Below are 72,089 nucleotides of genomic sequence, written 5' to 3' on the forward strand. Positions count from 1 at the left end.
CCTGCCTGTCTTCCTGCCTCTCTGTCTGTCTGTCTCTGTCTGTCTGCCTGTCTGTCTGTCTGTCTGTCTGTCTCTCTGTCTGTCTGTCTGTCTCTCTGTCTGCCTGCCTGTCGGTACCTCCCCTCTCTGTGCCGTGAATATTCAATGGGAAATTCACGTACCATTCAAAGTAATTAATAATAAATATACAACAATAACTTCTATATCAGCAGATACACAACAGAGCATGCGTAATGTATAAACTCTAATTGAATGGAGAGGTAACATGCAAATATCAATATCGTCACACCCTCCTCTCTCTATGTGTATCTCTGTCTGTTGTCTGTCTACGTCGCTGTTTTGCCCTGTTTATCTGTCTGTTTGTCTGTCTGTCTGTCTGTCTGTCTGTCTGTCTGTCTGTCTGTCTGTCTGTCTGTCTGTCTGTCTGTTTGTTGTGGTTTTATTCGCCGAGAAAAGGATCAATTTAGCGATTAGGGAGTTTCATTTTCCTAAAATAGGACCCCCACCTCTTCCCGTTGAAATATTAAAAAAAAACACGAAAACAACCACCATGGCTATGATTTTAAAGTGTTGTTTGACGTGAAGGGGGGGGGGGGGGGGTGTAAATGCAACTTATTATGGTAATGACTTGGTCCCATCGCTGCTATCACATTGATTATTTCAAAGGTTTTGATTTTTTTCCCACTTCTACTACTACTACTACTACTACTACTACTACTACTACTACTACTACTACTACTACTACTACTACTACTACTACTACTACTACTACTACTACTACTACTACTACTATACTACTACTACTACTACTACTACTACTACTACTACTACTACTACTACTACTACTACTACAGACTACTACTACTACTACAGTGAATTTGTGTGAAGTCATTAATCAGTTCATCAATATGTTAATATTTGCGTTGCATGATGAAATTGGCAGAGCTGAAGGTCAGAACTGCAAAAGACCACGTGGGTACATTTCCAGCTATTGACATTAGTATATGGACTGAGGTCAACGTCACTCCACCACATTATCCCCAATATCTTATCGCACTAGTACTGTTCACCATCACTCTTGTGAGACCAAGGCGCACTCCTTTCCTCACACCACTACTAGCAATTGATTCACTCTATGATTGTCATCAGCGATAAGTCTGATATATGCTCTGATAAAACTGTACAATGGTGGCAGTGGTGGGATATTGCAGCAGTAGGATTTGTCAATGATGGCAGCGTTTTGATGCAAAAATCACAAAATAATACAAAAGTTATTTTAGATAATACAATGAGCCAAAGTGACATGTGACCCTTCACTTTCTAAAATATGTCCCTCCCTGAGAATCAATTTGTAAAAAGTGTCCCCCATGGGACCCCACCCACTCCCTTTAGTAACTACTGAAGGCTCCTTTACATGAAAAATTTTCCGTCCGTTGGCGGCGCAATACCTGATTTCACTCACCGCACTCAATGACGGCTCAGTATGATTACGCAATAAGTTCAGTGCTAGACAAAACACAACGTACTGGTACGAATTCGATACGATATTTCTATTTCAACCTGGAGTTTACCTTTCATCACGAGATTTTCTTCGATCATGAAAAGGATCGCCATTTTTATCGGCTCATAGTACTAGTATAGAGTGTATTTTAATGTTTCATACAATTTAACAAGTGATTGATTAACATATTAACATGAGAGGAATGGGAGCGTCATCAATGCACGAGCGTGATTCAGGGGTAACTGTCGGTTACAATCAATTTCAGCAAAAAAAAATTGTTCTTCTCGTCGTAATTGGTGAACATCGCGCGAAAATAGTACAGTAATCTGACAAGTTCTTTTACAATAATGAGCATAGAATGCACAAAGCCCCCGAGCATTCAGCTGCGAATCTCTGCTAACTAATCGGCGGTGTGGTGAATAATGAAAGGACGCCGATACATATATGGTACATTTGTCTTGATAAAGAATCGCTGTGCCTAGGGCACCTGTGTGCAATCTTCTCTCGTCTAACATTCTACCTTTTTTTTCCAAGTCATCACCTTTAGTTAGGATTACCAGAGGGACTTGATATCAATATTACAAATTGGAAACATGAGTCGTATAGCTTGTAAATATGTCACATTCATATACAGTTTGCCCACAGGTGGTTAAAAATGGTATCTGGGGTCCCATTTCACATTAATTCATGTACTTTCAACCTTTCTCGAATCCACAGACTTGCATAGCGAGCAATTCAGCGCTTATGCCATGGCATACAGTTGAAAATTAGGCGGCCAGTTATCATTTTAGACACTAAGTGGAATCCAAAAGTTTTCACAAATGTAAAAGTCAATCATTATTCAATTACCGGACCTTGCCGAAACTGTGTGTCATGCATACACGTATGTTTCTACATGATAAAGGGGCACAGCACTATGCACTAAGCTTATAGACATTATCTTTACAGATGAAAACTTGAAGTTGCTCCGCCACCCCGTGGCCGTACCGCCACGGTCTGAGCACTACCTAGTGTGAGGTACTGGTATGTGTCTGTGGGGAGGGGGGGGGGAGCGCTCGAAATGTTGCTACTTTGACAATGAGGATGGGCATTTAAATAATGCTGTATGGAAGGGGCCTAGGGAAAAAATGTTTTCAAAGTAATCCCCCACCCCCGTACTCTACTGTACCCTAGTCAGGCTTACAGGGGGCTTACAACTTACAAGAACATATTTGTCTTAAAATAGTTACATCATTGAAACTTTTCATAATGATACACCTCATAGCATATTTCGACACCCTTTGATATTTTCATGATTGATATTTGTCGACACGATAATTGCTCACAAAATAGATACTTTTGAATCAATATAAATGATCATACGTTGTAATCCGTTGACCCACTGGTGAACTCATTGACGAAGAGGATAGACAGAAATACCTCACTTCCGTTTCAATCCACCCTGCGCATGCGTACACTAATCAAAATACTGAACGCCATTTTCACAGATCACAGAATCCTGTGATCTTCGTTGACATCGATCAAGTTGGCAAAATGACGTGCTTTGTGGATAATTTTTGGGTAAGTATAAGCGATTGCCGAACTTTATAAAATACGCTATCCATAGACATTATCATTGATTACCTGTACACGCTATTTCGTGATAAAAACCGTATTCTGACATGACCTGGTTGCAAGTGCACACACCGGTAAAATTTGTCTGGGATCTTTACTGACTGTAGGCAGAAAGTTTGAATCATCGTCGGACTCGGGAGACAGGCATATGGTGATCAGCGCGGCTTGTTATATTTTCCAAACCGATATTCTATCGATTAAAGGTTTGTTGCTTTTATATCACCCCTTCCACGAATAAACCACATTTAAATTGTCGGTGATCATGAAGTGTTGAAGTGAACAATCTCATGTCTCAGTCGAAAGTGCAGTTCGTATCAATCATGGGCCGATGTGATACAGTGCAGTGCGAATCAGTAAGCTGAGACAGTGAGAGGGGGCGTAGGCCGACAACACCTAACAGTAATACTTGAAGTCAGCCAGTGTTTGCTGTAAGAGCAGAGTTGTGACATTTCTACGAACGTTTCATTTTTATCTCAAGAATTGATTTGCATTTTAGGTATTGATTAAAAGTAACTCGTAAGACTAAGAGTCGTATCATGCTCGTATGGTGGAAAATTCAAACTGTTGTGTGATAGCGTTCCTTCCACTATCATCCCTTTATAGGTTACCTAGTCAAAGTGCAATACCTCATGAATAAATGTTTCAATAATTAAAATAATATGGGGGGGGGGGGGTACATGTAGGTAGGTAACGAGTTAAGGTTTTGTTTGTTTTTTATCAGCTGAAGTTCAATAGTCCAAACCCCACCTTTCAAAATGTCGACAAAACAACTATAATTTAAAAAAGGTAAGGACAAGCCTGTTATTCACTTATTGATTCAAAGTTAATTAACTGTACAGGTTAATATGTTAAATTAGTATACATGTAGTGTGTTGACCTTGAGTTTTGTATACATTATAAGCATTCCTCATTTTATGTAGATGAATGGTATTCAAATTACAAGGACACACACATACATTAATAATGCATTACCTGTTCTACATGTATGTACACATCTGCCTTCATTGAGTATTACAGCCCCCCCCCCCCTCCACTCCTTACCCATTACAAAATGACAATTTGATGGACCAGCTGTGACATATACCTATATTTATAATCAAACCAGGGGGTCAGTGGCTGGATAAGGATAGGATTAGGCTCCCTGAGTAACCTGATTTGTAGTGCTGGCCATGAGTAATCCACTATACTGCAGATGTACTATTCTGATTAGCCAGACTACGTTACTCAACAGATTTTACCTGTTTGAACTTTGACACAATTTGGATACCATTCAGTTAATGGATTTAGTATACGAATACATGTACACCATTTTCGTAACCGTGCAACAGGGTAGCTATATATTATCACTTACATTGCTTTCAGTACAAAATCACTGTCAGTGTCTGATCGCTTCATCACTTATGGATGGTCACAAAATGTCACACAGGCTTGATAAGCGAACTTCATTCATAGGGGGGGGGGGGGGGGGTCTGAGGTCAATGTGATTGCTTAACTTCATTTTCACACTTCTAATCAAATTTTGACGGAAAACTTTCTCACCTTCAATGATAACAGCTTAGGTGAGAGCTACATTTATCATAGACACAGATCAGCTACATAAACACTGGCTTAGACCAAATAATTGTGACACTTTAGTAAATTACAAACATGCAAATTTATGTACATTTGTAAATTATACACCTTTTTCAAATGCAATTCAGTCTGTACTGTTATCAAGCAAATTCACTGTGGTATGAAAAGCGACTGATGAGGCCTAAACAAATAATTTTTTGGTTCCGGTTACCCGACCCCCACCTAGCTTTTCACTGCTGACCCTAAACTTTTTATTATGTATTCGAGAAAAAAATGTTATAAAATTGCAAAAATTGTGAAGTCTCACGAGAAATAGTGGAAGTGGAAACTGCCATCAACTTAAAGAAAGACACTCTAAAACTGTTCTTCCAATCTGTAATGGCTGTACATCTGATAGGATGAAATAAACAACAGAGACCATTTGGAAAACCTGAACTAGACACTCACACGTGGAAAAAAATATAATAAAATAAAATAAAAAATCTACCTACCCCACCTACATTTTGTATTCTAAAATTGAGAGCAACCGGAACCACACAATTTTTTTAAATTAGGCCTGATAGGTTTGTACAGATGTACAATGTACTACAACATATACATGTGTATGAGTTGACAATGAGATGATTTGATATTAATGTCCTGACAATATTACACGGGGCTCAAAATTAATGGTAGTCCTGATCCCAGTGTCCACAAACGACCAAGTCTTGTCATGGGGCTACCATAAATTGCAGCTGGTAGCCCGGTCAGGCTACCACTGATTATGCAATGATTTAAAGGATGGAATATTTACTAGACATGAAAGTATTTTAATAACAAACATATTCCCAATAGAGGAATTTTGTTTTCAGTTCAGGAATATGGGACTATTGGTCACCATCCTTTGGCTACCACTTTCTGAAATTGGTAGCCCACTAAGACTATCAAAGAAAAAAAAGTTAATTTCAAGCCATGGTACAGTATGATGTACATGTATATATTATAGACTACTCAAATTCATGTATGCTCCAGTAACCCTACTGACCCTACAGTATTGATTATCTATATCAGATAATCTTTGACATCAAAATACATGTACCTGGTAATTGTTTAATGGTGAGATACATGTAATCTATTTCTGTGTAAAGGGTTTTCACCCCCTCCCCCATGTAAATGTAATTTAAAAGAAAATAATAAATACAAACTGATAATAATTCCAATTGCAGGTAATTTTTTTTTTTAAATGTACACAAAGCATGATGCACAATATATTGCTGCTCTTCAGGTCTTTGATTTTAGAATATTGAACACGTGTAATATAGCAGAAGAACATCATAAAAAAGTATTAATAATAGTGATAATAATGATAATATGAACATGGTGTAGTTAAAGACTTCAGACTCGAAACTCTGATGGATTGAAGATACATGTACAATGTATGACTGTACTGTACAAAAATGTACTTGTCGTACCCAGTATAAGCCGTCACCACCCCAAAGTGAAGTCTGATGAAAAGCTAGAATTGTTGCATTTCTGTATTGTACATCTGACCCTTATTGATGCTGTATACATGTAATGCTCTTTTGAAGTTTACATGTATGTAATATATCATAATTATCATAATTATGAATGTTTGAACTTTGCATAAATGGTGATTATACATGTAATTTATATTATTTTATCACAAATGAATATGGAACTGGTTCCCACATCATAACTTGATTATTGGACTGCCTACATGTAGATACCTTCTAAGCCAATTTGGCATATTGTACATGGACGAGTAATGTATCTGTACCCCAGATGTACTGTACATGTATAGAATGTCTTATGACTTGCCAGTATTTGGTGTTCTCCTGTCGTATACATGTATTTGTATCCCTCTGTGTGTGTGTGGTGACACGTTTTATCATTTGACCAACAAAAAAAAGGCGTCTTTTCTTGGAATGGAGGACACAAGTTGTTGACACGTCTGCAGTAGTGTCATATTTAAGATCTGTAATGATTAAGTAGACTTTCACAAATGTTGTCGTAATCCATAACATTTTTCATGAAAAATTCAAGTCACGCATATTAATAGAGAACAAGGAGCTATGACTCTATGAGTTGAGATTGAGTATTATACTAATAGTGTGAAGTTGAAGCAGTTGTTAGAGGAATACTGAGATGGCTTGAAATGGTCTGTAACTAACACTGTAGTGTAGTCTGTGTATACACTACATGTATTTTTAGCATTCAATTAGTTAAAGGGGAGTTAATGTTTAGCTAGAATTGGTGTAAAAGTGTATGAAGGATGTTGTTAAGTCCAGGACAAATACTGTTTTGTGCAAGTGTAATGCTTGTCATAAAAAAAAAGATAAGTGAAACTGTCATGCAGCAGACTACAGTAACATTGTAAAGGATTTGATATTGTATACATTATACATGTACCTGGTTATAATTCCTTTGGTTCCCGCTATGTTTCTTGGCACTTCATGTTTTAGTTTGTATGTGTGATGTATATTAAGTTGTAAACAAAATATACATGTATATACCGAAGAAGCATAAGAAGTTAACATGTAGCTTACATTTGTATTTATATTAATATTTATAAATACAATAATTTAATTTTGATTGTTCATACATACATGTACATGTCATTTTAGCCAAGTCTCCAAAGATCATAAATTTAAAGGGGAATGCCGCTCCAGGTAATAGAGACATTTTCATGAACTATTTTAGGTTCTGGAGAGTCATTTCATGATTTTTACATCACCTACAATTACTTGCAGTTTCAGAGAAACATGGAGTTGATCTTGTACATTTGTGTATGTGCTTTTGTAGGGTATCTTTGCTGTGGGACATTGCATCATGGGAGTCATCAGAAATTAGATTAATAATATAGTCATGGTTGAACAATGAATATTCACGAGTGATGTTTTATGCTGAAGGGAATAAGCACATAAGAGTCATGAATATTCATTGTTCAACGATGAATAATCATTTCTGCTGACTCCCACATGAGGCAATGTGGGCCCCTAGCAAAGATACCCTATAAAAGGCACAAGTTCAACTTGATGTTTCTCTGAAATCACAAGTAATTCTAGGTGATCTAAAATCATGAAATGACTCTCCAGAACCCATAGTTTAATGAAAATACCTTTATTTCCTTTAGTTGTGTTCCCCTTTAAATTTATAAACTTTGGAGACTTGGTTAAAATAACAATATCAGTGCAATACAAAAGAAATATTACAAGAACAGGCTGAATAAAATTAAGAACGAGAATACATGGAGTGGAATCATAAACATAACAGGTACAATATCATATACACAGGCTACAATGTAGCTACATATTAAGCACAAATACAGCTTTGTTTTTCCCTTTAATCATTGTGTACAATCCAAATTATTTTAATTTCCACCATACTGTACATTGTATTTACAAAATATTCTAGGCTAATAGTGTTTCAAGAATAATGATATTAATAACACCTTTATGAACATAATCATAGTTTCTGATCACAACAGTATAAGAGACCCACAACCAATAAAACTGTTAACATACATGTATGGATGTAAGTGAGATAGGGAGAGGAAACTTGATCACAGGCATTGAAATTCAAATGAAGGAATAACCTCTGTTGACTTCCTGTTTGCAGTCTAGCTGTAAGGAGTTTGGAGACAACGTCTCATATGTCATGTCTGTCTTGATGGCAGTGCAGACAGTCTCTGATCTATATCTGTGTTAGCCTTCATCAGCATATGTATACATGTATCTAAAGATGATTAATTTGCATATTTTTGCAATCTGATTTGCCTGTGAATAGAAACAGAAACTGGTTTGCATATTAATGAAGGCTTATTTGCATGGTAGAAGTAGCACAACAATTTCTTCTTTTGAATCAGCTGGTTTTTCACTTTTTTTTCAAAAATTAGTGAACACATATTATTGTAAGAACAAAGGAATCTAGCAATTGAGGTCTCAATAGACACAGACTAAAGCTACATGTATTGTTGCGACATGTTGATGTACATTTTTGTAAACTATTGAATGGACATTGGTTTAGATATGTTTGCATTAGCATGGCAATGATCTGCATTATCTTACAGTGTACATTTCTGGGGACTTCCAAATGTTTACATTGTCTTTTTTACAGGGTGATTAGGTGTAAAAAAAAAAAAATGGTTATTCCAGTTACATGTACCTGACTCCCACCTACATGTAGTTTTTCACATCTACCCTAAACAGTTTTTTACACATTTGAGAAAAAAATAAATAAAATTGCGAAAATTGTGAAGTCTCGCAAGAAATAGTGGATGCGGAAACTGACATCAATTTGAAAAGACAACATAATTAAAACTGTTCTTCCAATCTGTAGTGGCTTTACATCTGGTAGGAAGAAACCAATAACACAGACAGAGACCATATGGAAAACAACGGAACACATAACTACCTGAACTAGACACCCACATACATGTTTGTACGTTAAAAAATATATTTAAAAAAAAATAAAATAAAAAATCTACCTACCCCACATATTCTAAAATTGAGCGTAATTGGAACCACACAGTTTTTTATTAGGCCTTAGCTTCATACAACAAGCACCACTATCACTATCAGTATCACCCACTTGTGTGGGCTACCACATCCAATGATTACATTTGTAGTTTTAGTTTTGTGTCTATATTAAATAGTAAATGAGACTTCAGTTGTCAGAGTACATGTAGTACATAAATCTCAGTGTAGGGTCTACATTTGTACATCATGTGTACATGTTAACAGTTTCTATACTTTAATACAGTAAAAATTGATGTACATTGTATTGTAGGAAGTACATAAATGTAGTACGTGTACTGAATTAGTGGTTATATTCACTTGGTCTTTTTTTGCTGTAAATTGAATACTGATAAGAACTAGCTGGGCTCGTGCTTAGACTAATGTCGATTTTTTACATAATGCAAGTTTCATTTTACTTTTGAGGTGTACATGTATTTGTACATTTTGACAATTTTACATCAGCTAAATGTGTATAAGTACAAGTGTAATTCTAATGGGAAGTGAAAGTTTATACACGCTTAGTAGCATTGACCAGTAAATTTGCTAAATGTAATGTTAGACAAATCATCAATGAATATACTGTTAATGTTAGTTTCAGTAAAGAAATACACTTCCTTTTGAAAATTGATGTGTAATTGAGTGAAGGAGAAGTTTACTCATTTTACATTGTACCTGCAATTTTGTTTTATTTACTGGGATATACGGGTACATTGTATACATGTATATACTTATAAAAGTACATATACTGTATTTATTTTTAAATTGTACAAGTACAAGTTTGATTAGTTTCCTGTCAAAGAATAGACAATGTCAAAGGTCAATATCAGATTAGGATAAAAATGTGGGTAATGAAAATAGTTGTGTGACAGAATATAGGAAAATATGTTGCAATGTGTTCTCGCCAAGAGCAGTAAACTTACTGAATTAACGTGTGAACATGTACTATTGTAATGCGTGATTACAGCTGATTAATCATTTATTGTAAAAAAAAAATATTGCGAAAATTTATTTACAGTGCATGTACTTTTTATATATGTTATATACAAGCTTTGCTTTGATGCACAAATACATGTACAAATGTACACATATAGGTCAGTCAAGTGGTTTACATATATATATATATAACAGATATTTGTAGACATGATGATTTCTCAGAAAGATTCTATTTTATTTTATTTTATTTTACAGAAAAATTGGTTTTCCCTTTCAATCAATTATTGGTCTAGTCGATTTGTAATAAAGCTGTTACCTCGTTTTGATCAGACAGCCGGCAATACATGTTTACTGAACTGAATAGGTTAAAATAGCAATAATTAGACATTGCCATAGTGTTAATTACAGGTTGATTTTATACTTAAATAGTACAGTGATAGGTGAAATCATGACTGTGTTTGGATGGTGATTTTAGGGTGCACACCCAAAAATCAATTTGAGTGGACTTTTTGTAGCCAGATTACAAATACAACATGTACATGCATGTATATGTATGGGTACAATGTATGTTTTACCACAGGTGATTTAGTACTGTTCAGAGTGTATGGTACAAAATGTATGTCAAGTGAGTCGTTAAAACAGTTTCAAAAAAGGTTCCAGTTACAGCTATGTAGTGTGGCTTTAAACTCTTACATGTTCGACAGCCACTTGTTATGTACAATAACATTGCAATATACTTTTGTATATCTTGACTTGATGATCACAAATAACAAACATCCAGATGGGATAAGAGTTGAGAATCCCATTGTATAATTTATAAATTTGATGTCCTTGGGATAACTCACAACTTAAAATATTATTTTCTAGTAGACTTAAACATATCCATCAAACGTTCTTCTTACTTACCCTATGTACAGCATGTGGATTTTAATCCTAATGGAGACACCTTGATATGTAAATATTTACTTTTGTTATTTGAATTGCTTAATTATTAATTTTTATAGTCACCACCAAGTCAGCTCAGTAACAGGTGTTATTGAGTACTTGTTCTATATACTATGTATGGAATACAAATGTATGTATCAAATTGAAATGTCATGGTATCTACAAATGTAGGTGTGTAAAGGTACTTTGATATGATCCTTTAAACTTTATGAAGTGATAGTTGTACACTGTGTATCTACAATATCATGTATTACATACATGTATTACATACCAATGAATCTGTGCATCTGCAGGGCACACTGATGGCCATGTACATACATGTGTACATGTACGTACATGTACGCTATACGCGCTATTGGTATTTGCAATGCAGTGCATGTTGAAGATATTAGTGCATGTATGTACAAATGTACATGTACCTGTATGCAAATGAGCACAAGATTGTTCCATATACACAAACTCTAGTGAACACACATTTGTACTTTTTATGACATTTGCTGTTTTTAATAAACATTCATGTACACATGCACATGTTGTATGTACAAAATGTATGTACATACATGTGTACATGTATATGATAATTATATAACCCAATAACAGGAGTGCCATTGTGGGTACATACATGTAAAAGATGTACATTTGCACTCCTGGTTCAATGGTTGCAGTTTCATGTGGTTTGTGAAAGTATTACTGTTAGACATCACACTGCAGATATTGACTTTCAGTGCTCACCACGGTCGTGTATGTACAACCACAGACAGACAGAGAGAACACCACAAGCAATGAGTTGTTTACAAGGAATGAGTTGTTCATTGCCCTGAGCACACCACACTGGCAATTATACAAATATGTACATGTATATCTAGGGTTCTGTCATTATGAATGATGCGTTATGTTCAGTCATTTGAAATTCACAATCACAACTTTAACCTGAGTACAATTGTATACATATAATACATTTGTATGTACATGTATTTCAGGGTACTTTAACATGGTATGTAACATACAACAGAAGTACATTTGTACATGTATTTATCTGACACTTTCATTATATATGGACATTGTATACTGACAATCTGTGTCAGGCAGGAGTTGTAAAGAAATACAGAACTTTACATTTTGGATGAAAACAACAATGCATCAAAATGTACTGTTGATACATGTTGACAAGTTGTACATTTGTATGTACATTTCAATATGACATCATGATCAAGACACATCTACTTGATTTTCAAGACTCTCAAAACTTTCTACATGTAATCTTTCATCTGAAACGTACATGCATAATGATGTACATTTGTACATGTACATGTATGTAGTAATGACATGTATGTACATTGTATGTGTGTGCGTGTGTGCGTGCATGCATGTATGTACATGTATGGTACTGACTTTCATCATTCAGCTGACCCATAGAACATTACTCCACACTGGATATCAGCTCTACATGTACATAATATATATATAGATCTTGTGATTGATTGATTGATTGATTGATTTCTCAAGCTACGTTTTGTGTTGTTTTCCTACTACAGGGGGAAAAGAATCAAGGTTTTGATGTGTTATATCATAACATGAAACATGGCCAGAGTACTGGTAAGGAGCTGGCAGACTTCATCAGAGAAAGGTAAAGTAACATTTCAAAATTCAACATTTTGAAAATACAGCACTGCAATAGTCCAATTCACACACAAAAGCGTGGGTCCAAATCCCACAGTAGGTACACATACATAGGTGCAGCCAGTGAGTCATTTTTATCCATTTTCTGATGTTATTTTTTTTTAAAATGAAAAACAAATAGTTACTGAACTATGTTGACATGTACTGTGTTTATGTATACATTGTATATCAATGATTGAAATGGCAGGTGAAAGCTGGTCCTACATGTAGTTGCCGTCCTGCTACAAATGTACATGTATAACATTTGACAACATGCCCTCCCACTGGATCCAATATTGTCCATTGCCCAGAAATACTGCATGTCCATCTTCCTTTTCCCTTGTTCCCACACTGGCATACTTCCCGCTGCCTTCTCCCAATCAGGCAGGTTCATCTTCTCTTCCAAAAAGATATATTTACATTCACCATAAAATTAATTTCGTGCCATAAAAAAGACAGCCCCAACAATCACATTATTTATATATTTATCAAATTCAACTCTTCTATCTTCTGTAACACTCAAGTACTGCCAACATTGTGATATCTTTCACAATACAGTTATTGATAAATTCCAGAGTATCCCAAACCTATTCATTTAAACTTTTATGCAAAAATCAAACCCGCTATGATCAGAGCATAAGGCCTAAAAAAAAATGTTGGGGGGGGGGGGGGGGGGGGGGGGGGTTCTGGTTAATACCCGACCACCTACATTTATGTAGTTTTTCAAGCAGACAGGGACCCTAAACTTTTTTTTATGCATTCGAGAAAAAATAAATAAAATAAAAAGTCTCGCAAGAACTAATGGATGCAGAATCTGACATCAACTTAAAAAAGACACTATAAAACTGTTCTTCTAATCTGTAATGGCTGTACATCTGATGAGAAGAAACCAATAACACAGAGACCAGAAATGGAAAACAACAGAAACATAACTATTTGAACTAGACACAAATATATATATGTATATAAAAAAAATCTACCTACCACACATATTCTACAATTGAGCGTAATCAAAATCACACAATTTTATTTGTTAGGCCTAGATGTTCTTTTCCTATCAACAACCAATCTGTGTGCCCTCTTGTTTGAACATTGTATGGAGAAAAGTCTTAGTATTAAACCTATCAGATGAAAACAAAACATGATGAATGTTGCCAGATTTTGACAAGCGTTAATATTGCCATTTCAAATGAAATCGATAATAGTGTTTTTATTTTACAGTCAGTCCAAGTCATCTAGCAAGCAGCATCCATTCATCTGCATGGTAATATAACAGCTGTAGTAGTAATTTGTCACTTTGATTTTTTTTTACCCACAGGGCAAATGTGGAAGAAAATTACTCCAAGAATATGAGTAAATTGGCCAAGACAGTAAGCAATTATAGTCTACTCGGGTAAGTTCGCAGTTTGTGACTTATTGTCATTAGCTATTAAATATAACCATCATAATTTTTAAATGACAGATAATCATAAACCACACTCAGAGACAAGTTGACAAAAAAGTCAATAAGTTACAGCACTCACTGATAATGTTATTGATCAGGGTATGAATGTCTCAAGGTCGATACTACAGGATGATATGGATAAGTTTAATCTGGTTCGTGTCATAATATTACGCCCAAAGAGTCCTCTGTTGATAAGTTTTGTCTTGATCACACTCACAAAATTACCCCCCCCCCCGACTTCTTTTTAGATAGTGATACACTGCATATTGTTCTGTTCACATTGTCACAAAATGATAAATACGTGATTTGTCTTGGATATAACATTAGTCCTGTTCACATTTTCACAAAATGACCCCAAGACTTCTCTGTCGTTTGGTGATAGTCTTGTTCACACTGTGACAAAATTACCCCAATGACTCTCTTTGGATAACTTTAATCTTGTTCATGGTCCTGTATGCCTACATAGTACCCTTACGTAATAAGAAGCCTTCTATTTTCTCTTTTGATAAATTACGTGTACATATTGTCATAGTCTAGTTCCTGATGGCCGTGTTCCGATTTTACATGATGATGTCTATCTCCACACATTACATCACATGTGTGAAGGTAACGTAGTGTAAAATCGGAACACGGTCAGTCGTCAGGAACACGGTCAGTCGTCAGGAACACGGTCAGTCGTCAGGAACTAGACTGATATTGTCACAAACTGACATCAAAGAATTCTCTTCAGACATTTTAAGTCTCATGTTCATATTATCGCAAAAGTGATTATTTCTGACTCTTTCGTTTTGCACCTAACCACAAATAAGAAATCGTTTCTTAAAATTAAGACAAGTTTCTTTCATACTGCCATGAAATGAACCTTCTTCACTCATATTTGTAAATGTGTGTGTTATGTCTGCTGTAATGGGGTTATTATGACAGTCAGAGCTTCGAAAATTTACATGTAAGTCACATCAAACCTATACACGTGTGTACATTTATACCTGCAAGTCATTGTATTCTATAGTTGATCACATCCAACATAAATTATATAATTTATTAGTACAGATGCTACTAAAATTACATGTGTCGACACTAAATCAAAGCAATTATTTATGACCAGACAGGACACTGTATATAAAACCCAAATTATGCTAATGTTGATTATCCTGGTCTACAATTATTTTGTAACAGACATTAACAACTCTTGTACAGTGTATAAATGTACATGCTGTAAATGTTAATTACACCCTTGAGAATTGTATAGGAAGGTACAGTGAATAATTAGATAGTCTACAGTCACCATGGTAACAAGGCAGTGGGTGAAGTATAGTGTACATGTAGATGGTTTGTACAGTATTATTTTTTTGACATATTTGTTAAGGGAAAATTTTTTTAATATATGTGTTAAAAAGTTTTCATTTTACTATTATTTGGAGACGAGTTGGAGAAGAAATCCAAATACAATGTAACATGAGTACATGTATAGATGTATTTTTAAGTTGATTGAAATCAGGTTTTAGAGTTCTAAGGATATGATGCCAGCAAGATTTTGTACAGTTTGTAAAAAATTTATTGGCTATGGTACATGTAAATGTCAAAAATATTACTGTGTACTTGTACAATGTACACGGTACAGATGTCATCCATCTGTCAACTTATACACATGTACTCTACATTTAGATGTTATTTCCCAATATTTTTCTTCATTCAGCCAAGGAAAATACTTGTGACCTAGGGGGCCTTTGTCACTACTAGTCACTAGACAAATAGTGACAAGCCTTAGGTCATGAGTATTTTCTGGCTGAATGAAGAAAAATGTTGGAGAATAACATAATTATACCAGCGCCAGTAGTATCAAAGAAAAATCAGAGAAAGTAATGGCAATTTTGAATGTTTTGACTCATATTTCAAACACAGCAGAATCAGTGATGTAGACATGTATCGTCGTGACATACAAAATGTACATGTAGATGTGCGTTGCCATGACGTAGAATGACCAGAGCAAAATTTGCATATTTTTTGTTCAACTTGGCTTGTGCATGGTACACACAGGTATGAGTGTGTATGCATCATACATGTACATGTACTTTTCCTAAAAAGTGCAATGAACATGTGTACAGATCATACTTTGATAGATCATCAATCACTGACTAAGTGACAAGAGACACACCCCCTGGCCTAGGTGATGTGTTTGATATAATGAAGTCATGACCGGTTACCCTATCCCATGCATACAAATACATTATAGATGATTTGTAGTTGTACATATTTTCAATAATGTCGTGTAAATTAATGGCAGCTGTCATTTGCCCCAATATGCTGTCACATGAAACAGCTACATGTACATGTGAATATAAATTTCTAAGCCACAACAAGGTGCCTGTCTTGTCCTGTGCATGTAAATTGACAATAATGTGTATACATATATTGTCATGATACGAAACCAACCCCCCCCCCCCCCCCCCCACAACATGCCGTCATGCATAGGGAATGCAGCAAGGAGAGACATCCGGTAATACACACGTCGCCAGTGTTTGTAATTTATGATGTACTACCTGATTGATATTCATAAGTGTTTTTGACGAAATCCATATGATTAATTGAAATTATAAGTGGCTTTGCCAGTGCAAATATAAGTAGAATTTATTGTAATATTGACAAAAGTTTGACCATATTCATTACAAATTGTAAAATTAACTATGATTTATAGTCAGGATTACTTTGAGTTATATATTTTTAGCCAGACTGTAATGACTTACATTAGTACATGTAGTTAACCTTTCAAAAACAGACAGAAGAGAATGTTTACAATTTATAACCATTGTAAAACTTACAGCATATTGCATGCAGGTTAGTGTTCACTGGCTTTTTTAAAAAATACAACCACGTATAAATAAATAAGAAACTGCACATGCTACACTTTCAGATATCAAGATTGAATGAATAGGTCTTTTTGTGACATTTGTCTAAATGAAATTAATTAACTTGCCATTGTACATGTACACAGATATCAAATTTAGATATCAAAACACTGGTGCCCGTGCGACTGAGTCCAGTTGCAGTGTGGTTTATTTCGTTCAGACAAAGTGTACACATGTGTAGCAAGAAATTACAATGTTGCTAAATTTGTATCTTACTGCAGAACACGTTATCATGCAGTTTCTTTATTGGTTACTAGTGTGTGGTTGTATCAGACAGACCTGCTAAACGGTAATGTGAAATGGGCTGTACCCTGTACATGTGCGTGTACATGTACCAGAGTAGGGAATTGAATAAACATGAGATAAGTTCTGCAACGGTTGCTGCATGTGTATCACTGACATTTGTGGGCTAAGATTGAATACAAGGATGGTCTCAGTTCAGAATGTTTACATCATTAGGTATTTATGAATATTCACAAAGTAGGATCACCATCAATCATCTTTAATAAATACAAGTTAGAAAACCAATTGAATGACTGCTATATAATATACATGTATGTTCATGCATTCTTACTACTGTGGAAAAGTGCTGAAGATGGGCACAGGTGTACTTGTACATGTACATACATAACTGTATACATACACACATGTATGTACATTTTTTGTTCATGTATGCATTGTGCAACAAATGAAATGATATGCAAATTAATTGTAAGTTGAAAATCTGAATGCCCGTAGTACATTTGACCCACAAGATTGAAAATACAAAATTGGCTTACATGTTCAATATACAATGTATACTGTGCTAGGGGCTTCTATCTCAAAGACCCTCTGGTATATTTCTAATATTGATTGTATAATGCAACCTAAACTGAAATATTAGGGATCTTAATGCTATAGTTGTATATTGTACATCATAAAAGTAAATATTGCACAGTACATGTACATAAGACTCACCAGATTAAATATACATTGTACAAATTTGGTTTATGTTAGTATGGTACCCCCCACCTCCCACCCCCACCCATCCCAACTTCCACACGACTTGGCGGTGTGAGGCAGGTGCCCCTTTTATTTGCACCTACGGGAAAAGAGATGCCAAACAGACCACCAAGCTGAAACATCCCTGGTTGTAAAGACTTTGGCAAGTAAATGGATTAAACCTATAGGAAACATGTAGTCACACTAGTTAACATTACTAGTAGTTACAATGTACAATGTATATGTATATGTATGTGCAGTTGTAATGCTTGCTGAAATACATACGTATGTACATACATACATACATACATACATACATACATACATACATACATACATACATACATACATACATACAGACAGACAGACAGACAGACAGACATACATGTACATACATACATACATACATACATACATACATACATACATACACACAGACAGACACACACACACACACACATACATACATACATACATACATACATACATACATACATACATACATACATACATACATACATACGTACGTAGGTACGTACATGTACATATACATACATACATACATACATGTACATACATACATACATGTACAGTTAGTTATTGAAATTTATTTACGTATGCGAAAACCAGTATTGATGCTTGTACGTCTGCAATACAGATACATGTAGATGTAGATGTAAGGTACATGTACATGTATGGTTTCTAGCTATTGATAGATTGATTGGTTGGTTGGTTGGTTTCTCAAACCTATGTCTTCAACATTTCTGATTTAATCAAATTTTTTTTTTTTTGCAAGTCGTGGGAGGACACATGTCAAGATTAAACTATAGTATATCGTGATAAATGATACACACCATTTAAATTTAGTAATCATAAAACAATGTCAGATTGAAATTTATTGATTTACCTCACAGAAAATGACCTGGCAGCGTTATGATAAATGATCAACACAATCAAAATATCACTCCCAAATATGATAGTGATAGTAATACATGTCAAATTAAGTATACTGCGAAACAAAGGAATGAATCGTACACAATAATATAATAATACCTGTGTTTTGCATATTTTTTAGTGTTTCTATTTTTGTAACAGCATTGTTAATCTTTGATGGATTTCGTAGATTATTGAAAATTGATATGAAATATGATATTACTGACTGTGTGTGTGTAATTGATATATCATCCCAAAATGATTAATGAATTCAAAAATGAAATAGGATTTAGGGACAATCACACTATCATGTATAAAGCTCAATAAATGACCTTTGTTAGTTTTGGACAAAACCCCCTTCCATTCCCTTCCGAAACGAATGTTCACAGGTGCGACATTGATACGTTTATATGTGATGTAAACCATGATGAAAATTGTTGTGATCATACCACTACAATTCATGCAATGTAAAAAAAAAACATCATTAACATTAAAGTATTGATTGGAAACCCAGCACTGTATATTTGTATATCACATTAGAAGTAAATTATGAATTGGACATGAATAGTGTCTAGCATTTGAGCTCTAATTTCATAACCAGGTGTGTGATATGAATTAGTTATCACAGTAACCATGGTGATACAACATTATGTCATGCATACACAATGTATTATCCTGCCAGTCATTCTGAAATTGACGCACGAATGACATGATTAAAATACAAGACAGGGATGTAGCAAATTTTAAAAGTAGCTGGTCATGTTAAAAATAAGTAGATGATAATACATTAAAATTTTATATCTATGAATAAGAGCCATAAATCTGCCCGCTGATTGAAATATACTGATTTAACAAAGAATTTTAAGCAAATTCTCCCCAAAAAGAAGCTGGCAAAAGATTGCAGAGTAGCCAGGTTTTTTTTGCCAGCTACCGGCCCTTATCTATATGTGACTTACTGTACATCCCTTCAGCAAATGAAAACGAATGCCAGTTATTCTGAAATCAACACACCACCAACAAAATTAACATACCCAAATACAGAAAATGAATTATTTATAGAAATGCCAGTCATTCTGAAATCAACACACTGACAACAAAATTAACATACCCAAATACAGAAAATGAATTATTTATAGAACTGTCAGTCATTCTGAAATCAACACACTGACAACAAAATTAGCATACCCAATACAGAAAATGAATTATTTATAGAACTGTCAGTCATTCTGAAATCAACACACTAACAACAAAATTAACATACCCAATACAGAAAGTGAAGTACATGTATTTATAGAACTAGTCATTCTGAACTCAAACACCAACAACAAAATTACCATACCCAATACAAAAAATGAATTATTTATAGAACTGTCAGTCATTCTGAACTCAACACACCAACAACAAAATTAACATACCCAATACAGAAAGTGAAGTACATGTATTTATAGAACTAGTCATTCTGAACTCAAACACCAAGAACAAAATTAGCATACCAAATACAAAAAATGATTGATTTATAGAACTGCCAGTCATTCTGAAATCAACACACCAATGCTAAGATTAACATCCAGACAAATAATGATTATAGTTATAAGTCACAACTCACCAATAACAATATTGTAATTTACAGAAAATAAGTACACATTGGCTTCAATGTCAGCTGTAACATCAATTACATCATATGTAGTATATATATACATGTGTGTCATCACAAAAGGAAGAACGTGTACATCTACATGTACACCTGTCACTTTTAGAACTCCGGATTATATGTTCATCTCAAATCTGCCAAAAATATGGACAGACATAATAATTGTATGAATGTAAGTGTCTCACTGGAGAGAACAGTGCTCGATGTAAATATTAGTAGCAGAGCATTATGGTCGTCTGATGATCACTCGAAGCATGAAACTCTGAGTAACGACTTATTACATCCTTATTCTTTTGAATTAAGTCTAATAATAGTATATACCCTATACGTACATGTACATACAAACATGTATACATTTGTATGCATCTGGTATGGACAGCAACAGTTAGAGTGGAACTCTCCAATTATGGTTGAGGAAATGGCGACAAATCAAGCGGAAATACTATCGACATCAATTGAAATTGTGGAAAATCTATCAACTCTGTATTTTTAAGCACTCCGAAACCTGTACATTAAACCTTATTTAGTTCAGATTAGACAGATGGTACATGTATTAAATTTTATGTGACACAGTTACAGTTACCAAAACAATGGGGCAGTGTACTGTCTCACACTAGACTAGATTGAACTTTGAAAAGGTCATGTCAACTCTTTTACATACATACATTGTATTGTTGTAATGTAGGTTAAACATATCAATGTCAAGGCCAAAAGACAATTTTTCATGCCATCAAGGCATGCATCAACATCAGCATTAGGTTTTAAAAGTTCCATGTATGTCAATCGTAACTCTCACTCACTTTAACAATTCTCTCTCTACATCCTTCCATGTTTTCAAATTCTTTCTCTGTATCCTCTCATTTTGTTAGTAGTTCTGTGTCTGCGCCTGGAGCTCTACAGAGAACAGGCACATTATAAATTCGCTTTTATATTATAATTTATTTATATGTAAATATTTTCGTCAGAGTAAAAAACGCATCATCATGTACCAATGCTGGTACAAATATTCTTACATTGTAAACAGAGTCAGAAATCAACTGAAGTTTTATACTGCAAACATATTTATTTGGGCAAATGAAAAGTTTGGCAGAATGACAATTTACAATGTGCAAGGTGCATTTTCACTTGGTCAGACAGTGGAAGTCGAATGTATACACACTACTTGAAAATAACTTACATGTATCTGATTGGCCAACCGCAGTCAGTGTATACAGTAACTGTTGTTGTTGTTGACACCTTTAACAATCGCTGATATCAGAAATATGATAACTCTTATGCTAGCGTGACTTTTTTCTGCCCAACAACCATTTGCATGTACATGTATTCAGTTAAAATAAATCCAGCACCGACAAACATGACTTTTAATTAGTAAATTTGTACATGTACATTGTATGTCTGAAAAGAGGTGCTATGTACATGTATGTGCACATTTCAATTAAGCATGTACAAAATATTACACATGACATATACATACAATGATACATGTTTAGTCTGCTATGTCATGGGGTGAAATCATCATGCAAAAATAAAAGTGACCCCAAACAATGCAACCATGGAGGCTTTACTACAAGGAAATAAATTTTGCCTGGTTGAAATCGTATGTGGTGAATTTTTATAGCTGAACTATAAAACTGATGAAGTGTTCATTAACTTGGCTGTACCTACTTTCAGTCCATTGATCCCTACATGAATCAGATTCCTGTGTATCTATTTACTATACTATATTATGAATATGTGGTAACACTTTGGTGTTGATTTATTTCAACTCTTAGACACATACATGTAATAAGGTTGTATCATGACCCTGTCATCTGACCTCTGTGTCATCCAACCCCTAACACCATCTGTCTATTTTTATACACAGGATATTACTAACTTGTTTATACATGTACAAGGTGTCAGCTAGTGATAACCAATTATGTATTCCAGGTCAAATGGAGCCACCTACATACATACATACATAGATACATAGATACATACATACATACATACATACATACATACATACATACATACATACATACATACATTGTACATACATACATACATACATACATACATACATACATACATACATACATACATACATGCGTACATACAAAATGTACATACATACATACATACATACATACATACATACATACATACATACATACATACATACATGCGTACATACAAAATGTACATACATACATACATACATACATACATACATACATACATACATACATACATGCGTACATACAAAATGTACATACATACATACATACATACATACATACATACATACATACATACATACATACATGCGTACATACAAAATGTACATAACATGCATGCATGCATACATACATACATACATACATACATACACACATACATACATACATACATACATACATACATACCTACATGCGTACATACAAAATGTACATACATACATACATACATACATACATACATACATACATTGTACATACATACATACATACATACATACATACATACATACCATACACTGGTAGATTTTACCTGCTAACTGTCCTAATCAAAAACACTTGTTGTAACTGATATATTATTGATATTATTTTGATTTATTTTCTTTGATATACAGGACATTTGCACCATACTGGCAAATCATCAAGAGTTCTACTGAGAAACTGGCGAGTCTACATCAACAAATTTTACACAAACTGAATGAAATTGCCAAAGAATTACAAAAATATACTGATGAACAGCACAAAAAACACAAATCCGTAAGTATATGACATATTAAATTTGAAAATACTTGATGTACATCATGATGCAGTTGTCATGTTACTATGGTATATACATTTTACCTGTATGCTATATCTAAGTTCTGACATATAAACACATACATGTACTTGTATAGGTATGCATGTACATACACGTACACACACACACACACAAATTTTATCAAATTCATGTTCATAAAATAACTGAATCATACAATACTTAACAATGTATATGTGAAATTGATTTTTTTTACAATTATATAATTTAAGTAAATTTGTATGTGTCCTCTTATGGAATGTTTAAAACCTCTGAATTCACACCAGAAATCTAAGACATACATGTAGTACATCTACATACAAAATGTAATCTATGCAGTGCGTGGTACCACATACAAAGCACTTGTAAGTTGTGTATTCACCTGTACATTTTAATTTTCCCCGGAGCCAAACACCACTTTATTTCCTGTGAGCTTTCATTGAATTCACTGCACATCTAATAATACTCACTGTAACAAATTACTATAAAGCATTTGATCTACTGAGTACAGACGATTAACACTAAACATGTAACAGGACCCAACATTAAAAGGGAATGGAATAATTCAATTAAGGGAACAAATCAATTTGTGCTATTTATGGAGTAACTTATGATTGGAATCAGGACACACATGCCCTTTATCACTGTTGTGTTGCTCAGTGTTGAAAGCTTCACTTAAAATGTACAACTGCCGACATCAGACCATGGACAAACAGAACCTGGCACAAACAGGGAAAATAAACAACTGAATTGGATTAATAACACTTGACATAGTATGTTGGAGGCACAGAGGCGTATATTACATTTCATCCTTTGATTAGAACAGCTGTATGGCTTCTTTACATACTAATTACATGTAGTTCACATTCACAAACAAATTAGAAGTTCCCCTGGCACTTTATGTACACACAAAGAAGCCATAAAACTGTTCTCATCAAACATGAAATGTGTTGTTTGTACTTCCAACCTGCTGTGGCAAGTATTACTAATCCATTTGTTTACTTTCCTTGCTTGTAACAGGTTCCTTTCGTCCACAGTCTAATGTCAGAAGTTGTAGCTGTACTGGAAATATTATTTTCCATCCTGTTTTACTCCCACCCTATCGTAGCACCAAGCTCAGAGTTGTTTTATGTAAATCACAAGTTTGCGTTGAATTAAGTGATTGATTAATTGATTGATTGATTGATTAATTGATTGATTAATTAATGTGTTGTTGATTAATTGATTAGGTGAAAGAGGAAGTTTCAGGTACAGCAGAAGCCGTGCAGACTATACAGACTACTACAGCAGCCCTACAGAAAGTAAGAATTTCCTTTTGTTGGTTTAAAAAAAAATTATCATATACATTCATGGAAAATCATGGAAGACAAATGTTTATAAAATGATCAGGCATAGCTAAAAACGGACACAGTCTGTAACTTGATGGGTTTCTGTGCTTACTTTTGTGTCATCGTGAAATAATTCTGTTGCTTATCCAACTAGTAATACAAGAAAAATCATGTCTAACAAATGGTGGCGTAGGCATCACCAATTCAGATGTGATGTAAAAATTAAATTATAAGTAATATGTATGTATGTATGTATGTATGTATGTATGTATGTATGTATGTATGTATGTATGTATGTATGTATGTATCTGTATCTATGTATGCATGTACAATGCATGTATGTATGTATGTATGTATCTATGTATGTATGTATGTATGTATGTATGTATGTATGTACATTGTATGTATTTATGTATGTATGTATGTATGTATGTATGTATGTATGTATGTGTGTGTATGCATGCATGCATGCATGCATGCATGTATGTATGTATTTAAGTATGTATGTATGCATGTATGTATGTATGTATGTATGTATGTATGTATGTATGTATTTATGTGTTTATGTATGTATGTATGTATGTATGTATGTATGTATGTATGTATGTATGTATGTATGTATGTATGTATGTATGTATGTATGTATGTATGTCTCTCCATGTGTATTAGACACTGTTTTACACATCTTTATTTTTTACCAGGCCAAAGAAAACTACAATAACAAATGCTATGATTTGGAGAGGCTGAAGAAGGAAAATGCTTCACCCAAAGAAATTGAAAAGGCCGAAGGCAAATACAAGAAAGCTAGTAAGTTCACTGGAATTAAAAAAAAAAAGATTAATACATAATTCATTTTAATACTAGTATATCAGAACAGATTATAATAATCCAGTATGCAAACATGAACAAGAAGGATTATGAGATTTTTCTCACAGGTTAATCCTTGCACGGATTTCATAAGCAGTTTCTAAGATTAGATTTGATAGAGTGCCACTGTGATCAGGTAACAATGCAATGACTGCTAGAACTGCCTATATGTTTACAGCAGGAACATGGAATGATCGCCGAAAGACTGTATCATGTAAATTTTATGTTCCCATGATTGATCATTTAGATAGATAAGAAACACAGAGCATACATTAGAAATATAAACAGTGACCAACTGACCTTTAGCTCATATACGCTGTGTACATTTACTGATTGATTGATTGATTGATTGATTGATTGATTGATTGATTGATTGATTGATTGATTTGTTATCTTACAGTGGAAGACTACAAAGCATTTGTTGAAAAGTATAACACCAATAGAGATGACTTTGAAAAGAAAATGATTGAAACATGCAAGGTAGGTCGTTCTTTGTATACGATTGTGATTTTGATGTGTCATATTCCAGGTAGTGAAGTTCCGGCCATTTCTCAGGAAAGCCCCACAAGAGGGCTCACCAGATTTAGTGAAGTGAGGGCTAAAATTGTTTTCATCCATGGCTATTGTTTCACTTCAAATGTACCTAAGAAGAAGAAGAGATTTCCATCTCTAAGTTTGCACTCTAAACTTCTTATCTTGAATTGCAGCAATTTCAGCAAATTGAACAAGCCCATCTGAAGCATATGAAGAAAGTATTAGGTGATTACAACACCACTTGTGAAAGTACACATCACCTGGTCGGACAGGTATGTCTTATCAGTTTATTTTTTTTTTAGAATTTAATTTAATTTAGAATATGTGTAAATTATCACATAGAAATAATGTAATCATCGATAGCTATTAATGGGTCAAAGGTCGGCTCAGTCTGTAGTCTTTGGTTGTTATGTAATGTGTGCTTTATATCAAAATGTAATTATAATATGTTATTCCAATTATGTAAATTTAACATGATTTTGAATCATGCCTAGAGCAACTTGTACATGAGATTTGTAGGAGTCAGCAGAAGTAATATATTCATGGTTGCATAATGAATATTCATGAGATATATTTTGCACTGAAGGGAATAAGCACTCTGGAGTCATGAATATTCATTTGTGCTGACTCCCATGATGCAATAGCCCATAGCAAATATTCCATATAAAGGCAAAAGATTAACTTGATGTTTCACTGAAATCACAAATAATTTAGGTGATGTAAATTCATGAAATGTCTCTCCAGAACACACAGTTTATGAAAATGTCTATTTCATGGAGTGGTCTTCCCCTTTATTTAATTAAGTGTTTCCCTGAAATACTCAAACATCTGGTCACTTTAATGCCTTTTCGTCTTCGAATCCACACAGAGATTCAACAGGACCCTGATATAAAAACGAATTGTCTTTCATCATATTCCAACGACATTTACAACATTTAGGTTACCATGGTAACAGTAATATTACCCCTTGATGTAGCCTTTAGGGAAATCATACTACGGAAGAAAGCAGTGTGTTTTGATCTATCAATTATTGAAAAATTGTCAAATGGAGAATTATGAAATGTCAAACTATATATAAAGTCAGCTGAATCCCCTTTTGATGGTTGGTGCATCAATAATAATTACTGAGATGATGGCAGTACCTTGTGGCTATCACAGCAGTACATTGTTTCATCTATTTAAGTATATAATTGTATAAAATGTGTAGTTACTAATGAAAATAAAGTATGAAAGGTTTTACAGATTAAAGCGGCTCTCCTCTGAATTCTTTGATAGCTGCTATTTTTAGTTCTTTTGAAGGAAAGTTAATCACCTGTCGCCCACATATGAATTAAATCACACAATATGTTTATACAGCTTCCTACGTGACACATGAGGTACTGGATTTCTACCTTAGGCTGGAGTTAGATTATATGGTTACATACATACATACATACATACATACATACATACATACATACATACATACATACATACATACATACATACATGCGTACATACAAAATGTTCATACATACATGCATGCATACATGCATACATGCATACATACATACATACATACATACATACATACATACATACATACATACAAAACATACAAAACATATTTGTATTTATATATTTACACATTTTGTTATTAAGCCGTGTACACAAGAAGTGACATTGGCAAGAGTAGATACATGTGCTGTCTGTAATTTATAATACTGTATTAATTGTCTTTATAAGGACAACTCCTCACACCAGTGTTTACTGTAATTGTTCCCAAAACAGCAAACAAAATGAAAACCATAACATTGACTTATAAAATACACAGTGTGTTCATACTATGGAGGCAAAACAAACTGAATCAACCATGGTTGTCATCTTATTGGTATTCCAAACATAGTTGTTGATGCAGTCCAGTAAAAAAAACTAGTCTGATAAGACACTTCAGTGTTATATTCTACATATTCATGACTATCTACATCATGTGCATACTCCAATATCTGTGTGGTCATCTTCAGTAGTTTTGACAAGCATGTGTTTTTACGTGCTAGGAATTCCACAAAGTGTAAAGTGGCGCAGTCTGTAACTGATGCTCTATGTTAGCGATAGTCAGAATACAAAATAAACATATACATAAAATGTACACATATCAGCATCAACACAGGATGATAAAAAGTAGTTGCATTGTGGTTGCACCCTTTTTGAATCGTTCATTTTTCGCACCTTTAACACGGACCGTGTTTTTGAATGGAAATTTTGGAAATGATCCACTTTCAGCAGTGTTTTCAAATTGAACTCTTGTGTACTTTTTGCTGACAATCAAATTATACGGTGTGAATTTTTTTTTGTAGGTGAATAATGAGTTCCGTGAACTCTGTAATGGATTCTCAATTGAGAAGTTGATAGAGATGTATGCAGAGTCTAAAGGAACAGGAAAAGAAAGGCTAAGTAAGATAATTATTGTATAATTCCTGTTTTTTTTATGAAGTATAAACAGAGTGTTTCAAAGCCTGTTACTGATTCACTGAGACTGTTTGAAATATCAAATAGACAACAGCTGTTCCTGAAACAATTGGAAATCGCTCAAGTAATTGTAAAAAGGCATTGCAAATGTTGATTTTTTCTTATTATGAAGCATTGTAAGACTAAAAAAAATAAAATTTAATTTTAAATTTTTTTAAAAAAACTTAAAATTATTTTTTTGTTAAAATTAAATTCAAAAAAATTGTATGTATGTATGTATGTATGTATGTATGTATGTATGTATGTATGTATGTATGTATGGATGCTATAAATGATTGTGGTACATACAAGAAACGCTTTACTTTGGTGTTATGGGTTGTGTTAGCAAATGAAAGAGTATACTTTTCCACGTGATATGGATGCTATAAATGACTGTGGTACATATATTATAGGAAATGTTTTACTTTGGTGTTATGGTGTGTAAAAGCCTACTATGTTGGTAATAATGGTTACACAAACAGACCAACAACTGGACCTTGTAGACTACCAAAAAGACCTATTCATGTTATAAGTATTGCAGCTTTCATGTTTCTGGCTACAATGGCACTTGCCTAGAGTTTAATACCTAGTCAAGCCTGGTGTCATTATTTGAAAAATATTCAGTGGGTATGATGACACATTGATATCTCACCCAAAAAAGATGAAGTGAAAAATGTTTTTGTGGGGTTTTTTTCTGTCAGACATGTTCGTTTGAAACGAACTTGATTTTTTTTCTTGATTATTCTTTTCCCCTTCAATCAGATTCTGCAGTATTTGAAGAATGCGATGTGTCAAATATGCCATTACCTGAACAACCACCAAAAGAAAGACTTAAAAAAAGAATCAAGAAAACCAAGAAGAAGAAAAATGATAAAGACAACGAATCAGGGTATGTAATTAGAATATAAACTATACATACAAAAATACAAAATTTTATTTTAAAAAGTCTTCTCTGCTGTCACTAGTGTCAGAAAACCTTTGCAACTCCAGTTGGGTGGGCAAGCAGTTGCTTATTTCATAGTGCACATAGTAATCACATTTTTGCTTAGAAATATAACAAAAACTGCAACACATGATGTATGGCATTTTCACTGAAACATGTAACAAAACAGCAACAGTATTACATTTTTCGTTGAGAAATGTAACAAAAACAGCAACACATGAAATACATGTACCACATTTTCGCTGAGAAATGTAACAAACTGCAGCACATGACATCAGCCTCTAGTACTACACCGTTGACTTTAAAACACGTTAGCAAAAAAAATTGGGCTGACTTGCTGTAATTGTGCCTGGAAAGTGTAAGTTCTCACATTAAACAATCTTTTTTTTTTCTTTTCATTTTCTAGAGGAACACCAGATGGCGATCCGGTAAATATATTTCCTTTCAAACAGTTCAGTCACATTACTAGTACCCCCGGTAGTATCTATCCAAGTAAACTTAGTTGAACTATTTCAATACATTTCATCCAATTGTATGTCTATCAGGCAACGTAAAAAAAATGTGTGTTTTCTGTAACCCAACCGATCCTAGTTTAAGCCGCTAACTGTACACTTTTTTTTTTAAACATTGAAAACAAAACGATAAGAAATTCTTTGTCTTTTTGACCTTCATGTATATCTGTTTTCTATCTCCAGTCATGTCTGTACATATTTCATCAAACTATCACAAAAGGGGTATTCTGACTGATATTTTGTTTGTTTTTGGGGTCTAAGCAATATACAAATTGCAATAGACAGAATGCATTCCTAATAATGAAATTAACAACACAGTACAAACTTTGTATTGTCATACATACTATGCTATGAAATTAACAATATAGAACAAATGTTGTTATATATAACATGTGTTATGAAATTAACAACAAATTTTGTATTGTCATACATACTATGTTATGAAATTAACAATATAGAACAAATATTTTCATATATAACGTGTTCTGAAATTAACACAACATAGAGCAAATGTTGTCATATACATGTATATACCACATGACTATATTTCAAACTACACCTACTGATTTGTATCTCAAGCTTTTAAATGCATGGAACTAAAATTTTACAATGTTCAGTTTTATTTTACACAGTATATGTTGAAAAGGGCATCAGCTGAGTTAATATGTTTTAAATGGTAAATTTTGCTGCATATTAAAAAAAAAGTTTATGTGTAGTGTTCAACTGATTGAAATACTGACCAAACTTAGACCTGGTATACAGGCATACTACATTCAAATATTTGATGACAATAGTATTATTGTATATATATTTGTGCACATGTTCTAAAATTTTGAGTAAAACCCCGTTTTTTTAAATGTCTGCAATTGTACTATCAATACCAAGAAACAAGTTTTAATGCCATTACATGCATCCCTTCAAACATTCTCATAAATCAGAGCTGTTGTATTTCTTCCTCAACACTGCAAAGTAACGATGGAGGTGTGCGTCTTGTACTGTGCCGTAAAAGAGGCTATGTTTTACGACGATGGCAGCCATTGACAAACGATATACCAATAATGATTACATGTAAACCACTGACACCAAAAAGCTTATAAACTCAGCTTTGGCCCTTTGATATCAAAATGACATCATCTTTCAACTTTGTTTGCTGTGATTGACATCACACCACACACTACATGTATTGTATCTATGTATTTTGTTTCCATCACCTAACTGACGTGTTAACTAACACTTTTTACAGTCGTTTCCAGCCTCACCTCTAGCAACATCACCAGGTGCAATGTCTCCTAACTCTAACAACACCCACAGGGTGAGTTTTTTTGACTCTCCTTACTAACTCTTTGGATTAACTCGGCAACATGCATTGTTAGCTCCAGGACCATGATTGAAATTTGCACTATAGTTCACAGTACATTACTAAGCACCACAGTGTAGTTACATGCACAACATTTACATGTATTAGCACAGCATAGTTTCGTGCACAACATGTAGTTTTACGCACTACAACATGCTATGGAGCAGCACAGTATAGTTTTATGCATGACATAACAGTATTGAGTAGCACAGTGTTGTTACACTAAATGTATTTCATGAAGCACAGTATACACTGTAGTTTCACCCACTGCAGAACACTATGTTGAAGTACATTATAGTTTCACTCACAACAGAACACTATGGTGAAGTACAGTATAGTTCCACACACAACAGAACACTATGGTGAAGCACAGTATAGTTTCACACACAACAGAACACTATGGTGAAGCACAGTATAGTTTCACACACAACAGAACACGATGGTGAAGCACAGTATAGTTTCACACACTGCAGAGCAGCATAATACAGAACAGTGCAACATGCTGACAAGATCTATGCAAAAACCATTACCAACCAAGAATTGCAATGTACATGTAGTAAGGGCACTAACGTCAGTACTTACATGTAGCAGGTACCTTATTGACTAACATGTAGTCTTGTTGGTATACTTCTCTCTATCGCATCACAATTAAATAATTTTAATAAACACCTGTAGATCACAGATAAGCAAAAGTAGTCACTTCAAAACTAGATTCCAAAAAGGTAACTGAAATCACTATTATAAGTAAAAATTGTTTCCTATAACTTGTTGGTTTGTATGCATAAATGATGAAAATGACTGAACAGTGTTTTACTTCAAAGAATGATTGTGAAAAATAGAAGTGATTGCAGACATGCAATTTGTACATATACTGCATATTGTTGTAGCTACAGTGTTATGACTTGGACAGGATTGTCACTTTTTGTGTCACGATTTAGCTAGAGTCTCTTATACATAACAGTGTATGTGTTCACCACAATGCAGATGTTGTAAATACAGAATTTACCCTGATTGATTAAAAATACCAAAAACAATAACCACTGTTATATTGTCTGAATTTGGTACAATTAATTTATTCACAATGCAAGATTCTTCAAAGTCCTTGCATCTATTTCTCATGGCTCCGATCAGTAATATTCCAAAATGTGAAGTACATGCGATGACAATGGTATTGATGTGCGTTATCTGTGTACACTACTACTTCTCTTACAGAATATGCCAGAAGTTGATGAAGAGGGTTACACCATCAGACCCCAGGAAGTGACCCCAGATATCCTTTTGAGTAAAACCAACATACATCGTTATATTTGAGTATTCCACAGGGGGAATGTAAACATTTGTAGCTATCAAAAAAAGTTTTCTGGTAGAGTTATAGAAATGGTTGATTCAGAGCAAAACAAAATAATCCTAGATAATCCTTTATGGCTACACTGTGATAGATAATACCATAGACCCTCCAAGGTCTATGATAATACTAGTGTGAGAACCTGAAAGTGACACCTTTGCATTTTAAGAAGGCTTAGAGACTAACAACACTTTCTGTAGGTTGGAGCCTATGAAAATACCATATGGAGTCTTGTGGCTGTTTTGATGCTATCTATGCTGCTCAGAAATTACAAGAAACTGTGATGCCCTAGTTTCTTGTTACTGGGGTCAGGGAGAGCATTGCACTGAGAGATATATGTAATAGGAATACCGTAAACCTAGATATTTTCGCTGCTAGAAAATTTTGCAATTTTACAGTCTTCAGCTAGGTCTAAAAGACTAATTTTTTTTACTAATTATCAGACTGGTACATTGTGTTCATGTACAAGAAGGCATTTTAGTCACTGTTTATTTTTTGCGGTGTTTGTTTTCCAGTGAAATAAGCAAAAATAAGTCTTTAGTGACAATTTTCAGATTTACAGTACAACCATAAAATGTATAAAATGTTGCAACACTTATGGATAGAACTGTAGCTGATCAAGAAATAAGGCCTAATAAAAAAAAATTGTGTGGTTCCGGTTACATTCAAATTTAAAATAGGTGGGGTAGGTAGATTTTTAAATTATATTTGATTATATTTTTTTTCTGAGTTGGTGGTCTAGTTCAGGTTTCCCATTGTTTTTCACATAGTCTCTGTTTTGTTTATTTCTTCCTATCAGATGTACAGCCATTACAGATTTGAAGAACAGTTTTAGAGTGTCTTTTTAAGTTGATGTCAGTTTTCACATCCACTATTTCTCGTTAGACTTCACAACTTTTGCTTTACTTTTTTTCTTGAATACATAAAAAAAAGTTAAAGGCTGGCAGTAAAAAGCTAGGTGGGTGTCAGGTAACCAGAACCAAACAATTAATTTTTTTAGGCCTAAAGCTGTAAACAGCTGCTATTTTCTCTAGACCTAGTCAACTGGTGAGAATTCGTTCCTTGACAGCTGTGTACAGAATAAACGAGATAGTTTTTATTCATCATCTGGTGAAGATTCTGACCAGGAAGAGAGGAGAAAGATACATGTAGAAATCAAACCAGCCGTGGTAACCAGGGGTGTCAGTCCAGGCATTAACAACTCAGTAGATGAACTCAAAGCTGCCATAGGAGGACTGACATTATCACCATCACCTGCTGTAAGAGACTGTTTGTCTTTTTGTATGAATGGGTGGGTGGATGGAGGTAGGGAGGCAGGGATGGATGGATGTTTTGATGGAGGAAGGGAGGCAGGTGCTTGCAGGCAGGGAGGGAAGAAAGCTTGGATTGAGGGAGGGAGGGGGAATTGATGTTTTGATGGAGGGATGGATGGATTGGGGGAGGTAGAGAAGGAGGGATGAAATAGCTATATCAGTCAGTATTTTGTATTTTTGCAGATAAAATGTTGTCTCTGTCAAAGTGGAGATTACCTTTATTTATGTATGCTATCATTTTAAATTTAAAAGAAAACGGAAACTAAATATTCAAAGAAGGAGCAGTCAAGGACATTACCTCCTCCCCCTCCCATACTAGTGCTACCCACATTCACATGCACTCCTACTACTTCCATGCAATACCTATTAATGTTGAGCGTAAAATTGAAACAGAAACAGAAACCACACAAAAGTAGTGGATACATATTATCATGTTAAGTAATACCTGAATGCCAGGATGGACTATTTCTGTACATCCTGTGTAGTGTACTTCTCAGGAAGGAAGTTATAGCATGTTCCTTGATACTAGGCATCCATATTGTATGCCCACTTCTGAAATAATTTATAATTTATATATTTATGTTCTGCCATTGTCATTGCCAATCTCTTTATTTTTGGGTAACATTTTTGGATACTCAGAATCAAGAAATCATTTCTGTTAGTTATTATTTAATTAACATTCTTTCTCTTTTTATCTATCTTTAGGGAAGGAAAACTATAGCAAGTAAGTATTTTGCAGGCTACTGCGCCCTCTGTGTTCAGTATTCAATTAACTTTTGTTTTTCTCAACCCAACGCCTTTTTTAACATCTGTGTTATAATTATATTTGATGGAAACTGAATAAAAACTCAACAGATTTTCACATATAATGACAATGTTTTGTATGTTCAAAGACATTTTAGGATTGTACACAATCATCCCAACCAATCAAAAGAGCAATTTGGTAATCTGCAAATCCTCTGTGTAGGGCAAATTTGTAATTCCCCACACCTGTCTGGATCACTGCAGTATTTTCTGAATACCTAGTGAGGCATTGGATGATAATGAAATAACCCCCAATTCCCCCTGCCCTTGTGAAAATCTGTAATGTGTTATTTGCCACCCTCTCTTCCTCCCTCCCCCACCCCACCTTTGTAGATCAATACTAATAAAATCTAAAATCAAAATTTCTATATGTAAATATCAAATTGAAATAAACATAATCTTGACATTAATTTTTCAATTTTTCTGTTCTATAGATGGTGAGACAAAATCAAGAAAAAATGGAGGGTAAGTCGAGTTTCATGAATAATTTTGTAGGAAAGTAACTTTCATATGGAAAATTCAATGGGAGATCCCCAGACAGATATTGTGTAGTGGTGAAGGAAGTTGATCTTCCCATTTGACATTTAATAGTTGGTTTGACTGCAGTGGTCAGAATTGATGAAATAAACAATGTTAGAGCAAATCGAACACACACAAATCCAAGATATGATAATACTTTATTGTCTCCCCTGTAAGTTGTATTAAAGGGGAACACCACTCCAGAAAATAAAGGCATGTTCATAAATTTTTTGTTGTAGAGTCATTTCATGATTTCGCATCACATCATTTTCACTCAGTTGCCAAGAAACTCTTTTTTTTTTTTACCTCTATTCTTTCACTGATTGTATCTTTTCTTTATTAATCAAGTAAAGAGATGAATGAAGTACAGCCCACGATTCTAACTTTTCGTGTGGAAGAATAATGGAGCAGTTATGTGTGAAATAGGCTTAGTTTGTCTGGCAACTCAGTGTGCCCTGTAAGCCAATTTGACACAAAGTTTCTAGTGACACGCCAAAATTTGGTGTTCCCCTATCTCTTACTATGTGGTGTCTCACAAGAAATCCCAGTTTTTCTCATTTTGACCCACTACAATTAAAAATTGGCTATCATAAGAGGGCACACTGGTGTGTGTCCTCTAAAACATTCATCAAGTCTCAAGAGTATTCCCCCCTAGTGGTAAACATAGTATGTCTTGACCAGACACATTCAATTCGTTAGTCATTAATATGCAAAACTTTAAGTACACAAAGACCTGTAGTATTCTTAGCATTATCCCCATAGTATTGTCAAAGTAATGAACTCAAATCCACAGGGACAAAGAAAGTACAGTCGACAGTTCAACTAATCGGATTTTGTCATTCATATGGAAAGTAAGAGTCAATTCCCCAGACCAAAGTAGTCATTGTCAGCACTGATTTAGTGCTATGTGTGGGTTTTTTTTATTGTAGTAAACCAAGTAATGATTTGATTGGGTTGGATCTGTTTGGTCCATCGCCTGCAACTACTCCGACTGGAGGGAGTGGAGTCTTATCACCAATGACACCAAGTACTGCCAATCCTAGCGGTACCACCACACCAGGATCCACTGCCAGTGAGTTTTATGTCTTATTCTCTGTAGTTCTGTGTAATGTCTCACTGTAGTTTGTGTCTCTGTTTTGTGTAATGTCTCCCTGTATTTTATGTCTCTGTTTTGTGTAATGTCTCACTGTATTTTGTGTATCTATAGTTATGTTTTAACATGATAACAAATTGAAAGCCAAGCTTTCACTCAAGATTGAAACTTGCCACTACACTATAACTACAGATAATATTGACCACTAATTAACAGATACAATGTCTTTTTATAAGTAAATTGACCGCTTTTTAGTGAATATATCTTTTGATGCAAAAAGCTACTGCAGGTTTTAATATGTGTTTGTTGTTTGTAGGTGTAGATACATGGGGAGCAGCAAGTGCCTCTACCGATGCTACCCATGACATGCCACCAGCCTTACCAGCCAAACAGAAACACAACACAAGCACTACCAGTAATAGTGCTGACAAGCCCTTCATGCCTACACCAGCAGCTGGCTCTAGTAATAACAGTTTTGCACCACCACCAAGACCACCATCAAGGAATAAGAAATTAGCGGTAAGACCTAACTTTATCTAGCTCTACACTGTAACAAGTCAGGTACATTATCATACTCTTTTCTGACTTGAATGGCGCCCTCAACACACCTATTGTTAATTATTTTGTTTTTCTGCATCCGGAAAGTGACAGTATTTCTTATCCAGCTAATATTTAGCTCCCTACACTGTTCCTCAAACACTTAACTCTGTGGGAAAATAATTTCTTTAATTATTTTGAAAAGTAACAGGAATAAGCTTTAATGTAACCATATGGATGAGGATATGGTCAGTGTGTGTATCACCTAAATACCCTTCCGTCAGTCTCTTTTTCTTACATGTTTGTCCAGCCCATGCAGTCTGCAGATCTGGGGGAAACTCCTTACATTAATTGCTACTTTATTCAACTGCAGAGCCAATCAGGAACAAGCAAATGACATCTACCCCGCATACACACTTGCTCTAAAGTAGTGAATAAAAGAACAGCAACTGCCATAAATAGTAGATTTAGAGACAGGTTTGACAATTTAAAAAAAAAAAATTCACACGTCAAAATATCCTGACCAAAAACATTTCTTTTCCTTTTTTTGGCCTAATGTTCCCTTTGTTTTGAAATCTATTTTGTTAGAAGAAACTAAGTTCTCCGACAACTCCAAAATTCCAATCTGAAATTTCACCCTCCTGGCTGATCCCACACGATACCGATATTTTTCGAAATTTCCAGACTGCTCCATTTGATGCACAGGTAGGTGGAGTTCTTCTCCAAGTGAGCAGCTATCAGCAAGGAGTGTGGCTATGCAATAGATGTGCCAAAACCATAGCTTTCATTGATACGCCAGAATGGAGGTGTATTTCCACTATAGAAATGATACTGGGTAAATGACAGCTGTGGATGTGCTGCTATTCAATCATGCATGTTCAAGTCTAATAAAAAAAGTGTGGCAATCAGCTTTCCCCATTGGTTTAAATCTGTACTAACCATAAATAGATTATTACTCTTTCAATCAATCAAAGAATGATACTACAGTCATTGAAAAGTTAAAAATGTTCCAATTGCATCTAGTGCATCTTTAATAAGTTATATAAAAACAATTTTAGCCCCTTGTTGTTCAAGTTGTTGTACAAACCAATTAAAATTCAAGTACCATGATGAAAGCAGCACCCTGTGAAATATTTCAAATTTTATTCATGGTTGAACAATGAATATTCATGAGAGATATTTTACAAGGAAATAAGCACTTGGGAATCATGAACAAATTTCTGCTGTCTCCCATGATGCAATGCAACCATAGGAAAGATACCCAATAAAGAAACATGATCAACTTGATGTTTCTCTGAAATTGTGAGTAATCCTAGGTGATGTAAAAATCATAAAATGACTCTCCAGAATCCATAGTTTATGAAATGTCTCTATTTCCTGGAGTGACATTCCCCCTTCAAGATATGCCCATGGTGGGGGCTCTCACATATCAGACTATCCCTCTGGAAGAAAATGCAAAATGAGGGCAGAATGACACAACCCATTTTACATACAGTCTACCCTAGAATGGAAATAGAAGGCAAGATGTTAGCAGATTTATGTTCAAATTTCTGAGTACATAATCTATTCCATACAGCATACACTATAGTAAATATTTTGTACTATGTGTAATGAAACTTAACACAAGTGAGAGTCAAAGATCAGATGGACTTTTCCCTGCTATTTTTCAGTGCATGAGACTTTTATTCTATCCATACTCAAACAAAAAAGCTATATATATGCTAATGAAGCTATATATATATGCTAATAAAGCTATATGTATGCTAATACAGCTAACATGACATATGCTTCTGATAAAATCCTGGCAATTCTTTGGAAATGGCAGCTATATAGCCAAGCTAACTTGTTATCAGCCTGTAATTCTGCACTTCAAGTTTGCCTTTTTTCCATACCTGTATGCCTTGATGCTATGATTGAGTATTCCAATGTAAGAGACATATATGTATACATACATAGCTCTCAATGCTTATTTGTCTATCTTTTTTTTTACCATGATGTGTGTGTATTCTCCTTCATATATTTACTGTATTCTCTATTCTTTGCACTCTGTGTTTTTGCCTGTGTATAAATACTTCAATAGTGACAAGAATTTGCCTTTTTTTAATTTTAATTTAATTAGATCTTTGCAATATTTATGTTGCCACTGATCATGTCTATATCTCTAAAATAACTTTAAAAAAAAGACACTTTATAATTAAGTAATTCCAATAAAAGTGATGATATAAACTGCTTAATTTAAGGATCTCTAATATAATCTGCAATTCTACATTGGTGTAAAGAAAATAAATAATTTGATATTAAAAGGACTTGAAACTAAACATTTAATTTTATGCATAATATAATTTTGTGTTCGCCATTTTCACTCTACTGCCCTCTATAGTCCAAGTTATGCAGAATTAAATTACCCATAATCCTCATCTCCAAAATGATGTTTTCTCAGTACACAGCCCTTGTGACTACATATTGCCAATCAAATGAAGCATCAGAAATTTGTTTCCAATGCCATACAAAGATCACATGGTAGAAAATGTAAATTTTTTATTCAATCTTGAAGTTGTCGGAAAACTTGTCTTCTCTTGAGTCTGGAAATTGTTTGTAAAGTTACATTTATTAGAGAGTAGATAGATCATTCAAAAAGTAAGTGACAAGTTTCACTTTCGTTTTCATGGTGAATCTATTTATAGAAGCAACGTAACTGTTTTCATTCCAATGTTCTCATTTACAGCGTACAAGTCCCCCCATACAAGATATTACATCACCGTTTTCTCTACCTCGTCAAGATAGCTCTTCTTCTCTCTCCTCCATGACATTTGCCACGTCTGCAGCGCCAATTGGGTGTTCACGAGGACCGAGTCCATTGACCCTGGGAATGTCAGACACTATACCAATAGCTGCAGCATTTCAGGAATGTATAAATGCTTACTTTAAAGGCATTGACCAATCTAAGTAAGTCATATCACATCATGTCCAAAAATGTGGAATTTTCAGAGGAATTATGAATATTTTGATGTTTTTTAAGTAGCAAAATGAGTACAGCCAAAATTTAAAATGTGATACAGCTGTGAGATTGGTTTCGATACAGTAAGATAGACAAAAACTGAAATCTGAAAGTGATGTTGATTTGTGTTCACAATGAGATAATTAGATGTTAATCCCCAATATTTGTTCTTCGCTCAGCCAAGGAAAATACGAGTGACCTAAGGGGCCTTTGTCACTACAAGTCTAGTGACTCATAGTGACAACCCTTAGGTCAAGAGTAAATAAATATAGAAAGAATAAAGAAAAATATTGGAGAATAACATAATTATACCAGTGCCAGTAATATCAAAGAAAAATCGGGGAAAGTAATGGCAATTTTGAACATTTTGACTCGTATTTCGAACATAGCAGAACCAGTAATGTAGACACGCGTTGTCATGACATAGAATGACCAGAGTATATATCCCATATTTTTGGCTTATGCATGGTATGAAATGTAATATTTATGCTTGTGTTCGGTGTCTATATTTTGCTTTATGTAATTTGTGACGAAAGAACCTTGTGAGAGACGTAACTATACATCACACTGCCTAATTGAAACTCTATAGTCACTGTGTTTTATAATAGTAAAAGCATTTCACTACTTACCTAAAAGCTGTTTTTGAACAGCACTCCTAGTGGCCAAACTATACAATCTTTTGTTTTTCTGATAACTGAAATATTGCATGCTGTCTTTTCATGATTTTAGATGTATGGTGAAGATAACTGGTGAGATGATGTTATCGTTTCCAGCTGGTATCATCCAAGTGCTAACTAGTAACCCATCACCTGCAGTATTAACAGTTAGAGTCAAGAAATCAGATAAATTAGAACAAATCCTACCAAACAAACAACTTATATCAATGTGAGTAAAGTATCCATATCTTAACAAACAAACAATTTATATCAACAACATAAATATGCATTTTCCTGATGTCAAATAATGTACAACATATGCACACAATTTGGGACAGAAATTCGAATAAAATATTGATACACAACTACCTTTATGGTTCACTCACCATCTCTGATAATAGTAAAGTCTAAGTTTTTGGGAAAAGAAGTGTCACATATGTTTACACTATGTAGTGAGACATGGATGCATGCCGCCATCTTGTTTACAATTCGTTGCAAGCAACCAATCAAAAATCAAGTATGGCCACCACTGATTACATTACTTACGGGTATGGATGCATAAGAGCTTACTGTCTATATCTCAAGTTACATTTATTACAGAGTTGTTTGTGCAACGAGTGATTGTGGACTGTCGGTGCCAATGTATTTATTATGGTATTACACCAACATTTTTTGTCCAAAGACCTTTAAACGGAGGCATAAACTTTAATATTCATTTGCTTGTTGACTATTGCATCTCTAATACCTGAAACAGCCAAACCAGTGCATGTGCATTCGATACCAGTTTTTCCTGTAAATGATACACATATTTTGCAAGACTTTTTTTTTTCTGTTACAGAGACGAAGTACAAAGTAACGATAATAGTTCAGTGTATACATTTAATATGTCAGCATTAGCAGCACTACTAAAGAGACAGTCTGATCAGAATGTTGCAGCCTCTTATTTTAATGTAGATATACTCAAGTATCAGGTATGTATATGTAGCACACTGCCAAATCTCTTAGAATTATACAGTGCCAAATCTCTTAGAATTATACACTGCCAAATCTCTTAGAATTATACAGTGTCAAATCTCTTAGAATTATACAGTGCCAAATCTCTTAGAATTATACAGTGTCAAATCTCTTAGAATTATACAGTGTTAAATCTCTTCCAGATCTCTTAGAATTATACACTGCCAAATCTCTTATACAGTGCCAAATCTCTCAGAATTATACACTGCCAAATCTCTTAGAATTATACAGTGTCAAATCTCTTAGAATTATACAGTGCCAAATCTCTTAGAATTATACACTGCCAAATCTCTTAGAATTATACAGTGTCAAATCTCTTAGAATTATACAGTGTCAAATCTCTTAGAATTATACACTGCCAAATCTCTCAAAATTATACACTGCCAAATCTCTTAGAATTATACAGTGCCATATCTCTTAGAATTATACACTGCCAAATCTCTTAGAATTATACAGTGTCAAATCTCTTAGAATTGTACAGTGTCAAATCTCACAGAATTATACAGTGTCAAATCTCTCGGAATTATGCTGTATCAAATCTGAATTGTACAGTGTCAAATTTCTCTGAATTAAACCATGTCAAGTCCCTTGGCATTCTAACTACCCTGTAAGAGAGAACTTCTAAATAAGTTCTGAAATGAAAGTTCGTCTGTGTTAGTGAAGTACATGTATTATAGAAATTTAAAAAATTGCTCCAAACACATCAGCAGCCATGATCTTAAAAAGAAATTCCCTGTATGTCATTGGGAAGATTATGTGACTAGGGACTCCACTAAGTACGATTACTTCTAGTTTCTGAACAAGTACAACATTTTATATAGCATTATCAAGTTAAAACTAAATTTAGTAATCAAATGGCCCGGATAGATGAGTCAATATACTTCTATTATCTAATTTGCATGTATTTGCTTATTACTTTGTTCCAGGTGAAAGCTTTACCAGGTGTAGCATCTACACCTTTACAGCTGTGTACATACTGGAAGTGTGAACCCACAGTAACAGAGCTGAGAATAGACTACAGGTACAACTCATCAGCTATGGATAAAGCTATCACTTTATCTAATGTGCAATTCATGGTTCCTGTAGATGGCGGTGTTACTGTTATGCAATCCAAACCCCCAGCTACATGGTAAGTAGAAAGAAATTACCATTAGACTCCCTTGTGAGGGCGCCCTGGTGCATGCCAACAGAGATGAGAACTCGGCCGCTCATTCACAGACAAAATGAGATTGTGGCTAAACATGCTAAATGCAATTGTAGCAGAAATAACTATAACTTTTTTCTTTTCTTTTTTTTGTAATGTTGTGCAATTGCGAACAATGGTCACTTCAGGTAACAAATGACAAAGAGATCTCCTAAATAGCCAATTAAATTGATTCGCTGCTGCGCAGAGTAACAGAAAGTGTGTTACTGCAAGAATATTAAAACAAATACAGAAAAATAAACATAAACCGGTTTAAAAACACCTCATTGGGTTTTCATCCTACACTTTATGAAAAGTATAGCATGTTCTTTAACTTGCATTGGGTATTGCATTCCGATACACAGGACCTCCAGTTTACGTCCTATCCGAGGGACAAAAGTAAAGTACAAAATGGAACTAAAAATACATGAGATATACAAGTGTACATGTACAAATATACATATGTATAACAGAGGAGGCAACATGCATGGCTGCAAACCCATGTGACCAGAAAAAGACAGAAACTCTACCAGAAAATTACAGCCCCCAGTCTTAGTGCCACTGTTTTCTGGCAGTTTTAAGGAACAAGTCCAGCCAGCTCATAAATCACAAGTGCTCTAGTTAGCCAGGTATACTTGAAGCATAACAGAGCTGTTGATGCTTCCACGACATATTGTGCGTCTCCCCATACAATGCCATGTATTCAGTATGTGCAGGAGTTTGAATGTGGTAAGGGGGGGGGGGGTTCATCTGACCATACCCTGGGTTTACACATGTACAAACTTTTGTATAATTGATGGTGTTTAGTCTTTGTTCAGTAAAATAACTCACACTTAAAGAGGTCAACATGTCTTTCCATCATTTCATGATGAAAATCTTAGTTCACACATAAACAAGCCTAATCGTAACAACATAGGCAACAGTGGCTCATGCAATGTATAACCAGAAAATCATGTATAATGTTTGATGTTGTACCTTGATAGGTCGGCAGACAGCAAAAGAGCACTGTGGAAACTGAACGACATAACACCAACCACAGAGGGCGCTAGTTCATTACGTGCCAAGTTTGACCTATCAGAGGGCCCTAGCAAGCCAGCCACAGTAGCAGTACAGTTCAGCACGGAGGGTACAACACTATCCGGCATTGACATTGAACTTGTAGGCACATCATATAGATTATCGTTAGTCAAGAAACGGTTTGCCACTGGTAAGTATTTCTGTTGATTCTACTGCAAACAAGTCATGTATTTGCAGTAGAATGCAACACTTACCATGATTGGCTCTCTCATATATTGAATTGTCAGTGCTTTTGTTTGTTAACCAATCAGCATGCCAGTTTTATTTTTAGTTTGTAGTATGATTTTCAGAATTTATGTAACCTGAAAAAAAAAAAATTAATATTATATATATTATTCTCAGTTATGGAATGGTCTTTGAAATATGTTTTTATGATTTCTTATAGTTTTGTTTCTTTGGATTCTGTATAGTTATATAAAGACTTTATGAGTATGTTATTGTTTGGTTTTAATTTTGGAGAGAGGTCTATGAGACTTTGTGACAATTCTTTTTTGGTCTCCTCATTATGTTGAGTTCTGAGTGCTTTTCCATGTGCATTTTGTTCAACTTTGACGTTAAGTGGTTTGTCACCTAGTGAGTGATTTCAAAAATACCAAATTCAAAAAGATTCCAATACTGTATGTATTTCAGAAATATCGTATTCATTGCTTTGAAGATGTATTCACACACGGCTTGTCTTGAAGTTGAATGTTCAAAAATTCCACCCTAAAGTTGGATATTGGCACAAAGTTATCAGAACTCGGCTAGATATTAAATACAAACTCAAGCACAGCAGAACAAGTTTGTTTTGGTTTATTAAGTATTATTCTGTAACACCACATTTTCGTTGTGTAGGTTTAATTTGTTTTGCACTTTGTACTAATTTTGATCACAAACTTCTGTATATCTTGCACCCCCCCCCCCTCACAGTCTACATTTATGTATCAAATGTATCAGTTCCACTGTGTGTAAGAATTATAGGACCACCTAACTTGATGTTTAGAGACATGGTTTTGTAATGGGACCCTAAGTGTTTTCTTGTTTGGACTCCCTAACTTGATGTTCACAGACATTGGTTTTGTAATGGGACCCTAAGTATTTTCTTTAAGGAATCCCTAACTTGATGTTTACAGACACTTGCTTTGCAATGGAAACCCCTAAGTGCTCTTAATTTGGCAAAATCAGCTGAAGACAAGTTTGAGTATGCCAGTGTATTGAGGCACCAACACAAAAGTTATTTCAGAAATCGTACGAAGCAAACACCTTTTTAGCACTTTGTCTACATATATCCACTAGTTGACTCATAAATTTCATGTCTTAGAAGTATCTCTTGTTTTTCCTTGTCCATAGGCAAGTACCTGTCGGACAGTTAATTCAAGACTGCTGCCAGTCAAACAATGAATAGTTCACATCAGGTCCTGGTGTGTGTGTGTGTGCATTACAATTTGTACAGCTTTCTTCTAAGACACGGAAGTCTCTACGTCTGGTAAACAGTACAACACTGCTAGAAAAGTAAACCCAGGGGACAGCCTTAGTTTCAAAATAAAAGATCACCACTTGCAATGTAGGTCTGTATGTATGCAACTTGAATAACAACAACAACAAGAACACGCACACACTGTGTAAAAAATTAAGAATTTTTTCCACTGGCTTGTAGGCGCTAGATGTTAAACGTTACGAGTTGGACACTGACGAAAAAAAACAACACCTGAAGTAATAGGACTAATTGAATGCAAAGTGAAACAATGGTACGATCTGATGTTACAGTATATAATAATATAATAATATAATAATAATAATATTATTATGTTACAGTATCATACTATAGGGACACTGTATTTCAAAAGTTGAAAATTATTTACGGGGAAAAAAGTCTTTTTATGTATATCACTTCGAAACTATTCACGTAAAAAGTGGTTGTTACTTGTATCATTTTGAATTGCAGTTTTTAGGTTGTGACTGCAATATATAGACTTTAAGATAACTGTATTTGCTGCACTGTAAGAAAAACTATTTGGCATTTTACCAAAATTATTCCAAAGTTTTATCAAAAAAAATTGTTGGTATTGAACAGCAGTGTTATACTGATGAGCCCAGATATTGTGATAAGTATTGTGACAGTAGTAGGAAGAAAACCTGTGTTGTTTTTATATTTACATTATAACTGTTGCTGTTGCTAGCTTAATTTCCTGTGTTTATTACTAATAAACTAGGTGGCCCACTTTGTTTGAACTTCTCAGCCTTGTGGACAATTAGTCACAGCAGGCACTGTGTCTTCACTGTAATATACTGCATGTATGTGCTGCTGGCAGGCATTTAGTATAATTGAAGAGTTTGTTGAAATTTGAGCGAGGCTGAGGTTATCCATGTTAATAAAGGTGACGTCCTTTTACCCAATTACACATTCAAAGGGTACTGTTCACTTAAAACGGTAAATACTTGCATTTGTGCAGGAAAAACGTATCATTATGCTTCACTCAACTGAACCATGCACATTATCCCTGCTACAGAAAATGGTTCAGTCTTACAGACATAAATCACAATGTTATTCATAAGAAAGTTGGATTCTTCTATTATCAAAAAGGGGTTAGCTTTTCAATGAATGTGCAAGAATTTTGATCACGCAAGATGTATTTAAATATTTGAGGTGCTTGAAGTTTGTAATTTCTCTGTGATATTGCTTCTACCCTGTATGTCACACTGCAATACAGAGTTTATAACATACTGAACATATTTTTTAATTTCAGACCTTTTTTTTCCCAAAGTTGGCAACAGTAGTTGAATTATCATAGCATGACAAAAATGGTTATTGAAAAAGTTGTAGTTATGTAATTATTGAAAGTTTACATCATCTTGTTAGCATATCCTGGAACTTCTAATATTTAGAAGTGATTCCTAGTCTTGTATGAAATTCTAGTGAGAGGGGTTTCACTGTCTCACTTGCAGGGGCTGAATTTACAATCAGAATTGTAGGATAAAAAAGGGGGTTTCACTGTCTCACTTGAAGGGGCTGAACTTCCAATCAGAATTGTAGGATGAAAAAGGGGGTTTCACTGTCTTACTAGAAGGGGCTGAACTTCAAATCAGAATCGTAGGATAAAAAATGCCAAGATTTACAATAATGCAACAGTTGAAAGTTACCAAATGGCCTGAGGTGAATTGTCTTTATATACTGTGAGAGTTTTATTTGTTAACTAATATTTCAATTACTTTTGTCACATTTCAATTGTAATCTTTTGCTTGTAGTCAATGTTTACCGCCATTTACTGAACAAAAAAAAATAATTAACAAATGAATAATATATATTTTCTAATCCTACACTCTGAGTCTTAAATAAGTATTTTTTGAGAGCTATTATAAGCAAAAATGAGAACACATTTTGACATTACCGTTGACTTGTGAAATTTTGGTGTTTTTAAATACCCTTATAAATATTGTAAAGTGCTATCATGGTGGTTTTTTTCTGTTCTTGTCTCACCAAATTTAGCTGATTGCATAGTATAAGGTATGAGCCAACAGATTGTTATCCATTTGAAAAATGTGAAACACATATAAGAACATCTACATGGAGTACATTGTGTAATGTAAGGTACCAGATGTCACATGATCTAGCTGAGTCACATGATTATGGTCTTTGAGCATGTGATGTGATGTCATTGGTCATGTGACTAGACATGTGATCCAATGATATCCATCACATAGTAACGCATTTTGCAAATTACAATAGCAATCCTTCAACCTGCAACACTTCATTACGATGGGTATTATTTTATCACTTAGTAGTACATTATTGAACACATATTGCCTGGCCATGAGGGCTATAGCACCCGTTTATTACACCTGAGGGACTGTGAGTTACCAGAATCACATGCTATTTTCGGAGGCCGAAGGCCGAGGGTAATACCATGTGATTCTGGTAACTCACAGTCACGAGGGGGTAATGAATGGGTGCTGTAGCCTGAATATAGGCCAAGCATTATGTGTTTTATAATATACCTCATGCTGTGAATTCGCGGTGGCAGACGACATCGTCAGAAGCTGCCATTTTGACCTGCTGTGAACTCGTGGTGGTCACGTGACCATGTAATAGTTGATGGAACTATTCCCCTAGGGAAATAGTCATTCTATTTTCCTATCACGTGACTGATTCTAACGAATCATGGCACAGCATTATCACTAGGTATATTATATAGTAGAAGGTTTAATGTTTGCACACAGTGGAAGTTAGTCGCTATTACCCAGAGTCTCGCCACTGGGGTCTCAGCTGATTCACATGTCAGGTACACTGTGTAAACAAGGCTCTGTTGTCAAATTATACTCCCACTGTGTACATATATTGAAACTGCTGCTAATTATCTGATAAAATAACAACTGTGGCAATTAGGTGTTGCAGGTTGATGTATTTTCATTTAATAATCTTTCCTTATCACTGTTTATAAGATACACACCAATATTACAGCTATATGGTTAGTTTTAACAAAGAAAGACATACACTGAAACCATTAACCCCATTCTGTCATTTCCAAACTAATCATTTCACTGTCATACTGTGAACCTAGATATTTTTGCTACTAGAAAATTTTGTACAGTCTTGAGCTATTTCTTAAAGACTTTTTAAAACTAATTTCCAGACTGGTACATTGTTTTCATGTTTAAAAAAAAGGCTTTTCTTATTTTTTTGTTTTTCTTTTCTTTTTTTTGCTTTCCAGCAAAATAAGCCAGAATAAATCTTTTGTGAAAATTTTCCAGGTTTACAGTATCGTGTCACGCAATATTATAGTCGTGTGTTCGTTTATCTAGCCTGTTTATATCTCGATTTGTGTTTTTGCCTTGCTGTCTCACAAACAAACTGTAATGATAGTAATGGCAAGCAATTAATTCAACCACACCTCCGTCAACATGTCTGTCTGTTTGTATTATGATGAAGACTCATCTGTGACGGTGATTAGTTCCATATAAATTAAAACTTTGTACTGCACCAAAATACTTTCGATCTGAGTCCTCAGGTCTGCTTCTATTGTCGAGGACAATATTAATGAAGTCACACATGTCTATTAACAATGCGTGACTTCACATCCCTGAAGAAGACCTGAAGACTCATGTCTATAGCTAGAATTTATCCAAGTATTTTGATGCAGTACAAAGTTTTTTTAATTTATTTGTAGGCCTGTTTGTAGATATTTACATAATATTCCGTATATGTAAATTATGCCCCTCTTGTGCTCATCTCTCAAAGAGACACATGTACAGATTGACTTCATACTGGCTTCATTTGAATATGGTCAATTTAGGCTGATGTATGCTAACACTCCCCACTGCACTGTGACCAATCAGTTTGAGTGTAGGTTAAAACTCCCCACTGTGACCAATCAGTTTGATTGCACTGTTTCAAACAAATCAGCTTGAGAGTTAACCTGGAATCTGTGTGGATTGGGATTTCAAATTTGCTTGCTCAATGATTTGAAAGTAAAATTTAAAATCCCAATTGGCACAAATTCCAGGCTATTTGAGAGTAACATTTTCAAACAACATTATTTGTTAGTCGTTGCTAGCGATACCCACAGTTTGTGAGACAAGAGAAACAAAAGCGTAGATTGCGATGTAAAGAGGCTATCTTACATCAAACATGCATGCAGCAAGTGTCAGCAAACTTTAATCTCTGTATGTGATGTGAGGTGCAATAAAGAAAAACTCCTGAATAGTCATGTCAAAAGCATTACACTACTAAATTTCAACTGGTCATTTGCAGACAATGAGTCTTGTCTAGTCTTATTTCTATAGCTACAGAGAATGTTATTGTACTTAAGATAAAATGTGTTGTACATTCTCATCCCAGAAAGGAAAAATCACAAGGGAATCGTTCATGTTGTGATATCGTTCATCTTGTCATGTTAGACAATAGACAGAACAAGTTTGCGTTTCTTTGTGATTAAATTGAATTAAATTTAAACAAAATTGTAAAAAAAAAAAAAAAAAGGAAGATAAAATATGTCATGATTCAAATCTAATTAATTCAAAAATTATATTGAGATGGCTGAATCAGTTGCCTGTTCTTGTACAAAAAATAGACGGAAAAAAGAAAAAAAAGTAGACTTTAGAAACATTTCAGCACATTTTGGTGAATTTGTTGATACTTTATTCTATTACATTGGAAGCAACTATTGTGTATCACTCTCATTTTAAACTTTGAATCTTACCTTCCCTAAATTTCAGCGTGATTTGCATTGTATTATAGAAAATATGTCACGTTTGCAAAATGTCGATTGGCTCTATGAGTCAACTCTTAATTATACACTTTAATTGCCTGGCTGTGGAGGTGCTCGTTGACATCTATGACCCCCCCCCCCCCCCCCCCCCCCGGCAATAACTGTTTTTATAACATGTGACATTCTCTGCCAAGTATTGTCTCCTGAGTCAAAGCTAATCACCATGCTACTGTAATAGTACCCTAGGGAAAATAGAAAACCAATACTAATATTGCCCTCTGTATGCAAATTTAGGTCACTAGAGGTCAGTAGTCCATACCACATAATATGATCTAAGCCAATCACTGATGGCTATATGAAAACGATGTGTTATAACATCAAATACTCCTGAACAGTATATTTTTAAACAAATAGAATATTGTTGTAAAACAATTTTGAAAAATCACCTAAATGAGTAAAGGTTAGATATATTTGATTAAGGATATTGTGTTTCCAATTCAACTGTATTATACCCACCCTTTCCCTTTGAAAGATTTCTCCATCCAACACCTGACCATAAAGGATAATATGTAAATTACATAATCACAATATTCAAATGACATGACAGATGGAATGGGATATCATATCTGTGACCTAGAAATCCAGCTCAGTTTTCCTGTAGCATACTGTAGTGGGTCAATGGAGTGCTTTCATTTTAAAAATCAATGAGTCTTAACCTATTATTAAATTCGGGTAAAGACAGTGTTAAATATTGAACGAGTCTAGTTGTAGTGTTCCGATTGTCACTCATCATTTGAAGTGTCAGATACATGATCAGAAATAAGTAAGTGAGAAATACATTCTCATTAACATAAACATGGCTAATACTAACAATCAGTGGTCAATGGTTCAAAAGAAGTGGCTTTTTCTCTCCCTCTCTCCTCCCTCCCCTCCCCTCCAAAGATGGCTAAATGTCTCCAGGGTATTGGTAACCATAGTAACAACACAAAATGACTGCTGTGACCTTACTTACATAGGTCAGTAGTTCAAAGATATGTTCCTAAATTAATGATATTGAAAGTTTTTCAAGGGTTGCAAAAAAAATAGTGTTAGTTAATATGCATTTATTAATACAAGAACTAGTTTTTAGCATATTTTCAGTCCGAATCACTGCCACGTTCAAATTGAAAGTCAATGAGAAGATTATTAAGTTACATGTACAACAATTATTTTTGTCTTCATCACATTTGCACGTTCTTCACAAGAATGTCTATGTAGCAAAGTTTTGGAAGAATTAATTTTTTTCTGTAATGTGTTGTGATTATGTCATCTTATAAACACAGTGTTGAAATATTTTTTTTTAAATGACAGTTTCATTACCCCCCTACTCACACTAGCACTGTATTGTACCATAGCACACACATGAATTAACAGTTAAATTACCCCCTCCTTACACAGGCACTTTGTTGTACCATAGCACGCACATGAACGGACAGTTTCATTACACCCTCCTCACACACACACATAATTTGACAGTTCCATTACTATTTCCTCACAATTACACTATGTTTTGCCATAGCACAACACATAAATTGACAGTTTCATCACCCCCTCCTCACACACACACTTTGTTGTACCATAGCACACACATACATTGACAGTTTCATTACCCCCCCCCACACACACACATGAATTGACAGTTTCATTACCCCCCCCCCCCTCCTCGCACACACACACTTTTGCTTTGTCCATATCTGCACATTTCAATTGAGACATCAAAACTGATACAACAAACATATCTGATGTGACATTTTTTGCTTACATACGTAGTAAAGTGGAAGAAATTAGCCAGAAATTTGTGAAACTATATAATTACTAGCTGGGATTGTAAGGGATTTATTATTTTTTAAAAGAGTTATGTATAAAGTATCATTATGATAATGTATATAAAAAAAATTATAAGATTACTTTGTACTTCAATCTATCCTGTGTCTCTTACTCAAGTCAGATTTGTCGCAATGCCATATTAGTATTGGAAAACATATTTCTAAGCATTTGTGACCAAATGAATAAATAACACAAATTAAATAAATACACAAATAAATAAAATATAGTTACAATGACTGCATTGTGTCTTTTGTCTTGTTTGTTTGTTTGTGTGTTTGTGTGTTTGTTTGTTAGCTATGTGTGTGTTGGAAGTGTGAAGATGTGTAAGTTTTTATTTACTACGAGATGCTTCTTTTCTAGTGCTAAAGTCTGACATTCTGTATGTGTATATGTGTTGTGTGTGCAGGTGTATGTACGCGTATATGTACATGTATGTGTGCATGCATGCCTATGGCTGTGTGTGTGTGTGTGTATGTATGTGTGTGGCGTGCCTATGGCTGTATGTGTATGTATGTATATGTATGTGTGCGCGTGCATATGGATGTGTGTGTATACGTATATGTATATTATGTGTGCTTGTGTGCATATGGATGTATGTGTTTGTGTGTGTGCTTGCATGGATGCATTATGTATATATATATGTATATAATGTTCATGAATGAACTCGGATAGATGGAAGTAGAAGATGAGTGTAACATTAGAAGGGGTACACCATTTGATTTTTTTTTGGGGGGGGGGTTGGAGGATTTTTGGAGAAAAAAAATTTCCTGACCATGTCAAGACAAAAAAAATTGTTACCAGGGTATGAGCTACAAAAGAATTGTTGTGCTGTACAAGTGCACAAACTAGCTACAAAGTCCCTCAATCAGCACAACTCTTCATCCAATCAGTGAAAGCTAAGTACTGTAGTGACATGTAAGTGTATAAGTAGCATCCTCAGCGGACAAATATACCATATTTGGCCATTACGTAAGTGCCCCAGTGAACACTAACTTCATGGGGGGACTGTGAATTTTAAATTATATCTCATGCATCTCAGGACTTCGAGAGTAACGACTTCGACTATACTGTGAGTGGAGGTGTAAATCGTAACGATATCGTATAGGAACTAGACTATGGTGAAAGCAGCTAGATGTTTTTATTTACCTCTGTTTCCATGGTTGTGTGTCGTTTGCATCTCGTCGTTTTTGGTGATCGCCGCCTTCCCATCAATCGGAACAAAAAACCGACACAAAACGATGGAATATAGAGGTAAATAAAGATATCTAGCCGCTTTCACCACATCAGCTGATCAACTTTATTAATTTATTAAAGATCTTACCAATGCCACACTCTAATCATAGACCCTCCAACGTGGAGGGTCTATGCTCTAATCATTGGTGTACAAATACAGCATACTTCGCATTCTTTTGTCTGGTAACTGCAATTGGTAAGGCGGAGATGTTCCACAGGGCGATAATCAAGATGATGCAAGGCCTAAAAAATATTTAAAAAATGTTTGGTTCCGGTTACCCGACCCCCACCTAGCTTTTCAATGCCGACCCAAAACTTTTTTTACGTATTCGAGAAAAAAATAATAAAATTGTAAAAATTGTGTGAAGTCTCACGAGATATAGAGGATGTGGAAACTGACGTCAACTTAAAAAAAAGAAAGACAAAAAAAAACCTGTTCTTCCAATCTGTAATGGCTGTACATCTGATAGTAAATAATCAACAATAGAAATACAAAGACCATTTGGAAACAATGGAAAACCTGAACTAGCCACTTCCACAGAAAACAATATATAATGAAATAAATTAAAACATCTACCTACCCCACCTATTCTAAAATTGAGCGTAACTGGAACCATACAATTTTTTTTATTAGGCCAAAGTCCAATGACCATGTTACATGTAAAAAGTCACATTTGCATATATATACGCGTACGTGTATGTGACCACAGACTAATCTGTCGTTGGTCCACTTATGTAAGCACTCGCTACCAACAACCCCCCCCCCCCCCGAAAAATAAAAAGATAAATAAATATATATATATATATATATATATATATAAAATAAATAAATAAATAAAATATATATATATAAATTTAAAAAACCCATTAAATTCTAATTAATTATAGTATACAATCCCCCCAAAAAACACACAAATAAAAAAAAATTAAAAAAAAACACCAAATAAAACCCAAACAAAACATTATTATAGAGCTGATTGAAATGCATTGCAAAATGTGTTGACGTCTAAAATATTTCATCATATATTGTATACATAATAAGTTTAATGTTCGTTCGTGTATGAGGACGGCTTTTTTGTCACAATTAGTGTACTATATGCTACACTAATTACATCACTTTAAGGGCTTATAATGGAAAGCCTTGGGCCCAAACATCATTTATATGCCTCTAATGTTGCATATGGTGAAATGAAAAATAACGCCATTATACTTGAACTTTTGTATTAAACTCCGATCCATTTGTTAAGAGAGAGAGAGAGAGAGAGAGAGAGAGAGAGAGAGAGAGAGAGAGAGAGAGAGAGAGAGAGAGAGAGAGAGAGAGAGAGAGAGAGAGAGAGAGAGAGAGAGAGAGAGAGAGAGAGAGAGAGAGAGAGAGAGAGAGAGAGAGACGGACGGACGGACAGACAGACAGACAGACAGACAGACAGACAGACAGACAGACAGACAGACAGAGACGGACGGACGGACGGACAGAAAGACAGACAGACAGACAGGCAAGCAGACTCGAGAAGGAGAGACAGATAGACAGACAACCACCGTGTCACACACACACACACACACACACACACACACAAGTACAAGTACTAGTAGTGAAAGTCTGATATGGGAGGGAGGTATAGAGAAAGAGAGAGAGGAGTGAATAAATAAATAAATAAATGTAAAGAGTCGAGGAGAAGACAAGAAGAAAGAAAGAAAGAAAAGGTTGATTTAAACAAGTCGACAGACTAAGCTTACGTCCACATATCTGTTATAATTCAGGTATTGTATACATTATGAAACAGTCATCAATAATCGCGATTATTTTGTTCACTTATTTGTTGATATTTTAATTTCTGCTCAAATCATTCAATGGCTTCTATCGGCCATTGATAGTCAAGTCAAAGACGTCTACATGGTCTAGTGAATGATAAATGTACGCTGATCATTGTTATACACGTAATCGTACGAGGCACGTGAAACTTCACATATCATATCTCGATCCAATCTGATTAAAATCCGATGTAGATATCGGCTAATCGTTCATTGCTATTTTACCTTCGTTATTTTGCCTGAATTGACCTTCGTGGTACATGTTTACGTTTTTATACTGATCGCCCGGCCCCCTCTAGAGGACCAAGTCTGATCCCCCCCCTACGCAGAACTTCAGTATGGTTTAAAGCCCACCGCTCGCTGCCACCAAGCAAGTTTGAAATGCATTCATGACTATCGATCGAGATAAAAACGTAAACATGTACCACGAAGGTCAAATAACGAAGGTAAAATAGCAATGAACGATTAGCCGAGCGACATCTACATCGGATTTTAATCAGATTGATCTCGATCGATAGTCATGAATGCATTTCAAACTTGGTGGCAGCGAGCGGTGGGCTTTAAAGCATACTGAAGTTCTGGGTAGGGTTTTGCTTAAATATAACCCTCCCCGATTCCTTCGGGCTAGAAAGTGACCCTCCCTCTGTTTCCCACTGAAGACATCCTAAAGTAAACAATGGTTGATAACAAAGTGTAGAAGTACACTGTTGTGAGTTTAAACAGAGGTCGAAACTCGAAAGAAGACACGTCTTTCGCAATGAGTGAACCAGCGCGATCACAGAAACAAGTGTAATTTTTACCCCTTTCGTATATAGTTGGTTATGTACGTCAATATTGACGACATTATCGACATTTTATTGTAATCTGATAGAAATATTCTGAGACATAACTCGGGAAACAAATGCCTGTGACACTACAGTACACTACACTACATTGCAACTTTCACGGCAGCAGATTCAAAACAGAACTGCAAATGAGCACTGCCCTGATAAACATTTCCTTCTCCCATTTCACCTCTCCCAATCTAGGTATACTCATTCATTACCATTTCACCATCATTCACCGTGCCACCACGTAATTCGACATATCTTCTGTTCCAAAATATATTTATATATCCACTATTTAACGCATTAAAACAACAACAGCAACAACAACAACAACAACAACAACAACAACAAAGAATTACTCTGGATATACCATTCTATTCTTCTGAATTTTAAATTTACATAAATTATCGTTTTTAGACGTCTTAAGACATCTCAAAATGATACTTTTATTTATTTATTTATTTATTTATTTATTTACTTTATTTATCCGCGGTAGCCTTTCCAAGGAGGACGCGACAAAAAAGACAAAAAAGATATCACAATCATAAGACACAATTGTGGTACATTAAAAAGACAAGGAAAAGAAAATTCGACAAAAGAATATCACATAATATATACATACTTATAAAGATTTTAAAATTGATTAAAATCTTTAAGGAATTTTCATGGGAAATCTTAAAAGAGTCTACTTTTGACGATACCTTTTTCCCGGCTTCTCCCCTTTCCCACCCACCCACTCAGCTGACTTACATGTTTTCCGCTGAAGCACTCCGGGTTGTTTAACCCCTCAAGCGACCAATACAAAAACCTCCCACCGAGAAATCGTGTAAGAATGTTTTTGCACGAACATCTTATGACTTAGTCTTGCTGCTAGACGTTCGGGCTTTCTTTCGATGCTATAACCATGGAAGTAGAAGGCGCCATGCTATAACTATAAGCGAACGAAGTTCGCATGTGAGGGCCTGTTCCATCCTCGATAGCGTTGTTCGGCTGTATGTCGTATTTTATCGGAAGAACATCCGAGGGCTAGCTGATAGACTACTTATGACTATGACTGATGAGTATTCTATAACTAAAACTGTTAGTGTTGAAGGTCTCAGTAGTTACGCAATGCTAAATTTACAATATATTGTAAATAACTAGAGGAGCTATCTAGCATATAAAACAACCGAACAAATACGACGTAGATATATTATGTTGGCATGACGATGCTTATGTAACACCGCCCCCCCCCCCCATGGTTAATGAGTGTTGTCATATAGTGTGAGGCCCGGGTGTGAGGACGTGTCATAGTTTGGTGTATGCTATAATGCTGTGTTAAATGTTTTCCCTAGTGTTTTTGTATTAAAGATTGTATGTATAGTGTAGCAAGGTTGTCGTACGTAAATAGGTTCTTTTTAGACTAAATGTATCTGAAATAGTGTCTGGGACTCAGAACTACCAGGAATACAATGCCTTACCAGATCGGAGGGCGGTTGTCCCTCCCCCACACTATAATGTAATGATTTTGTTTGCATTGGTACATGGTATAAAAATAACCACATCCTGCAGGCAGCTGAAGGCCTTCTGACTGACTTCCTTGACGGTAACAACCAATAACATAGGGAGCTCTTGACGTCATAATCGTAACAACGTGGGTGATTCGAACTTGGGTATGTACGTATAATGGGCTGTCAAATTTGTCGCACTCATTAGGTCACTTCTCAAAAAGAATTGACTATGTTAAGAATATATTGGCAAGACAATGTTCAGTGAATTCCCAATATAACTGAACCTGCCGTTATTGTACCATCATTTGAGCATTTGTATTGTTCGAAATTTCGCATGCTCTCACGAGCGCTTGCGTCATTGTTCCAACAGCAGGCTGTCGCAGACGAATCGAATCCAGAGTCGAATCAAGTTCTCCATATCAACGTTTGGAAAAAAAAAATATTGCCATGTAATGATGATGTATTCAAAATCTTAGTCAACGTATCGAAGTGTGAACTTGTGAGGAAACGGAGCTAGGCTCCTTATTCTCACATCCCAAAATATTATTTTTTAGCGAACAAAATGAGTGAAAATGGTTCAGACGATAAAACGCCAGAAGAAACGCAAACGGAAGATGCTAGTATCGTGACTGAATTGCCAATGATTGAAATTATCACCAAAGACGATAAGAAAGTAAGCAACGGTGCAACTGCCAATGGTGTTTTATCAGCCGAATCTAGATCTGTGAGCAAAGTCAAGACCGATTCAGGTAATGTTCGAAGTCGTAAAAGTTCGGTGGCGGGGATGGGTGGTAGTGGTAGTAGTGGTCATAGCCGAAGTGGTCGAAGGCTGAGTGTCGCCGGTATGTCAGCAGGCTCTGGCGTTCAGCTGCAAGGTCGACGACGAACGTCTTTGATCGGCGACGATATATTCGGGGGTTCCAGCGAAATGATCGGCATAAAACTGTCTGCCCATCATTTTGACTCGGACTCAGGTAAGAATAATCACAAGAATTTTGCATGCTTGCATGTATATGAGTTGTGTGAAAGTTTTATCACATTCACAGTCCCTCTAGGCTAGCTAGGCGCTATCGTGATAGAGGGACTGTGGTTTTCAGCTCAATTCAACATGTTCAATATTCTTGTAGATTTATTACATGTAAGACAATTTCTTTGTCTTCTCAGACTGAGACGGTGTCTGTTGTCAGTGTCTGTGTTGTCTTATTATGTGTGATTAGCCAATTATTTACATAACAATAACATGACATACAGTTAGAAGCTCATTTTTGACTGGATCTTACACACATACATCAGTACTGGTCACTATCATAATCATGAATTCTGTTGAAATTTGGCATGTATACTAGTGTCGTCATCCAAAAGCATTATTTTTAATTATAATTTGTTAATTTTTTTTTTACTTGCTGGTTGTAATAATTTGACTGATTTATTCCTGTTTTTTGTTGAGAGTGCTGATAAATTCAACATGATGCAACATTCAATTTCAAGTCATTAACTATGTACAGTTTACAAGCAGTTGAGAGAATGTAACCCATGTGGGGAAGTCATGGCAAGGTGATGGTCCAATGATTGATTTGTGTCATAACCCCTTTTGTAATCTTAAGGATATCTCAGACGCAAACAATGACATTTACCTGAACTGTCATTCAGCAGAAACAATACAAACTCCTGGAAACTTTTGCATTGAATAGAATTATTGATTTATAGTTACTGTAAGGGTGAATGACCTTTACTAGATAAAACTTTACAGCCTAAGGTTAGGGAACGACATACGTCAATGAAGTCATTGTAAAGTTAAGTACAGTGTGAAACTGGTCGAAATTTTGAACTTTTGTTTGGACTTGATACAGAGTGTTACTAGTTTACTACATAAATGGGAACACCAATCCAGGAAATGAAGTCATTTCATGATTTTAGATCAGCTACAATTACCTGCCATTTCAGATAAACATGAACTTGATCTTGTGCAGTCGCTATGGGCCATTGCATGGAGTAGGCAGAAATAATGTATTCGATGGTTTAACACTGACTGAATATTTTATGATAGCAGTTTTCAACGCTGGCAAATAGGGAACTCATTTCTTTAGAACCAAACATTGTCTATATGATGTGATTTCATAGAATTGCATAAAGTTAAGTTACAATTTCTAGTACTTTTGGGAGTGAAAAATTTTCGTCGTTTCAAAAGATGTTTTTGGCAAACTCAAACTCAGTGCATTCATCATTGCTTCAAGCCATTTGTCACTACACCTTGTTATTATTGAGCTGCAATGATGTATTGTCATAAATTTTTTTTTATGGCACCAATTTGTGGCAGATAAAGAGCAAATCCTGACCCTCTTTTATGTTAATGTTTCTCATTACTTGTTAATGGAATCTATGGGTCGATCGGTCGATTTAAAATAACAAATAAGTAAAATGCTAAAAAATCATCTTCTTGTTTCTCTGCCTCTCCTTTCCCTCCTCTCTATCTTCTTTTTATTGGATTCCTGGTAGTAAGCCCTTTCGGAGCTTCTCTACACAATTGGCATGTTCTCAGTCCCCCAGCCAGTCCACCCTCTTGCTTATTCTTGCCAGAGAGGGTGTTGTTTGCATAATATTAAGAGTGGGCAAAAATAAAAATATAGTTTTGATGTCAGAGCTGAAAATTTGGGTTGATCGGGTAATGAGAAACTGAAAAAATAATACGTTTCCCCTAATGAAAGATACACTAATGAAATGGCAATTAATGACAAATATTGGCTCAAAGTACAGAAAGGTGTACCGATGATAATTACTGTGATATCACCCTCAGAAATACATTATATCTTAAAATAAAAAAAGCATAAGTGGCATTGGCTTATAAGTTACGTATAATGGAAGCCAGATGCGTAGAAACAACTTGGCGCCTGGCTGAGCACAAATCTTGATACACTGTTACCGTTGTCGAGCTTGACAAGTATCTTAATCACATGTTAATGTTTAGCTAGACAAAATCTCGTTATCATTGATATATATCGTCTGGTTAACAAACATGTTTTCAGAAATACTACATCTTATCACCTGTCATTTCAAAAATTAAAGTAGTTTGTTACATGCATTGTAATCTGATGACATGCCTGAAAAAAGTATGTGTGTTGTTACAATATATATGATTAGGTGAGGATTGCCTATACAGATAATGTTATTCCTTTAGTTTTTTTTTTTTTTTTTTTTGTTGGGGGGGGGGGGGGGGGGGGGGCTTTCAACCAAAACATCAAAACAAGCTTTTATTGACAAAAATGATTTTAGATTTACCAAAGCCAGATTTTATTGCTCTGTGTTTTTATTTGCCCCCAAACAAGCACAGCCCAAAGGGGACTGTACTGTAAGAATTGACCATGCCAGTGTGTACAGCTCTTAATTTTGTTTGTCTCCCAGAATGCTTCACTCTATTTTCCAACAAAGTCTTTTCTAGCCAGATTTGCCTTGTTTTATTATTTAGGGTTGCATGTTTTTACTAGGTTTGTGAACATGACTGTTCTGAGTCCCCAAGCACAAAGAAATGTACCTTTTATTTTAAAGAAACCTACATCATTTTTCGTTCCTGTTTAAGTTTGCATGCCTTAAGTCAGGCTAGGTTAGTCCCAGTACAAGAGGGTGGATTGCATCAGTACTAGGTTAGTCCAGTCCCTATATGCATCATTACGATATTTTGTGGTTTAGAGACCACATTGGTGATTGTAATAACTTACATCATGAAAGAAATGCTCTGTTTGTGAACAATTGTCATTTCTGCCATGACTGTACAATGTAGGTGATGTTGTCAGGCCTCACTCTTGCTTATTCTTGCCAGAGAGGGTGCTGTTTGCAAAATATTAAGGGTGGGCAAAAATAAAAATATTTTCTAATTTGATGTTGGAGCTGAAAATTTGGGTCGATCGGGTAATTATGAGAAACAGAAAAAATAATAGTGTTCCCCTAATGGGAAAGATACACTAATGAAATGGCAATTAATGACAAAGATTGGCTCAAAGTACAGAAAGGTGTACTGATGATAATTACTGTGATATCACCCTCAGAAGTACATTATATTTTAAAATCATAAGTGGCATTGGTTTATAAGTTATGTGGCATTGTCTTATAAGTTATGTATAATGGAAGCCAGATGGGTAGAAACAACTTGGCGCCTGGCTGAGCACAAATCTTGATACACTGTTACGTTATTGTCTGGCTTGTCAAGTATCTTAATCATGTTAATGTTTAGCTAGACAAAATCTCGTTATCATTGCCATATATTGTCTGGTTAACAAACATGTTTTCAGAAATACTACATCTTATCACCTGTCACTTTAAAAATTAAAGTACAGTTGTTTGTTACATTGTAATCTGAAAAAAGTATGTATGTTGTTACTAACAAATATATATGATTAGGTGAGGATCATTTATACAGATAATGTTATTCTTTTAGTTTGGGGTGGGGCTTTCGACCAAAACAAGTTTTTATTGACAAAAATTATTTTAGATTTACCAAAGCCAGATTTTATTGCTCTGTTTTTATTTGCCCCCAAACAAGCACAGCCCAGAGGGGACTGTACTGTAGGAATGAACCATGCCAGTGTGTACAGCTCTTAATTTTGTTTGTCTCCCAGAATGCCTCACTCTATTTTACAGCAAGTCTCTTCTAGCCAGATTTGCCATGCTTTACTATTTAGGGTTGCATGTTGCTAGGTTTGTGAACATGACTGTTCCGAGTCCCCAAGCACAAAGAAATGTACCTTTTAAGGAAAAGCAGCATCATTTTTCGTTCCTGTTTAAGTTTGCATGCCTAAAGTCAGGCTAGGTTAGTCCCAGTACAAGAGGGTGGATTGCATCAGTACTAGGTTAGTTTAGGCCCTATATGGAATCATTACGATATTTTGTGGTTTAGAGACCACATTGGTGATTTAGACTTAGAGATCATGTTGGCATCCAGACAAGTACTAGATGTAAACCTGGCTTCCTAGGCTGACTGGTCCTAGTTGATGACATCTCTCATTGACAAATTCAATCTGAACGTGGTTTCTCCCCCCCCCCCCCCCCCCCAAACACCTGATGAATTGTATGACTCAAGTTTGACCAATCTGATTAAAATCTGATGTAGTGTACATGGCATGATTTCTTTTTGGATGTTATGTTTACTGTTCAACAGTTGTTTGTTCTTTTTTGAGTGCCCATTACATACATCTGACACTAAAGGTTTTCTCGAGCCACACAAGGGCGCTGAGTGTATTAACTCAATGAATGAGAATGTATAATGCACCGAAACATACGGATACAGTACTTCAGAGCACTCTGTGTGAAAAGAGCTCAAGCACAGAGCACAGACAATGATATTATCGTCATTGTTTTGTAGTTCTCTTTGCAATTTCTAACGTGGAGTGTTATATTGTAAGACAGATTTTGGTTAGCTACTTGTAAGTTAGTCTATCAGCTAGCCCTCGGATGTTCTTCCGATAAAATACGACACACAGCCGAACAACGCTATCGAGGATGGAACATCCGAGGTCTAGCGAATGTCATCAGGATATAAATAATTGCCAATCAGAGAACCGTATTAGCGACAAGCACAAACAGAGGACAATAGCTAAATTTTCATGCATATTCATCTTAAGGAGGGGCCTGTATAAATAACCACCAATGCGTTAACTGAAATGTGTGAATGACAACGTCTACACACTCATCAAACTCACAATTACCATAAACCGATAAGCCATAGTAATGACGTAAATGTGTTTGTCAACACTTTCATGCAGAGATTCCCCGAGGTCATAGGTTATTGAATATATTAAAGTATATATATGCATAGATGGCCCAACCCACCACTCAATGTAATCTCAATGGAATGTCCGGTCTGAAAATGACATTCGCTAGACTGTTCGGGCAGGCCCTCACATGCGAACTTCGTTCGCTTATAGTTATAGCATCGAAAGAAAGCCCGAACGTCTAGCAGCAAGACTACTTGTAAGTATGAGGTTGAGTTTTGGAAAACCTATGGTATTGTGTCAGATGTATGTAATGGGCACTCACAAAAGAACAAACAACAGTAAAGGTAATAGCCAAAAAGAAATCGCTATGCGTACACTACATTAGATTTTAATCAGTTTGAGGTTGGACTAGCATTGACTGGTCCACATAATGTCAGCATACATGTAACTGTATATCATATGCCACTGAAATACAGATATCATTCCAATCCTAGATTAGATCACGTCAAGAGACATACTGCTACATGTAGGTCTGTCTGAGACTATCATGTCTGTACATTGTATTACATTCTCGCAAACCAGAGTTATTATTTCTACCACTACACTTCAAAATAAAAGTAGGGACCGGCTTATTAAAAACGGTGCCGTAAAACGGTCGTGGTTTGTGACGATTGTATAATTTACTGATTAATTGACTGTGTATTTGAAGAGTACTTGACTTCTGTCAACACAATACTGAGAAAGGGACAGACAATTAGTACACAAAGGTCCCAAGACCTTTTTAGCTCTCATTTGGATTGTCATGCAGTGAATTTATGTACGTACCCAATCTCGTATTTACAAGTAGCCAATCAAAATCCATTATACAATAATAAAACTCTACGTTCGAAATTGGAAGAAAGAGAACCACCGAACAATAACGATAACATTGTTGTTTGCACTCTGAGCTCTTGCTCTTTACAAATAGAGCGTTCTGAAGTACTGTACCCGCATGTTTTGGAGCATTACGCGTTTTCATTTGTTGAGTGAATTCACTTAGCATGCTCTTGTGGCTCGGGAAAACCCACGGTATTGTGTCAGATGTATGTAACAGGCGCTTACAAAAGAAAAAAAACTCTAAAAGGAAACAGCCAAAAAGAAATCACGCCGCCATGTACAATACATCGTATTTTAATCAGATTGATGATGGACTAGCAAACTTTGTACCTTGATTACCAAATTTACAGGGTGGTAGTCTGTTAGACCAATTGAAAATCAGTGGAATATTGTAGCTATCTTTGTGGTAGATGCGGAATTTGGTGACTACTCTCCCGTATCTCTATGTCTATGTCAGGTATGTCATTATATGTCTGCAACTTTCACTGTAGCTTTTACCTGGCTGTGGTACATCACTTGCCTTCAGTCTTACGTAAGTTTACACAAATGTGATCAGGTGTCATGTCACAAGTGAGTTGGCATTGAAGAAAGAAGCAAATGGATTGACGTCATAGACTAAGAGGTACAGTTGCCATAGTAACAGGGTTGTAAGTCAAGATTATAACCAGCATATATCCAGTAACTGCTTGGGGTATGAATAGAAATGATATATAAATTAAATGCCCTGCTGGTTAATTCGTCTAGGCCATACTGATGAAAATTTGTGTTTTACATGTAAAATTGTATAAATAAATAGATAACAGTAACAAGTTGCAAGTGGTCCGGTATCTGCTAATTGTATATCAATGATATTTAGGTAAATTACATTTTGGGTTTTTGCTGTTGACATGTTCTATGTTCATATTTGACAAGGCAATGTAGCATATGAGCTGGTGCTGAACAGAGATGTTGATTGAGGGCAGCCATTCATACTGTACACCTTGATGTAAATCATCAGTGGTTGGCCAGGCAAAGTACAGGACCTATGATACACATGTGGCTGTCTATCATGTAGTAATAGTGCTGACTCAGCTACAAAATGTAGTTACTAGCTGTGATTAAAAAAAGTGGATCTTGGGGATTAAAAATTTGTGGGTTTTTTAATTTCATGCACAGCAGATACTTGATTGCATAGCCCTTTGGCTAACTACATATGATATATATACACAAATTATGAGTATCTATCATCAAGGTTTATTTGTATTCCACACACCTCATCTTGATATCATTCATTGTCTTGTTTGCGATATCGTATAAACAGGTCAAGTACAGTGAGGTGATTTATTGATTTGCTGAACTGACAAATTATTAATGAATTATGATATGTACATTCAACTAAAAATGTAAATGTACCCTCTGAGCTCATCATCATAAACCACAACCTCTTTTACGGCATCGTCTAAGAGGAAGAAATAAGAGCGCATGTTCGCGAAAATGTGTGAGCTCAAATAATTATACATTTATTCTGCATTCAGTGGTGCATTCAAGTAGTCTGTAGTGCTATAATCCGTGGCATCAAATCTCAAGATCTCTTATTTGATACTGGGTAGATATTTATAGTGTGTAGTATTCTGTGTAGTTGTTCTGTACGAACCTTTTTCTAATGTACAGTCAAATGGACAAATTGTATCGAAAACTAGCTAAATCTCCTGTTTGGCGAAGTGATGAACAGCGCACGTCAGTAGTAATCCATCACCACACCGACAGGTGGTTGTAATTGGTTACTTCACTGCAATTTACTGCAAACTCATCAACTTCCAGTTTGAATGTAAGTGATGTGAGAATGCGATAACGTTATCACATTTATATCAATTAATACATAAACTATTGCTGTTGGTGGTTAAAATGGAATTCTGTGCTAGAGAAATCCATTTGACTATTCGATGGAAATGATTGTGATAGGAATAGAACTAGATGAGGTAGAGCTGGACAATGGTACAAGTATCTTTATAATATATGTATGTATGATGTAACTATAACAACTAGTTAGTTATGTCATAAAATTTTTTACTGATAGCATTTCAAATTATAAAAACAAGTATACTTCAGAAAAATAACATGTTATTTTATAAAAAGGAACAAGTACACCACATCAAATACCCCTCATTAGGCTAACCTGGCCATAGGGGGGGGGGGTCACATATTTCTGTTCAGAATAGTGTATCAATCTGTTGAGAAAGATTGGAGAGCGTACATAGTCAAAAAATGCAAGTAGGCATATTTTCAAGATAGTGTTTGGCAACAAAAATTTATTTTGAGACAACCGACTACCTGTATATCAATTTGTCAACATATGGTCAATGAGGGAAAATGTTTCATGCTGGTACACTTAGAATACTTATAGAACTGAGTTCATCAATTTTTGGAACAGTTATATAATCCTTTGAGTCAGCAGTTATATAGTCTAGTCACTATATGGTATTGTTATGATTTACATTCAGGTATAGTCAATGTCCTTACTCTAGAATCCTGCATGATGAGATGTATGAGATGCAATTTAAAATTGATCCACAGCCACCAACACTGGTCATTGACAAAAAAAAAAAGTTAATGTTTATTGAGGCAGTTATGTAATGTCCAAATATGTATAATTAATTTGTGAGCTCAGGATGCTATTTACACACTGTTTACTTCCAAACAATTGGGGTTTATTAAACACTGATTGGATGAGCAACTTTTTGTGCTGATTGAGGGACTTTGACCATGTGGGCAGAGCTATCTGTGTGTCATGTGTGTGTATGTGTGCACAAAGTATTAGTGCGAGAACTACAGAATAATCTTATGCTAAGATGAGAATAAGTAGCTAGACACATAATAAACATGTATTGATGTTTTATTTAGAGTCACTTACTGCTCACATCACAGCACAATGTAGTCTGGTACCACAAGTACCTTGGGATTTTTTTGAAGTCTCATATTCTTCAAATATTTTGAGTTTGTTGTTCACTTTTTACTTTAGTATCCATAGCATCAAATCTCAAGGTCTCTCTTTATTATGTTTATAATTAAAACTAAGCCCACAGTCTAGTGCTATATGTGACGTCAAATCCAGGGGTGAACAAATCCACTGGTCCTGGGTCCGGGACTAGCAATTTTTTTTGGGGGGCGGACCACACAAATTTGACCTTGTCTGGTCCGTTGGACCAGTACCTTACTGTTGATAACTATGTTAAAAAGTCATCTGAATATACAGCTTCATAGGTAAGATTTAATGTTTCACATTAGCGGGACCTGGGACCACTAATTCTTTCAGCAGGATCACTGGATTTTTTAAGGCACTGGTCCCGGGACCACCAGTTCACAAAATGATTTGTTCACCCCTGAAATCCCAAGATCTTTTCGGTTACAAGATGATTCAATATAATACAACTGGCAGATAGATCTTTACTATTCACTTTTTTTGTACTTTTTCATGTCCAATTTTCTCTTTATGTTTCCCCAGTTACTATAGTAGTCTCAGGGCTGGCTTACACATTTACACACGCAACTGTTTCGCAATCACCCCGGCACTCAAGCTTAATATCATTAGGCCCTACATGTACATACAGAAGAACTGCATAGTTCTGTAGTCAAAAAAAAATCTTAGCCAATTAAAGAATGACGTAAAGCCTGGAGACTTGAGCAAGCATAATGGTGAAGTGTGTGAAAATAATAATTTATCAATTCATACAAAATCTAGGATTTTTCTGTCAAAATATACTTGTGAAACAACATATGCTAATTTAACTTGTTTGTAACTCAATAAAATGCAAAGAATTAATCAATATATATTATTGCTTATATTTGTACAATAACAAACTCTTTTTACACACTGTCAATGTTTTCCGTGTGCAATGTATTGAGTTACAAACATGGACTTAGTCAATGTTGTTTCACTTTGATTTTTCAAGTAGGAATCCATGATGAAATTGTTTTATAAATTAAAAATGCAAAATAAATATCCAATCTTCATCTAAAACATATGGCTATTTTAATGGTAAGCACCTATAGTGTATGTGTGCCAGCTTTAAATGTAGTCTAGTTCCTATACAGTATTGTGAAAATTTACACCTGTGACCGCCACTCATGGTTTAGTTAGCGACCATGTTAGTATCCAGACGAGCTTTCATACAACCTTCTATTGGGATATATTTAGGAAAGAAACTTGGCTACACGGTAAACCGTACTGAAGCCTTTGAATTCACTGAAAGGAAGGTCTCTATGTGTGCGACAGGAACTTGTAATTAGAGGAAGTTAACAAGACAGCCAAGAATAGTACAAGGACTGGAGGTGTGATGTTGTGTAATGACGATTAAAAAAAGGGAAAATTTATAATATATCTCGTGTAATGGATGAATAGTGTGCTACTCAGAATGGTTTGAATTTATCAGTTTTAGACCAGCAATTATTGCATTTTTTTAGGTGGCAGAACAGTTTTTCATGTCGTTTGGTTTTACAAAGAGACCATAAATAATAATAAATTATATAGTGAATCAGTTATTTGTTAATGTTATTGTTAGGCTGATCGTCCACAGGTGGATAAAGATTTAGAAGTGCTCCCTCTAGTGGCAAGAAAGACTCAATTATGATGAGTGAGAGAGGTGGTTTTGCAAGACCCAGCCATAGTTGCACTTTTATATGTATGACATTCATTGTGATGACTGTGCCACCATTAGCATTGCTGAAAAACGTGGTTGAACCATAAGACCAAAACATGATCATGATTTTTTCACAACTATATTGTACTTGAAATGACGACAGGTAAAATTAGTAGTACATGTGTGTTTGTGTTTTCAAGTGCATTTTGATTGATATAAACTATAGCTTGCAGTTGTAATTTCTACTGTTGTGTGCTCGACTAGAATAATCAATATTAAAATGGCCATATGGATGAGAAATGGGTATTTATTTGGGATTTTTAATTCATGAAACAATTCTACTATGCTTTTTATGCTTGAAAAAACAATACGAAACAACAAATACTAAATCCTCGTTTGTAACTCCAAAATGGCAAAACATTAACCAATGTGTAAAATATTTGTTATTGCTTGTACAATAACAATCTTTCTACACAACTTTTTGTAATTTATTGAATTACATTTTCATGGGTACATTGTATGAGAGTTCCATATGGGGAAAATAATGACTAGCGCCCTCAAGTGTTGCATATGCATGCGCAAATTTATTGGTAAGCTATAGAAAAAAAGGTGAGAATTTCTACTTTCATGTAGGTCACTGTAAATAAAGGATATGGCTAAACATAGTTGCCAGAGTCTGACATTCTCTCAAATATCAAATATAGTTTTATCAAAAAATATGAAATTGGAGAAGTGTCGTAAAATTGTCTTAAGCTGGAGTCCAAAAAATTGAGTTGTTTATGGACCATATGTCTCTCAAACACATAGTATTGGTAAGATCAGATTACTGAATGACGACTTCACATGATAGAATTTGCTTTGTATTAGTAGAAGATACTACTGCTATTAGTAGAAGATACTACTGGGCCATAAATATTCGATAGTGGGCTGATTTAGGTCAAAGCCAGTCCACAATTATTGAACGTGAACATGTTGACTTGAAAGATATTGTTTTGCGCCCTCATGCGTCAGGAAAGAGCAATACATGTAATGTCATTTGAGCAATTGAGACTTGTCATAGTTTGTCGTTTCACTAGGTCTCAAAAATGAAATGGACATGACATTCACAAGCCATTAACGGTCCAAGTGCAACAAACCTGCGGGCTTGCCTGACGAAAACGGGTGTCATAAAAGTTGTTTGCATCTCTAAAGCTGTTTGTAGTGTTACTTATAATAGCCTAATAAATTGATAACAACTGATATAAGACGGAGATAAGGTTTGCCTCAATTGACCCACTCCTTAGAAATGATCTTACGCTGTGAACTACACTGTTTACTTGTGTTATGTAAGAGCCCATCATCACATGTGTAAATATTGGTACTCTTTGATAACAAGTGGACTTGCTTCTTTAATGGCTTGTCCCAGTAATGATGAATGACTTTAAAAATACAGAGGAGAGACTTTATTAAAATTTAAAGGATGACTTCATTGATATGTAATCATGATAACATAATTAGTTAATCCAACTGTGAAACAGATAAGCATTGATCATGAAAATAGATATTCATACAGATGAAAGAAAATGCCTCAAGAGCTTTTCCCTTCTAAAATGTGTTTGTGTGATGAACACAGAAAATTGTTCATATGGATATTGGATTGCTAAAGAAATGTTATTGTTCATGGTAGCATAACTTGCAAAAATAATATAAAAATAATCAGACAGTGTAGATTCCTGGAAATGTTATCGCTTGTGCTGGATGAAAGGTTTTCATAATGATATCACATGAGGACAGAACTTAAAAATAAATGCTATTCAGCATTTGAACCGTAAACTATTACATATTAATTTAAAGCTGCACTGGTTGCAACTGGAACATTTTGTGAAACTTTTTTTTTATAGATACATGTACAATGACTTACTTGAATATTGCACACGCTGATCAAGACTGAATCACCTGTGGGTGAATGTGCTAATGGTACAATAAATCCAATGAAATTGAAGTTTGGGTCCATACCCAATAATCAGCGCCCCAATGCGATAACAATTTCAACCTGTTAGTATACTAATTGCTGGTACAATTTGACCCCTAACTGATCTACATTGTCTAATTATTGGTATTTTTTAAATGATAGGGAACATATTGATGGTTGTTTGATTGAAAAAATTAATGCTCAAGTTACAGCTAGCAATTAAAGGCAAAAAAAATCGTAAAAGTTCCACTTGTAACCATTTGCTGTAAATACTGTTTTCTTATAGGAAATTACAGTTCATTCGGTTACATAAATTTGTGTATATATGCCAAATATTAATTATACATTATCTCCACATGTGTGTATTGACATGTGTGTGTACATATATCATTTTATGATAGTGTACTTTAAGTTTACATTTTGTAATATATTTTTATTACTTATACTGATGTATTGTACATAGAAACCAGTATGATCATGATGAATTTTAAAATTGAATGATTTTAATAAATTAGTTTTCACACGGCTTTATCTAGTGATCTTACTCTTAAGTAGTGTTACAGGCATCATATGCCATTCACAGCTAGGCCTCCAAAATAATTTGTCTAAAATGTTCTGTACCATAACTCTCAAAAAAAGTTCAAGGAAATATAAATGTCACCCCACTTCTTGATTTGAAATGTCTAAATGGAGTAGCAATAGAATAGGAGTACAGTGTGTCATCAAATATGTGTTGGGGGGGGGGGGGGGGAGGAAGGGGGGTGTCTTGTTGTATTTGATGGATTCTAGCTTTACAACTTATAAATGTTGTATTTGCAATTTGTTTTGGGGTCATTGCATGTGTGCTGTTTCTCATGGGGATATGGTGTGTATTTTTCACCATGCCTCAAGTTGTTATTTACACATGAAATTATTCCCACTGTTGTCATCGTACAGGCAATCTTTTGGTCCATTTATCCAAACAACTAATCTTCATTGACTTGAATGCACATCCTCACAAACAAATAGAGCAAGAGGTTTGAACCTATTTCTCTCTTTCTCTTTAGTCTACAGTGGTTGCCAGTTCACTCTCACATGTAAAACTACAAAATTTTACTTTGCTTTTGATCACTTGACTTCAGTACAAAAACATGTTCAACAGCCATACAAAATTTTACTTTGCTTTTGATCACTTGACTTCAGTACAAAAACATGTTCAACAGCCATACACTTAGTAGCATACAGTTTAGTACCACTACCTGTAAAGGGAATCTGCTTTAATATACAACAAATTACAAACAAATCACTTGCGTACAACATGGGTCCCACATATTATTCGCATGTTGCTTCAAATCTTTGGAACTGGTTTCCACTTTGACATTTGTCATCATGCCTCTAGCATGTCCCAAAGTGGAACTGAAGACTGATTTTCAGATTAACCTAGAGTTAGAAGCATGGACTTGGTCGGTGCTGTTTCAAATTGTTTTTCAAGTAGGAAAACATAGTAGAGCTGTCTTAAAAATAAATACCCATTTG

The 72,089-nt window shown here is 35.0% G+C and overlaps 2 protein-coding genes across 2 annotated transcripts in view; both read left to right on the forward strand.

Annotated features, from left to right (window-relative positions):
- The first annotated feature begins 2,997 nt into the window (after positions 1–2,997).
- On the forward strand, positions 2,998–45,750 carry LOC144436049 (F-BAR domain only protein 2-like). Its single transcript, XM_078124704.1, has 24 exons — positions 2,998–3,061; positions 12,618–12,709; positions 14,060–14,134; positions 23,271–23,412; positions 24,679–24,750; positions 25,479–25,584; positions 26,045–26,124; positions 26,352–26,450; positions 28,515–28,611; positions 29,428–29,554; positions 30,015–30,036; positions 31,364–31,432; positions 32,690–32,747; positions 33,900–34,081; positions 34,841–34,859; positions 35,374–35,404; positions 36,388–36,530; positions 36,868–37,070; positions 39,814–40,034; positions 40,816–40,971; positions 41,581–41,713; positions 42,683–42,885; positions 43,923–44,146; positions 45,346–45,750. The coding sequence occupies exons 1-24, from the start codon at positions 3,035–3,037 to the stop codon at positions 45,366–45,368; spliced, it is 2,604 nt and encodes an 867-aa protein (XP_077980830.1). The 5' UTR covers positions 2,998–3,034; the 3' UTR covers positions 45,369–45,750.
- Positions 45,751–57,582: 11,832 nt separating this feature from the next.
- The window catches only part of LOC144436360 (solute carrier family 4 member 11-like), a 66,456-nt gene continuing 51,949 nt past the window's right edge, over positions 57,583–72,089 (forward strand). The window contains exons 1-2 of the mRNA XM_078125144.1: positions 57,583–57,588; positions 57,981–58,175. Of these exons, the coding sequence (XP_077981270.1) occupies positions 57,989–58,175 (187 nt within the window). The 5' untranslated portion in view covers positions 57,583–57,588; positions 57,981–57,988. The remainder of the gene's footprint in view (positions 57,589–57,980; positions 58,176–72,089) is intronic.

This window comes from Glandiceps talaboti, chromosome 6, assembly GCF_964340395.1.
Source record: "Glandiceps talaboti chromosome 6, keGlaTala1.1, whole genome shotgun sequence".
NCBI lineage: Eukaryota > Metazoa > Hemichordata > Enteropneusta > Spengelidae > Glandiceps > Glandiceps talaboti.

What these genes read in the sequence shown, in the direction of transcription:
- LOC144436049 (XM_078124704.1), top strand. Translation starts at nt 3,035, where the DNA reads ATGACGTGCTTTGTGGATAATTTTTGG. An exon ending in CTACAGCAGCCCTACAGAAA is followed by an intron (nt 24,751 to 25,478) that starts GTAAGAATTTCC and finishes ATTTTTTACCAG; the next exon opens with GCCAAAGAAAACTACAATAA. An exon ending in AACAAACAACTTATATCAAT is followed by an intron (nt 40,972 to 41,580) that starts GTGAGTAAAGTA and finishes TTTCTGTTACAG; the next exon opens with AGACGAAGTACAAAGTAACG.